Source organism: Ruditapes philippinarum, unplaced genomic scaffold, assembly GCF_026571515.1.
Source record: "Ruditapes philippinarum isolate M1 unplaced genomic scaffold, ASM2657151v2 ctg11498_1_1_1_1, whole genome shotgun sequence".
Classification (NCBI taxonomy): domain Eukaryota; kingdom Metazoa; phylum Mollusca; class Bivalvia; order Venerida; family Veneridae; genus Ruditapes; species Ruditapes philippinarum.
The window spans coordinates 3589-75677 of record NW_026859146.1 but is presented as its reverse complement, the minus strand read 5'-3'; the positions used below and the strand labels follow the sequence as shown (position 1 = coordinate 75677).

Genomic DNA, 72089 nt, shown 5'->3' with positions numbered 1-72089 from the left:
TGTTATTTCGATGTTTTATCGAGTTAATCACTGCTCTATTATTATGAATGCATAAAATTGTTCCAAAATTGGCACAAACCCTTCAGTAGTTATGGAGATACCAGCTTACAAGCAAAAACTTAACCAAGAATTTCTAAACCAAAAAAGGTGCATAATTATGCAAAAAACAAGAACTGTCGTCCCTGTTATTTTCGGAGTATTTGCCATATGGACGGCTTTAGCCATTTCTATAATAATAATAGTAATAATAATAAATTAATAATAATAATAATAAAAATAATAATAAACATACAGAAAATTATTCCATTGACAACAATTATTATTAAACTGACAGATTTGGAAACATATATAATTATTATAATACTAATAACAAATAATAATAATTATATTAATTAATAATATAGTAATTTCTTAGAAAACCCTCTGGCAAATAGGTGATCAATAAAACAATAACCCTCTGGCAGCAAAAAAGCAAATAAGAGTTATGGGACTTGTGCCAATCATGTAATATAATCACATAGAACAAGTGTGTGAAGTTTCAATCCATTCCCTTCAGTAGTTATGGAGATACCAGCTGGCATGCACAAACTTAACCAAGAATTTTTATGTCGAAAAAGGGGCATAATTATGAAAAAAAGCAAATCACAGTTATGGGACTTGTGCCAATCATGTTAAATAATCACAGAGAACAAGTGTGTGAAGTTTCAATCCATTCCCTTCAGTAGTTATATAGATACCAGCTTACACACAAAAACTTAACCACAGGGACGCCGACGCCCACAAATGTAATCTAAAATGTCCTTATTACAATCTTTCATTCCTTTGTATTTTACTAGTAAAAAGAGAAAAATTAACAATAATTGCTTCTATTCTAATTCATCCTATTTCAAGTGATATTGTTAGTACCATAAAAAGTTGTTATTTACTTTGGTATAAATTGAACAGAGGTGTGAAGGTGTAACAGGCAACAAAAGACTGTTGTGTGTTAAATGAAAGATGATTGCATTGTATTACAGTTGACTGGTTTACTAAACAATAAGATATGACATGAATATATGTTGTAAATATTGTTTATAAAAAGTATGCTAAATCATTAAAGTTGTAAAAATGTAATGTTAATTTTAAAGTAACTAATGATTTTATTTCTTTACTGAATAATGTTTGCAATTATTTTGTTTGACACTGTGTATATAATCAAACTTGGATGAATATATAAAAGTAATGGTACTGATACTTAATTACTTCCCCCAAAAAAGTACTGGTACTGCAGTACCAAGCTAAAATCTAGTACTGGTACTGGTAATGGTACTGCATAACTTGGTGAGTACTGGTACTTAAGTACTACACCCCTAGTACTGATGCAGCTCTGGTGACTGCATTAGCTCGAGCTAAAAAAAAGGAAATTTCTAAGTTTAAAGTGTATAAAGCTGTATATCTGATGCAAAAATTAATGTTTGAATTTTAAAAAAGTAATTATTTCCAAAATGCTTGTATGAAATAAATCTGGTAACTTATTGCCTTACTTAAAGTGAATAGCGCATGCAAAAAATCATTGCTAGTTAAAATAGTAAAATAACATTTTGCTCCAGAACATTTTATTCTGTTAACGTACAACACTCATTTGTTTATATAACAGAGACATTCTATTTTACATCTTTTTCCACAGACACTTGGGGTTTGGAGCTCAAAACGCCTTTAAAATCCAAATAAAATGCATATTTGTCAATCCCAGCACATGTACTGATCATATATATCAAAAAAACTTAATATAAGCCGTTTTGAAAAAAAATCATATTTCAACATCTATTATATAAAACTATAATATATATTGCAACACCATACTTCATGTATTTTTACAAGTGAATCCTACAGACATTTGATTTGACCAAGCAACAGTTGACTTCATCATTGTGCATGCACAGGATATCAGCCGTTCAATTAAACAGTTGTAAATAAGAAATTTGAGCCGTGTCACGACAAAACCAACATAATGGCTTTGCGAGCAGCATGCATCCGCGCAGTCTGATCAGGATCCATGCTGTTCGCTATCAGTTTTCTTACTTGTTATAGGGTCTGTAAGCGAACAGCATGGATCCTGATCAGACTGCGCAGATGCGCAGGCTGGTCTGGATTCATGCTGGTCGCAAAGCCATTATGTTGGTTTTGTCATGACGCGGCTCATTTTTATTTATAGAAGCCACTAGGTAGTAATATTACATGGGAGTTAATATGAAACTTAAGCTTAAAGATTTAAGTACATCCTTTGAAAAATAAAAGTTAGAGCAAACTAGAAATGTGTCCATAGGACACGGATGCCCCCACACGCCACTGTTCTGTCAATCTTATGACTCTAGGTCAAATATTTTTTGGACTACATGTGCCACAAGTTGAAAATTAAAAATCAACAAAGGGCCATAATTCTGTTAAATTTGGTCGCAGCAAAAATTCCTTCCTTTACAACCATCTACACATTAAGGTTGTTAATCCCTGTAAGTTTAAGCAAAATCTGCCATCCGGTTTAAGAGGAGTTTCGTTCACAAAATTTCTACATAGTATATAGTGAAAAAATCAACAAAGGGCCATTATTCTGTTAAATTTGGTCGCAGCAAAAATTCCTTCCTATACAACCATCTACACATTAAGGTTGTTAAACCCTGTAAGTTTAAGCAAAATCTGCCATCCGGTTTAAGAGGAGTTTCGTTCACAAAATTTCTACATAGTATATTGTGAAAAAATCAACAAAGGGCCATAATTCTGTTAAATTTGGTCGCAGCAAAAATTCCTTCCCTTACAACCATCTACACATTAAGGTTGTTTATCCCTGGAAGTTTAAGCAAAATCTGCCATCCGGTTTAAGAGGAGTTTCGTTCACAAAATTTCTACATAGTATATAGTGAAAAAATCAACAAAGGGCCATAATTCTGTTAAATTTGGTCGCAGCAAAAATTCCTTCCTTTACTACCATGTACACATTAAGGTTGTTCATCCCTGGAAGTTTAAGCAAAATCTGCCATCCAGTTTAAGAGGAGTTGCGTTCACAAAATTTCTACATAGTATATAGTGAAAAAATCAACAAAGGGCCATAATTCTGTTAAATTTGGTCGCAGCAAAAATTCCTTCCTTTACTACCATCTACATATTAAGGTTGTTCATCCCTGTAAGTTTAAGCAAAACCCGCCATCCGGTATTAGAAGAGTTGCGTTCACAAGATTTCGGGACGGACAGACAGACTGACTTATGGACAGACGAGTGCAACGCTATATGCTCCCACTTTGTGGGGGCATAAAAATAAATTTTATGGGAAAAAAAATGTAAGTTTATTCTAGAAATATTCATGCTAATGTTATGAATATTGTCACACATGTTGTGGGTGATAATAAGTAACAAATAGTAGATACCTTAAGAAACAAAGAAGTTATAGTAAACAAGAGCTCGCTCAACATTTTTAGTGCTTAACAGTAAAAGAGCCTTGATAATGTAAAATTTACCAAGTTCAATAAGGGCCAAAAAAAATTTCAAATCCATGTTACAGTTATAGGACTTGGAGAGAGTCCTATTATGCTCTCACAAAGAAGTGTGTAAAATTTCTATCCGTTTCAAAGGCAGATGTCAATGGAATATGAAAATAAATTTTATGTCAAACAAGGGTGCCATAGTCACAAAATACGCCCGTTTACGAAAAAGCTTTAGATGGAGATGGGGGGCATTATGGATAAGTGTTATCTAGCAAGCAAGTTTTTATTCTTGGCACTGTGTTGTTAAATGAACCTTAAAACAAATCAATAGGGAAGATATGCACAGAATGCGTGACCTTGACCTTGGTCGCAGGGACCTGAATTTTATGCACGGCACTCAGCCTCACAATGATGAACATTTGTGCCAAATTATATTGAAATCCCTCTATGCATGTAGAAGTTTTGCTCCAGACAAGTGTTTTTCTATGAGCTCTAACTGTGACCTTCACCTTTGACCTAGAGACTTGGTTTATGTGCAGGGCACTACGTCTCATGGTGGTGAACAATTCTATAAAAGTAACATTAAAATTCCTCCATGCATGTAGAAAATATGCTCCGGACAACATCTGGATATTTAATCATCTCCAGTGACCTTGACCTTGCAAATATTAACCTAAATTAAATGTGTAACACCTGTAGTCATGATAGTTACCATTTGTGCTACAATCCATCAATAAATGATGACTAAATGGTCCCTATAACCATCTTCAAATTTTTATCTGAACTTTGACCTCTATGTGTAACCTTGACTTTGGTCGCAGGGATCTGAATTTTGCATGCGACACTCAGCCTCACAATGAAAAACATTTGTGCCAAGTTATATTGAAAACCCCCTATGAATGTAGAAGTTTTGCTCTGGACAAGCGTTTTTCAATGAGCTCTAATAGTGACCTTGACCTTTGACCTGGAGACCTGGATCATGCATGGAGCAATACATATCATGGTGGTGAGCATTTCCATAAAGTATTATAAAAATTCTTCCATACATGTAGGAGATATGCTCCAGACAAAATCTGGATATTTCACCATCTTTAGTGACCTTGACCTTGCATATATTGACCTAAAGTACATGTGTCACAGCCGTAGTCATTATAATGACCATTTGTGTTACAATCCCTCAATAAATGATGATTAAATCGTCCCTATACACATCTTCATATTTTTATCTTTTTTTAAACGGGCGTATAAAAAGTACATGTAATTTAATAACTAAAAAATTCTGATTTAAGATTTTATTCTAGGGAAATACATTTCATTACAATTCTTAATCTTTGAATGAGCTGAACTGATATTTACTTGAAAATTAAAATATAATTAAATTTCTATGAGAAAGTATTTACATTTGATAAGGTAATTACTGTATGATCTTTATGAACAAATACCAAGTCTACAGAACACCATAGTTATCACAGTTAAGTATCTTGACCAATGAATGAAACATGTGTAAATAAATGTTACATTCTTTACAACATACTCAAGTCCAAGAAAGAGGATTATTTCATGCCCTTTGATTAAATTCTATTTTTAGAAAATAGATCAAGGGGAGTAATTGTGTAAGTCATTTATGAACAAAGTAATAACTTTGTTGTCTCCCTTTGATTAAATTCTATTTACAAAATCTGGATATTTCATCATCTTTAGTGACCTTGACCTTGTATATATTGACCTAAATTATATGTATCACAGCCATAGTCTTGATAATGACCATTTGTGTTACAATCCCTCAATAAATGATGACTAAAAGGTCCATATACACATCTTCATATTTTTTATCTGAACTTTGACCTCTAAGTGTGACCTTGACCTTGGCCGCAAGGACCTGAATCTTGCACGCGACACTCCGCCTCACAATGGTGAACATTTGTGCCAAGTAATATTGAAATCCCTCTATACATGTGGAAGTTTTGCTCCGGACAAGCATTTTTCAATGAGCTCTAAGTGTGACCTTGACCTTTGACCTAGAGACCTGGTTCATGTGCGCGACACTGCTCCTCATAGTGGTGAACATTTATATGAAGTTTCATTAAAATCCCTCCATACATGTAGGAGATATGCTCCGGACAAAATTGGACGCCGCCGGCCCGCCCGCCCGCCAGGGGCGTTCCCATAATACGTCCCGTTTTTCAAACGGGCGTATAAAAAATACAATAAAAATCATCCAAGGTCTTGCCAATGTCAGACTGACCCTGTAACTGTACATAAACAGATAAATAAATGGTTCAGAAAAAAAGGGATGCGTTCTTATTACACAAATGCATGTTACAAATTAACGCAATGATATCATATGATGCCAGAAAAATACTCCTTCACGTTCGTTTCGATAATGGCGGATACAAGTGGGTGGGGTAAGTAAAGCATTTCAATAATTTCAAGTTCTTACCAAAAGTTGGCCTGTCTTCGGGCATCACCGTGAGCCCGAAGACACTGAGGACAGCCCTAATCCCAGACCTGACAACCTCCACAGCCCTCAAACATGCAACGCTAACCCACTCCATCATTCTCGTAAGTTTGTAAGTTTTGGTAAGTTTTGTTATATCAGTAAGTGTTATAGATATATGTGCTGGCGACCATTTCAAATTCTCAGTATTTATAGCTTCGCACCTCTGAACAAAGTGCCCATTGGTCACTTCTCGTGACGTAAGTATCACGTGCTATTTCACAAACCGATTAACCACAAAAAGGATACTTTTTAATTTTTATAATATTCCAAAATAAATTCCAACACACAATTTTCAACAAAGCATTCCCGTTTCAACTTTACACATGGTTGAAATTTAAGACGCTTACTCCGACAACTTCGTGTTTCTCGTGCAAAATACAATGTGTCACATGACTGTTCTTGTTTACTTGGCTATATAACATTCTTAACATAGCGCACGTAAATTTTCTGTTTTGAACAAGTTGAAACGGTCAAATAACTGATAGTGAACAAATGTGCACTAGAAATCCGACCCTATGTTATAAAGATCTTTGATATTAGTTAGAAAATCGCTAACTTGATCATATTTTAATAAAAAAAAACCCTCATCATTTTAAGAAGTTTTCGAAATATGTTAATAGTGAACAGTGGAATTAATGAACAGAAGACCACTCGGAGACCTGCTAAAGTTTGAAACAAGTGATATAACCATCTCACATTTGATTCTTTCCGTGTGAACCGTGTGACACTCCGTCATTGCCATCTTTCTAAAAAAACAAATATCTGGAAGTGATCCCTCGGAAGCATTTAAAACAGTAAAATTACATGAAAATTGTAAACTCGGTTTGATGAAGGACAATGAAAAATTGCAACATCCCCCGCGCCGCCCTAGCACCGGCTGAGCTTTACTTAATTTATCAACACTGAATAGTGCTGGACTCAATGATCCCGAAGGACAAGAAAAAATTAACAACACTGAAGTGAAGTACGGGGTAACTTTTTACGGCTGTCTATAATATTAGCTATCTATAATATTGGACTTCTCTTTTATATATGTAATCGGGTCGAGTGTGTTTTTCTAAAGTCGACCAGTACATACAATAAGAGATGTTACTAAAAAAATATATTTCCGTGTCACCGATGGCATGACATAATTGTTGTGTCTATGATACTTTTAGTTATTTCTTTAGGCGTGTTTGTTAGTTAGGTGGTTCTAGCTAGTATTTCTTACTTGGAAACAGATTAATATACTGCCTGCTTTTTTCATTTTGTCTTTTGACAGCACATCTTTGATATACAGGATTCATATTCACAATTCCAGTCTATTAGTTTCTCCCATTGTTTTCTTCGTTTAAGACATACACATTCTTTTAACTTGCGGACCATATGCCGCTTTTCATGGAATGGCATTAACATGTTATATTGAAGATTCCACGGAAAACGCCTGACGAACACATCTGCGGATGTTTCAAAATTTTGTGATTTCATGTCAAATGTTGAACTTTGCTCGGGCGTGGACTGTAATTTGCATTTTCCAGTACACTACAGTCCACTGATGACGAACAGGCTCAATCAAAGCAAGTCTATAACTTTTTTATATTCCGTTTTGCACGTTCTTTTGCGATTCTGTTTCTCTCTATTTTACCAGTGAACGTCCCATATTTGTATGTTATTATTTATCTATTTTTATGAAGCATATCGAACCATATAAATCATGTATATACTTTACTCAAACATATTACTCACACATAAAATGATTCAAGGCGACCATTTTAAAGAAGAATTTAAGTAAAATATCAAAACATTAAAATAATGATATTATTGAAATAATTTTGGCTATTACAAATACCATAACAATTAATAAATTGGCACGCCATTTTTATATCGTCTATATGTGATGGTAAATGGGAGATAACCCCTATAAAAATGTGCTTAGTGCGTACACTGGTTATGCTATCTTGATAATGATTATGTTAGATTATCATACATGTTATGCGCTTAGTTGAGGGTGCAACGTTAACTTAACTGTTTTCTATCAAATTTTACAATATTTGTATAAACGAATTTATAATGCTATATATTTGTCAGTTAGTACGTAATAAATGTATATATCTTAGTTAGTAAGCTATATATTTTTGTTAAATTTGTAAATATACTGTTTATTGGATTAAGTACGCTATGTTAAAACTATGAAAACAAATAAAATATTCGAACCTTCTCAGCAAAATATCTGCTTATTTGTAGTACAAGATTGACAATAAACTGTTGACTATAAATTGCATGTGATTTGAAAAGTATGTAAATGTTATGTTTTTGTCTTACGTTACGTTGCGTTACGTTACATTCCGTTATGTTATATTTTGTTTGTTATGAACGCACAATTATTATACATGTATATGTATTTTGCTACTGCCAAGTTTGCGTTTTGTAAGTTTGCTACTGCATCTACTGCTACTGCTAAGTGATATTATTAATATTTTAGCATCAGAATATCATTTTTTTATTGGCGCCATCCTATTCTATTCAATCTACTTTAATGTAAGAAACCAGTTATTTAGAAATAACCACATCTGATATCTTTGCATATATCTTCGAATCAGTGTATATATCAACATAAAAATGCTATACTAAATGTACCGCTGAAAATAAGTACAGACACTCTTGTTAATTTACATGCTTCTCAGAAAAAATGAATTTTCACCATGTTTATATTTGCATATTTGAAATTGTTGTTCGGTGTTTGCCCATACAAATTTCATTTACATGTACATTGACCTAAGGTCTGTACTTGCTGATTTGCAGGGGGGGGGGGGGGGAGAGAAACCCGATTAATACTACCAACCACAGAAAATATCATGAAAGGATGAAAACATAGAAAATTATATGTATATATTAAATGTAAGTTACGTACCTTCGTCGTCCAGTTTGTAAAGTGGAGAAAAGATATACATCATATACACATCATTTAATGATAAATTACAACGTTATGTTCGGTCATGAAATGAGCCGCGTCATGACAAAACCAACATAATGGGTTTTTGACCAGCATGGATCCAGACCAGCCTGCGCATCCGCGCAGTCTGATAAGGTCCATGCTGTTCGCTTACCAACCCTATTACAAGTAGAGAAACTGATAGCGAACAGCATGGATCCTGATCAGACTGCGCGGATGCGCAGGCTGATCTGAATCCATGCTGGTCGCAAACCCATTATGTTGGTTTTGTCGTGATACGGCTCATATGTGATCTAGATAGTCGAAAAGTGAAATTCGAATAAAACAATCTTTTCTTAAACTTACTGTAAGGTACATACAATAAAATGCAACTTTCAAGATTTTGAAAAAGAAAAAGATTAAAATGTGTTTTAAATAGCTCAAGATTTAAAGTTGAGTATTAAATAACGTGTGTAATTGAAGTTCGAGGTGTGCATGAAGGTTTTTAATTATCAGCCAGAATTAAATAAAAGTCCGATATTAGCATATGATAAAAACAATTAAACCAAAACCTTCCTGATGCACGACCTCCTCCTTGTACAGTATTTAGATAGACTAGAATCACTGCCAAGTGCATTGAAACTGTTGGTCGTGTGTTCATTATTTATGCATCCCACATACATTGTATATCCCTTTGGAAAGCATTGAGTGTTAAATTTTTAATGATATAATTATTGTCCAAATAATGCCAAAGTTAATAGCAAATATGATACCAGATATTTTTAAAATCTAATAAAATCAACAAAAGTACACAGTGAAGGTATTTAATATTTGACATGATCAACCAATATACGTGTTAGAAAATGAAAATACACTTGACTGTTTCTCATTTTAGTAAATCTAATCAGGTACGTATAATATACGTACCTGAGCTAATGGATATTTTGAATTAGGCTCTCGATGTACAGAAAAAAAACAAGTGTTTAATATGGGTTGGACTATATAGTTATTTCAAACATTTTGAAAGAAACTGCTTCAGTTATTTAATTCCTCTGTGATTCTTGTTCAGTCAGTCTCTTCAGACTTGTAAAATACCACTGACATGACAAAAAACAATGTTTGTGCTGTTTTTAAAACAGGGTGATCCATCTCTTCCTGAGAACTATTCGTCCAATGTCCTTGTTGTGTTGTGTGGAGAAGGTTTTTGAACGAATTATATTTAAGTTTTTGTTCAATTTTCTTGAAGATAACAACTTCTTTCTTCTGTATAATCAGACCAGCTGAATCAAAGGTAAACCAGTAAACAGTCTTGTACAACACATTCTGTATAGCTTTATTTGACGGACTAGAAATTACAGCTGTACTCTTTGATATAAGTAAAGCTTTTTGATAAAGTTGAACACGAAGATCTTCTCTTTAAGCTGAAAGCTGCTTGGGGTAATCGGTCGTCAGCAGTCACAAACATCTTGACCTCAACCTTTCGTGGCATTGTCACATTAACTGAATTACGAACAGTTGCTTCCTATACATCTGACTTATTCACATTTAAGTTATTTCTTCTTTTCTATATTTCTGAAAGTTTCTCCCTCATTATATCTCTTTCTCTCTTTATTTAATTTATTTCCCTTTAATTTTATTTAACAGAATGATAGGTTCTTGTATTATCGATTCTTCTTTACTTTGTTTATATTTTTGCTCCAGATTAGAAACAATTTTGATTTTAATTACTTAAAAATAAGGATGTAAGACCAGTTATATTTCAAGCAAGTCACATATGCTGTCATACAGTATTTTATTCATTGTAAATCTGTAAAAAGGCCTTTATAAGTTCAACTTTCGGACCCAATCCTTCTTTTAAAAAACAATTTATGTCTGTATTGTGTACTTTAATTATTGGTATAATTTCAAGGGGCAGGACGTGAAGTGGTTGCACACTTGGCTCAAGCGAAAAAATAGTTGCAAATTTGACAAAATGGTTATCGAGTCATGGATATTTACAACACCGGCACATATTTTCTACAGGAAAGTGGGTTTGTATGCTATTTTGAAAATTATTAATATGTCTATTCCTTAAGACAATGTTTTTGACATTCTCGGTTTTGGGTCTCAGCTTCCTAACAAAGGTTTTATACTAAAAAGTATATTGCTCAAGCACATTTTGGTTGCAAACTTGTACTTCAAGCATTTCCGGTTGCAAACTTATTCTTACTTTTTTAGTCAAATATAAAACTGCTATTTAAAGGATTCAACGAAGATCATATTTATTAGTCACAGATTTTTCCTTGACAATTTTATACCATTGTGTTATTTCACTTGCTTTTAAAATGTTTTATACGGCTTTAAAATTTTAGTGGTTTCTGTACTGTTCAAATCTTATCATTTATTTGCACGACTACTCTATGTTCCGGCTTTTGTGCCCTCTCTTGCTTTTTGTTGGGTACCCTACTGAGTGCCTTTGCGGTAGTCCAGTGTGGGGACTGCATTCTCTGAATGTTACTTAGCATTGTTGATCCTTGTTGTATTTTCTTGTTGCATATCCATAATAAACGTGCGTAGTTCTTTTAATTGCACGTTTCTCAGTCCTTTAATGAAAAAGCCAGGGGTGTGGTAAACTGGAAATATGATTTTTTGCGAACAAACGGAGCAGAAATTATTACTCGTCCATGTTAAAGAAGTCAACATTTAACATGCAGATTTCTTTTTTTTTTCCCAGGGAGGAACCCGATCCAGTTTTAATGGCGAGTCATATTATTACATTAGTACACATATAAATACTTTTTTAAATCAAGGTCCGCCTAGTCTCGAGTGACGGTCCGCCCTGTCCCAAAATATGGTCCGCCTAGTCTCGAGTCACGGTCCGCCCTGGTACGGTCCGCCCTGTCCTGCAGGCATGAAAAAGTAGGTCACCTGAGCTAAAAATAGAAAAACCTTGTTAACACTCTAGAGGTCACATTTTTGCATCAATCATCATCAAACTTGGTCAGGATGCTTATCTAGTTGATAGCTTGGATGAGTTCGAACATGGGTCATCTCAGATGAAAAAGTAGGTCACTGGAGCTAAAAATAGAAAAACCTTGTTAACACTCTAGCGGTCACATTTTTGCATCAATCATCATCAAACTTGGTCAAGATGCTTGTCTAGGTGATAGCTCGGATGAGTTCGAACATGGGTCATCTCGGATGAAAAAGTAGGTCACCGGAGCTAAAAATAGAAAAACCATGTTAACACTCTAGAGGTCACAATTTTGCCTCAATCATCATCAAACTTGGTCAAGATGTTTGTCTAGGTGATAGCTCGGATGAGTTTGAACATGGGTCATCTCGGATGAAAAAGTAGGTCACCAGAGCTAAAAATAGAAAAAACCTTGTTAACACTAGCGGTCACATTTTTGCATCAATCATCATCAAACTTGGTCAAGATGCTTGTCTAGGTGATAGCTCGGATGAGTTCGAACATGGGTCATCTCGGATGAAAAAGTAGGTCACCGGAGCTAAAAATAGAAAAAACATGTTAACACTCTAGAGGTCACAATTTTGCCTCAATCATCATCAAACTTGGTCAGGAAACTTGTCTAGGTCATTGCTGGGAATAAATCGAACATGGGTCATCTCGGATGAAAAAGTAGGTCACAGAAGCTAAAAATAGAAAAATCTTGTTAATACTCTAGTGGCTACTGTTGTGATCCAAATATTCTGTTAATTGGTCTGAAAGTTTGTTTTGATGATTTCTAAGTCAAGATCGAACATGGGTCATCTTGGATGAAAAACTAGGTCACACCGCCCAAATATGGAAAACCTTGTTAACATTCTAGTGGTCACATTTTCGACTCAATTATCATCAAACCTGGTCAGGATGCTTGTCTAGGCACGGATTTATAAGTAATATAAACCCGTGGTCTAGGTAATTGCTTGGATGAGTTCGAAATCGCATGTGAAACTAGGTCACCGGAGCTAAAAACAGAAAAATCTTGTTAACACTCTAGTTGCTACTGTTTTGATCCAAGTATCCTGGAAATTGGTCTTAAAGTTTGTTTTGATGATTTCTAGGTCAAGTTTGAATATGTGTCACCTGGGTAAAAAACTAGGTCGCACTGCTCAAATATGGATAATCCTTGTTAACACTGTAGTGGTCACATTTTTGACTCACCTGTCATGAGACTTGGTCAGAATGCTTGTCTAGGTAATTGTTTGGATGAGTTTGATAAGTCATTAAATAATAATGCTGGACATTGTAGAAAAATGGTTTCTTTTATAAATATGTCCCCATCAATAAAATTATGGGCTCATAAAATAAGGTATTCGCGAAGGAAATTTTTCATATTTTCTTCTATGGTATTTTCCAACAACCAATGAAATCGAAGTATTCTCAAATTAACAGAAATTAACAGAAATACAACAATATGATTGGTCACAACTATTGTGTACAATAAAAGGTTTATTCTCTTCTATTTTCGTAAATTTAAAGTACTTTTCGTCTCGTTTAACATCATTATATGTGGTGGTTGGTCCATCTATCCGATTCTGATAAAGGTTTGAGTGATTTATTAGTGCGTGGTCCGCGAGCTCACATTTTCTCCAGCAAAAAGATGAATGTACTAAGATATAATCAATGCCGTAAAATGAAACTTTACAAGATAAATACAAGGTAGTCTAACTAGACAAAACTTTTTGATGTATTAGGTTAAGACGCGAACACATTAACATTATGCGAGAGGTAGTTGCCTAAGTTATATACTACAGTATAGGATACTGTATGTAAGTTTCGACAATATATTTTTACGTTTTAAATTTTTGAGTCAGTGCACAGCCATTGTATAAAGTGTACAAAACCTATTTTAAGTGTTTATTTTTAAAAGTGGCCCTAATAAGTGGCCGTGTAACGGTGCTATTGAGAAGTTTATTTATTTATTTATTTTGTAATTTTATTGCTATGTAATTTTAATTGAATAATTTCTTAAATAGGCTGTGCACTAGACTATTTTTACCATATAGTCTCATGGTTATTATCAAAATTGGGAGGTGCTGGCTACAGTTTACCCATAATGTCAAAAAAGACTCCATATTGTATATATCCCTTTGCCCCCCGCCCCGTGTTATTTATTATCTATCTTTTTTATTCCTGTATATATAAACTAGTATCCTTAATACTAGTAAACGTGAACCCGTGCCCCCATATGGAGCAATACGTTTATCACGGGTTCACTCAAGCATGAGATTTTCTTAAATATGTTACATAAAGACTATCTCATCACATTATGGGTAACCAAGTTATTATTATTAGCCATATTTGGGACTTAGATTTTTTCTTATTCTTCTATGAATTGTTTAAGTAATAGAAGATTAATTATTATGTGTGATATCTAGATGCATAATAATTTATAGACCATGAGACAGTGATAAATAGATAAGGCCGTTTCCACCACATTGTGTGTGTGTGTTGAGTTTATTTACCCTCGCCACCGGTTAAAAACCATATGGGCGAGCATATGCTTCATTTATTAAAGGGAAAACACTTTATTTAGTTAATATCTGCATATGTGACTAGTGAGTACAATATTTCCTGCCCCAACAATGCAAAATAATTGCACTGAATGGGGCCGGAAAACGGTGGGATTACATCCCACACTAAGATTAAAAAGCTGTATTTAAAATTTAAACTTAAATTAAAAAGGGGGAAGACGCTTATACGCGGACGTCTTCTATATAGGGGAACAAAAAAAACCCCTAATAATTATGTTTAATGATAGCTTCATTTATTGCAAATCATATTTATAATGTTAAAACAAATATTAAAAGGGGGGAAGACGCTTATACGCGTACGCCTTCTATAACAGACCAACACAGTTAGATTTGAATATCTTAGTTTTTTATAAACTTTATTTAGCACATGAGAAGGTTTATAAGTATAAACCTTAGCAACACGCCCGAGAACATAGTTTTTTACAATTGGCCATCATTTAATAATTTACTTTTCGTAGGGAGAACAGTGCAGAAACGATTTTGACAGATAGCGCCGAACCACGTTTAGTAGGTAAATTTTGATTGGCCGAAAAATGGTGTGATTTGTATGGCTAATTAGGGATAAGATATGATTGGTTGATAGTAAACAGATTTCATTGGCGCATTTACTATCCGATTTTGGAGCTTAGCTCGAAGAATTTTGTAGTCTAGACCACGTGGTCTCTGTATTGACATTTCTGCACCGTCTCCCATATAATGCTAAAAATAGTAACAACGGTGTCTGTTGGAGACCAACCACGGACACCGCTGTTTAAATATTTAAAAAACAAGGAGGGGAATAGTACTGATACAATTGGTACATGATCTTATAAGAATAACAATGATATTCAGTAATTATATTGTTATTCTAGACTCTCTATAGACCTATACAAAAAGAATATAGAGAGATAGAAAAATTATACCCTAAAATGGCTATTAATAACTTGCTTGGTTACCTACAATGTGATGAGTACTGCCTTTTAGAGAAGAAAAAAGCTGCCTCATACTTGTTCTACTCAATGAATTAACGTATGCTCCATTTTTGTCATTGAGTAGATCACAGTATAAACTGTTTTATAAAATATTTGTTTATATGGGTACAATCTGATATGGAGTCTTTGCTAACATTAAGGTTGTCTTTAAGAAAAAAGAACAGCATTGTAGTCCATAGGGACTTGTTATGCTAGTTTTAGAATAGAATAGGACATCCTTAATGTGATGAAGTCCTCTTATTAACATATAAAAGAAGACTTCATACTTGATTGAGCCCTATATAGCCTTTGCTCCATATTATTGAATAGGGCTCAATTTTAACATATAGTATGTTATAGATTGTACCCTATATAAGAATGAATAAAAATTAAGAAGATATATTATATATTATATATTTACAAACAGACCAGCTGTTTATTATTTACAAGGGATAAAAATATAGATAAGAGGTAATAAAATGGAGTCTTTATGTGACATTGTAGGTATCATGTAGCCACAAACCCAATTTTGTTTGATCATGTACCAGGGACAATAAAAAATAAGTGATAGTGTACAGTCAGTATTTAAGAAATAAGTATTAAAATGTATTAAAAATGTAAATAAATAAGCAAATATATAGTTGTCTCACCGTTTAACGGCCACTTTTTAGGACCACTTTTAAAAATTTAATTACATGTAATAAAAGAAACAATAGATTATGTACAATAAAAAGTGTCTGACCTGTACACTATTACAACTTTTAAAAAATTTATATTTAATGGAGCTCATAGCTATTATCACAAGAATGGAACAAAATAAAACAATAAAGTAATGATGGCAACACCCATTGGCAGGTAATTGGAAAATTTATACACCTATATGAATATACCATATTTAACATTAATAAAGCTGGCTCTCTTGGGGCCAAATGATAATCAAATGATATAGAACAATACCAATTAAAGTAGTTAAAGTTGTTCATGGAGGACATATGCACCCAAGGAAGGACAAACCACAAATCACCTTAAAATAGCACCATTAGAATAGGTATTATACTAATACCGAATTGCCAATACATCTAACTGTATTTCTACTATATAGAAACAGTTAAATATTTAATTAGGACAGCATGGGGTCAAGTTTCCCTGAGGTACGGCCTGTCCACACGCTCAGTTCAGCCCGCCCCATATCTGTCCCCATCAAAGTCTAATTGGAATATTTTATATAACATTTAAATTCTATTCTGGCACCCAGGTTGGTAAAAGATGTAAACAGATTTCAGTATTTTCATGTACAATGTTGGTTTCCCCTCTGACAGGTTATATTTAATATGTTTCTATGTATATAATTTCATTTATTACAGTAGTTGGGGAGACTTTACCATTTATTTCTTTAAAATTCATTTGTGATACATTTCATATGTTCCTTAATAGTTGAGCCAAGTATGATTATAGAGTAAAACCAATAATAAACCAAAAATTCAAGTATTGGGAGGACAACTCCTACTTATACCAGAAATTTACCTTTTCTAGCTATAATTCTTATTTTCCTCCTATCCTATTATCAAATATTATCTTAAACTTGTTAAAATTACATATTTATATCCTATATAGATCATATTATAACCATTTGATCTTATTATGGCCCTTATTAATTATATCAAGCAGCAAATTGAGAAAATATACTTCATTAATCCAAGTTTGAGTTGCTTCCCTTGTACTATTATCTGAAATTCAGTGATTTAGATATTAAGTTTATGTGTCATAGGTAATTGGCCATATCTTCTTTAAAATTTAATGGATTTTGATGGAATTTTCTTTATTATCTCATTAAAAGATTACTCTTAATTATTATAGTGATGTGGCATTTGTAAATAAGGAACTTTACTTTTTGGGGGAGTTTAAGTTGGTGAAATTTTATTGTTTATTGTTAAATTGACTATTTACCACATATTTAATATGCTGTATAGGGAAAAAACCATAACTTTTTTAATAAACCACATAAAATAATGAAAATTCTTTTAATTAGACTCTTAATGGTGTTAGTTAATTATAATTAATTAATAGTTTGAATATTTCAATTGTATTTGGGTTTAATTTTTGGTTTTACTGGGTCATATTATGTCAATAAATAGAGATTTCACTGATTATCCTAAATATCTCTATTATGAGTAATATACTGTCATAGATGCTAATTAAGCATTTTTTTTCTAAACTAGCTTATAATCAAGTTTAAATCTAATGGTTTGAGTTATCAATTAGCCATTAGTAGAAATTGGATACTTATTTAATATATTTGATGTTATCAAAACTATAAATTCATAACAAAGACCGGTATCGGGGGACTGAGTATGCAAACTGGGTCCCATTAACACCTAATAATAAATTAAATTGATTTATACAAATTATGCAGTCTTTATATTATTGTCAGAGGGGTTGGAAGGTGGGATTTTACATTAAAGGCCAATCATGACTTCATATGTGAATATGACTGCTGGGATCAAGGTCACAGTTGTATTTGAATAAAAATTAACATTAAAGGCCCATCACTACTATAATTAGTGATATGGGTTATTATTTGTTTAAATTTTGTCTGTTAGACAACAGTTAAGAATGAATAACTCTAAAGCTTTAAAAATATGTACTGAATATTTCTTTGGTGGGTTTAGAATATTTTGTGTGCTATATCCCAAACCTACAGCACCAAGTGCCGACCGCAGTTCATATCTATGGTCCCTGAACTGGTCGCACTCATGCAATAGGTGGGATATATTATATCTCACTCCACATTGGGCACAATTGGGGCTAATTTTCTTGATATATTGACCAGAATCCCATGGTAATAGGGTTGTGCCCAACCTCAGTCTTGTTATGGCCCTATCTATTTTTAAAATATTTGAATATTGAACTGGGCGACTGAGCCCCACTGAGCTATTTATATGTTTCCTCTGATCCTGGCATGAATTGGACTCAGTTTGCCACAAATGAACTATATATTTTTTTATTTTGGAATATATCTCAGTGGGGGAGAGTGAGATTGATTCTGTGACATTGTTGAGGTTTAAGCCCATTTTGGCCGCCCTGTCTGCCTGTTCATTGCCTGAGATCCCTATATGTGCTGGACACCAAACTATGGTAACCTGTTTTCCTACATTTAGGACTTTATTATATAATAGGATTATTTCATTTAATAAATCTGGTCTCGACTGACTGTTGTTGGATTTCAGTGAGATCAGTGAAGAAAGTGAATCCGAGAAAATGACAGCTTTTGTTATATCACTGTCCTGAATCCAGCACATAGCATTTCTAATAGCAAGGAGCTCGGCGGTATAGATGGATGTATTATTAGTTAACCTATCAATTTTTTCATATTGTATGGAAGGTATTACTACAGCCGAGGCAACCCTGCCAGAGTCCGGGTCTTTTGATCCATCTGTATAAATGTGTGTTTGACCTATATATTGTGTTAATTAATATTTTTGTTTCTGTATTTGCGAGATGCGGCAAATCAGATTTGTTCACTTTTTCTTGTAACGTAATGTCGACCTCAGGCAAGGTTTAGGGTCCACGGCGGAACCTCCATGGGCCGCTTCTCAAACAATGTTTGAATCCTTAATACCACAGTCCTCCGCTAGGTCCTGCGTTGCAGCACCAAAGGGAGGACTGGGTCTTTAAACCTATTTAGTGTATAGTGGCCTTTTCCCAGCAGTCCACGGACCGGGTTGTCTGCCGCAGAGGCTCGAACCCGGGTATAATATTTTAATGTTTGTGATTTCCTCCTTATTGATAGAGGAACTATACCGGCCTCCACCTCCAGGTCCCTTGCTGGTGTGGGGTGAAGGGCCCCCAGGGCCAATCTGAGAGCAGTGTTTGTGTACGGTATCGAGTTTATTTAAATGTGTTTTTCTTAGCACAAGAATAGATCTGAGCAACCATAATCTATCTTTGAACGTATTAAGGATTTTATATAGGAGTAATAGGCTATTTCTTATCAGTCCCAAATCAGTGCCTTTTCATCCTCATGACATTTAAATCCTTTTTACATCTGTTGACCAAAATCATTGATATGCGGCCCGAATGTTAATTTGTCATCTAAAGTAAACCTTTTTAACTATCATATTTGTTTTAATGTTCGAAATAAAGTTGGGTAAAAACACGTATACATTGGATGCAACGGGCACCTGCTAAATCTCTATCACGTTCGCGCGACAAACTTGTCGATATAGGTCAATCCGAAAATTAAGAAAATTTTGCAAATTATTACAAAAACCGGATTTGACCTCCTTATTTTGTAAACAGAGAATTTTTTCGGCCAATGAGAACAAAGGAGGCAAATCCTCTCTAAAACCAATCAAAATTAACTTTATAAAGCGGGTGTTCGGTAGAACTTACAAAAATTTACAAAATTTTAAAACAAACTTGCTAATTACAAACATGTAATTAATTATATGCATCCCAATGTATACGGTTTATAACATGTAAATAGAAAACCAACATATATAATAGACAGCCCACATTGAATTGGTCAGAAAACGTTCCTGACATGCCTTCTTCGCAAGTATGCGAACTCTACAATTACAGGTAATATTTTAAAATTTTTTTAGTTATACCAAACATTAGATAGACCTGTTATAAAAGACGGTAACTACTATAAACGTCTTGGCCAATTTTAAAATAAGTGCTTTTTTAATAATTTAATTTTTAGAATTCTTAATCTTAGTATGGGATTGCCCCATCTTCCTCCCATGGCAGAGGTTGTACGTAGAGACTACCCTGTCATGGGGGATATGGTATGCACATAAACACATGTACGGATATAACAATAAGTAATTAAACATCAGCTCCCCCTTTTTAAAAGGTTATAAATGAAGTATATGCTCGCCCATATGGTCTCTTTCCGGTGGCGAGGGTAAACAAACCCAAACACACACACACACAATAAGTCAGGTGAGCGATCTAGGGCCATCATGGCCCTCTTGTTTTATACACCCTGCACAAGGAAGATGTTAGGGGGTATACGGGTTGAGTTTGACCTGAATTGCTCAACACCCTTTCATGCTATAAAAGGGTAAAAAGCCTGTACAGTTACTTTTCTGGAATCAAATCAAAACAAAAATATACACAATGTATTATTCATGTCTTTTTATTTATTTTCACAAAGTTTTTTGAACACAAAGATAGTACAAGGAATGTTATTTTAGATAAATAAGACTAGTAGATGTATATATCTAGAGAAAGAAAAATAAATGTCCAACATTTGAAACCAGTCTTGTAGTCTTTATTATATAAATACAGACTTGTTGTACTTTGGAATGTGTGGATAATAATATACTAAGAGTATTTGGTTTAATCAATAAAATGTTAGTTTATGTTTATTTCAGTTCAAAAATTGCTTTAAACTTTGGCTATTTCTTTCTTCTTAATTTACATTTGAAATGACAGATTTTAAATAATTTAAAGCCAACTTCAGATGTCTGAAAACAAGTGTTTAACAAATGGATTTGGAAAATATATCATTCCATATACATGTTTACTGAAAAAAATCAAATCTTCATTGTTAGTAACTTGGTAACTCAAGGATTTATACACTTTACTAGTATTTCTAATAAAATTCTATATGAAAATATCTTTTTATGGAACCATACACAGTCCTGTCACCATACTATGTTGATGAAGAACAAATAGTTGTTTCAGATGTTTCCGTTTAATTTTCTGGCATCTGTTTTGGAACGTAAACAGTTCCCTATGCTTGGATTTTGAAATACACTTAAAGACCCATTGTGCCTCAGAAATGCTATCATTTTCATTTCCCAAAATCTTATGCTACCACAAAAAATATCTCATTTGCAATAAAGATGACACTCTTAGCTCTGTTTGCAATTGGTATAAAGGCAGTGAAATACTAATAAGTTTTTTGTATGGAATTCAAAATACTAGTATGTTAACATTCTGCTACCTTAATGACACATTGCTGTGTATTCACAGCTACCTTTTTAGTTTGACTTGTTTAACATTTCTAAAAATGTTTAATAAATATTGATTTCTGAGGCATAATGTGCCCTTAAGGTTGTTTGACTAAAATAACTTATAAATAGATGATAGAGAAATGATCACAGTAATCAGAATAGACATGAAAATGTAATAGTGAGTTATTTGGTAATGTGTTACAATAATAAATACTTCTCTACACAAAGATGTGAACAATTTAAACATAAAGTTATCACAGTTTATATAACAATTATTATTATAATATTATTAATTTATATTCATGTGGCCAGACATGCACATATATCTGCTTTTAAACAATTGTATACATCTCTATTGTGATGCAAGTTTTTTGCAACTTGTATTAATTACTAAAAATGTTAAGTCTGCTCAGTACTGGTATCAAAATATCAGGAAACATGATTAATGCATCAGTACGGCTTGAACTCCTATGATTCCTTGGTGAAGAGTACATCCCTAAATATCTTAAATTGACTTGCCTTTCTTGTTATCTTGATAAAACCAGTGACGAGTTTTAGGGAAATTTTAAATATGTACTGAAGTATAGTTCAGATTATGATTAGATGGCACAAATGCCAGCAGGTTATAAATTAATTACTATTCCACAAGTCTCCTTTTGTAAAATTCAAATAACATCTTTGATTATAAAAATGTTAAAAACATACTGAAATTCAAGCATTAATTTGTTAATTTAAGTAAAACTGCTAAAATGCAACAGAGTGAATAGATCTTACAAATATACATTTCAATTACACAACATTAAAAAAATATTTATTTTTTTTTCCAAAAAAGAAAAATAATGAATTTTCCATATATTACATGGTTTATTTGATTGAAGTTTCAAATTTGTTTCAAGGTTGTAAATAACAATCTTTACAAACTGAAATCCTCTCATCCCTAGTTTATTTTGACATTAAAAACAACAATATAAAATTTAGAACAGAACAGATGTAACATGTATATTGATAAAAACACTGACTGGGCGATGTCAATTAGAAACCTAAATGTCCCAATATAAAAATGTGCCTAAATATTTTATTCCTTCATAAAAATAAAAGCCAACAATCCTGAAATTGATGTAATAGACTTGGAATTGGTCATTTCCATTAATAACATGTTCTATATTTCCATTATATAACTTATTTTTCTATTTCAGTGTTACCTTTGTTTCATTTCCACTAAATTGAATTACATATGAGCCGTGTCACGACAAAACCAACATAATGGGTTTGCGACCAGCATGGATCCAGACCAGCCTGTGCATCCGCCCAGTCTGATCAGGATCCATGCTGTTCGCTTACAAACCCTATAGCAAGTAGAGAAACTGATAGCAAACAGCATGGATCCTGATCAGACTGCACGGATGCGCAGGCTGGTCTGGATCCATGCTGGTCGCAAACCCACTATGTTGGTTTTGTCGTGACACGGCTCATATATTTTCATTATGTCATGGTATAAAACTTGATTCTTTTTGTAGGACATAAAAAGTCTAAGCAGCTAAAAGGTTCAGTGGGTATAGCCACAGTACAGTATTAAGAATCCTACTGGGTTTTTAGCCCCTGTCCTGCTGCACATTTTTTCTCACCCTGTAACAATTACATCACATGTTTTCATCACAATACTTACATTTTCAGAACATTTCATAAAAATAATTAATTCATTACATAGCATGTACTGTACACTTGAAATTTAAGCATTCGAACACAGCCCAATGTCATAAAATGTGATCAAGTTTAACAGTGTCTAAATAATCTAAATAACAATGTAGGTAATGGCACCAAACAATGTAAATTACCTGTTGCCATTAAAGATTCATTTTCATAAATGATAAAGAAATATTACATGTAATTTAATATAAAGAAACACGTCACTGAGATTTAAACTTATTAGAGAGAAAATTTAAAAACAATAATTAAAAAATAAGAATAGTTTAGGGGAAAAAAGCAAATGAAAAGGACAACAAAAGCTGATTGTGAAATTAGGTTCTTAAGTACTTTGTTTCAATTCAAGATGACCATGTACGTGTATATTACTTGGTTTGCATGTTTCATGTAAGTTATTTCAACCATTTGACAACAAGCTCTTGAAAAATGACAGCAATAAAACACAATTATACAACTTTATAACCTAACTACATGTATATCTCGTGTACTTGTGTAATAAGCCAATCCTGCTTAAAATTTAGAAATATCCCTCTTTCCAATTATTTCGGTATGAAAATACTACTAGTGAGTGCTAGCTTGGCCATATACTGAAAGCATGACGCTATACAAAAATGTACTAAGGAATGGTCCTATACTGTTGGCATGGCCATGTACTGAAAGATGGGCTCTAAACTGGTGACCTAGCCCTATACTATAGGATATACTGAAAACCTGGCAGTATACAGTGGTGTGTCCATAAACTGAAGGACTGACCCTACACTGTTGGCCTGACCATATATTGAAAACTTGGCTCTAGTGGCTAGCAATATATTGATTGCTTATGGCATAGGCAAGTTTTAACATGTGTTATCAAAAGACTTGAGTGTTTAGCAAAAATAAGTATGTCACAACTACTTTTACACAGCAAACTTGAATATTAAGTGAATTAGAAGAAAAATTAAACTGAAAATAAATTCAAAATAACAACAAAACATAAATATTTATGTAAGATGATTGATAGAATATAAACATAAAATTTGAAGGCCAGCTTCGGAACAAAAAACAAAAAATAAATTAAAAACTGTTGATAAAGCAGATACATAATCTCTATATAAATGTAGCTTTTACAACTGAATAAGAACTGTCATTACAAACCTAATATTGCATATAGCTTTTCTATTAAGTCTATTTTTACTAAATAATTAATGCCTTTAAGTAGGTAACTATGCATTTAAATACCCTTTTTTTCAAGTATGTAAAATAAAACCAGGCCTTAAAGTTATAACACTTTTTTCTGAGCTCAAGTAATAAAACTTTTTTTCTGAGCTTCATCTCTAAGCTCATTAATTTTTTATTGGTCAATGTACATTTTGTGCCAGTTTTTGACCAATCGAATACCTGATATTTGAGTTCAGAAAAATTTCTGATAATCTTGGACCCAGTTGTTTTGATAAATATCATATGACCAGTCTGAGGGTATAAAGAATTTCTCACAGCTCAGATCTCAGGCATTTGATTGGTCAGAAATTGTCACATTATGTACACTGACCAATGAAAATCCTCAGATTTGAGAAAGAGCTTAGTAAACTGTTTTATAACCTTGAGGCCTGGTATTCTGATAAATATCTGAGCATTTAATCCCTTGTGACATGGTTTATATACAGATAAACTATGCATTATACAATGTTAATATACGTACAGAAAATAATACTCATAATTTCAAATATATATGCATTAAACATTTACACAGACAACGACTCGAAAAAAGATCCTCAATCAATCCCAAAATGCATCTTGAGATTCTCAAACAAGTGCTTATAGCAATAACAGGAATATATGGTTATGCGTGCATAGGAAACCAATTTTGTTTGTCTGTTGGGTTTTACGTCGCACCAACACAGTATAGGTCATATGGTGACTCCCAGCTTTACTAGTGGAGGAAGACCTCCAGTGTCTTTCCTTGCATTATTTCAGGTGTGAATGGGCACCTGAGTAGAATCACTGATGTTTCATAAACTCGCTGGTTAGTTTTCTCACATGAAATAATCCAAGGTCACTGCTGGAATTTGAACCAAAAGCGGTGAAGGGCAAGGGGTTTAAAGTCGAGGCCCTTATGCACTCAGCCATGGACACCAACCATTTTGAATTGATGAAAGTTTTCCTCATATGTGAAATCATACAACCAAAAAATAAACTTTCAGATTTCAAATAGACTTTTTTGTCTAAGAATAACTTGTACCATACATGCATATTAGCAAACACCTGTGCTCAAATCACACTTTGTATGAAATCAGTAATTAACCTGCGCTGACAGACCCCCTTTTGTATGACAGATTTTTATGTGAACTATATTGTATAAGATTAAAAAATAAAATTAAACTGAAACTGTTATTGTCACATATCAAGTTTTAAAAAACGTCTGTTACTTATCAGTGTATAATTACAGGCACTTGAGAATCAAAATAGATCAGGAACAAAAAAAAAATACATCACCAAGAAAAAATATTACAAAACAATATCTAACAAATATCATGCACCAATATAAATAAAAATACTCTGCAACTACCTATAAAATATCATGAATGACTTATTTGGACGGATATAACATCGAGTTTCCTGATATAATACATATGGCTGCTAATATAATACAGATGGCAACAAACCTCAGAAAGATACCTACATTACTTTGTGAATTAATGAATGATTATTTCAAAACATCTGTTTGAAAAGCAGCAGTTAAAGTTCTTAAACTTTATAATAGTACGAGGGATGATCAAAAATTAACCGGACTTTGTAAATGATTCTTAACCTGTTAAATGAATTTACATAACAATACATGGAAAATAAATCGGAATCTATCCCCTAAATGATACAAAAAATACCAACAAGAAATATAAACAAAGAAAAAAGTTATGCTGTTATTGGCATGCACATGTAAAGCAATGTGGCGCACGGTATAACTTTAAAATTGACGTTAACAATGTCACAAGCGTATTGTCCTTAACGGAGCAGATTTTTACTCATTCACGGAGTAGGCCAATATGTGGTACAGTCATGTTATTGATGCAGCAGATCCACTGCCTATATATATTTCTGTACAAGTGGGTATCATATTGTATTGTAATAGAATGAATGATGATAAAGAGCTCCTGTAATGACGCAAACTTCCGTTATTTCCTTCTGTAACTTGATTGTTGAAAAAATCGCACATGTAATTAACTATATTATGTATTACAAATAATGTAAAATAATGTTGCTGAATGATAATGTATCATACATACGAAAAAATAACTGAATAATACAACTATGATCAAAATTGTCATTATTTTAAAATAAATAAAACGCATAGCCAATTTGAACAATGGCTGTTAAATTGACAATTTCTCCATAAGACTACTGCGTAAAATAAGAAAATAATTGATACAATTGTAAACCAAGAATACAATACATGTAATTAATGCATTAACTATTATCATTTTAAGATCCTCAGAGTTGACTGCACCGTCCCGTAGTAACTGTCGAACATCGTTGACAATGTCCGCAGTCAATCGACTGTCATTTTTCAACGTCTTGGCGATTGACGTCACCAACGTCCTTGAAAATATCTTTTTTCTGTCTCTCCCTTACTTGTTTCTATTTCTCTATTATCCTTTTTTAATCTTTTAAGCTAATCAAAAAATATGCTGTGGCTTTCTGGAACTTTTCCCTTGATAGCCATAATCTTTTTCTACGTTTTAAACAGTTTCTCGTCTTACATTTGACAATTTTTTCCTATTGATCGATTTTCGAAATATTCCGACAACATAGTTTTAACGTGAGTATTTCATTAACATGTGACGTTTGAATTGTGATTGTAAATATAAATATGGTTTAAATGAAGTCATTTTTACTGACAACGTCAAAGATATGGTACATGACGTTTTGGCGTATTTTGAAATCTAAATGTGCCATATTGTAAAATACACGCAGCATAAAGCGCCTCATGTCAAGGCTAATTTATGCACTGCGCCTGGTGTGCGTTACCATGGTTTTTGAATTCGCTGTTACGGACAAGCTATTTGCGTTATCAGATTAGATATAGTATCAGTTTACAGGTATTGTTTTCCAATTAAGTGTGATATATAACAATAAGTGATAGGATGAAAATTCTTCAATTGCCAGTCACAGTCCGGTTTATTTTTGATCATCCCTCGTATATGGATGCATAAAATCTAAGGCCTAAATCTCTCTATCATTCACATAGATATAATCCATAAAGAGAATTTCAAATGAGTTAATACAGAAAAACAAAAATGACTTAAATCAATTGAAGAAAGTATCTTATCCTATAATATTTTTAATATATGATGAAAATAAACAATTTGTATTCTCTGTTATATACTAGGTATTCAAAGGAGCTGATAAGTTAAAAAGAACTGTGTACTTTATAATGTGATACTTTTATAATTAACATCCAAATTCTTTACACCAAAAATTAAGTGTTGGATTCAAAATATTCACACATAAATACATAATCATTAACGAAAACAAGAGTTGTAAAAAAATAAATGCCAAAAATTTGTGTTCATATTTAGCAGTATCTATTTTTGTATATATACATAATGATCTGCTTCTAATATGACCTGATTATGTTATAAATGCATTTTATAAATAGATACATCCAATACAGCCATTTCACATGAAAAGTATCATTATTTGAAAAGAAAATTATGAATCTTAAAACCAGTCTGCAAAATCCACCTTTGTCATTGGTTAATTCAAAAACTTCAATTCTAATTCAGGCAATCAGATGTTTCCATTTTAGACTGGTCCTACATAATAATGAAGTGAAGCATGTGATATTGTACAACATTTTATGTATAACTTTGATGTGTATATTGTGTGAGTCATAGTTACATATGTTAAAAGTAACACCTCTATATCAACTTTGTTGTGATATGATGAATATATGGTGAAACCTCAATAGAGCAATAACCTCATTAAAACAATACAACATTTTCCCCCCAAAGTTAGACTACACAGCAACATTTCTAAGTAACAACCAAAATCTTTGTCTCCCAACAGTGATAATATTGTACTGTACTGTACTGGATCTTAAGCCTGAAAAGAGGCTCCTCCAAATCTGTCCATTCAATATTACATGCATCCTTGTTGATATTGTATTTCTCACTAAACACATATGAGCTCCTGGCTTCTAAAACGTTATAAAATGAGATGGAGAGTTACTAACTGAAGAAAGATACAGTTGAAAATGATTCACTCTATTTACTTTTCACTAAAGATAATTTGAAGAAAGACAGCATTGGTAACAGTGTCTTATTCAGTTACTCCAATCCAAAACCCTCTGCATTTTGTATGGCGAGAATAAGTTTATTTCTCAGGTGTTTCTTGCTCTTGTATGCAGGCAAAACAAGTTGGTTGAAACAAGTGTGCGCCATTGGTAGCCTACAACATAAAAAAGTATTTAAGTATATCATATGGCTTCCTTAAAGGAGAAATTAAATAACTGTTACATAGTTTTTACATTGTCATCTTAGTGCAGAAACTGGTTAACTCCTATTATAATCTAATAAGAGTTAACCAGTTACTTCATTAAGGTTACAAAATAATTGACACATTGAAAGCATTAAAATTCTTAACAAAACACAAAATCATATGAGCCGCGTCACGACAAAACCAACATATCGGTTTGCCACCAGCATGGATCCAGACCAGCCTGCGCATCTGCGCAGTCTGATCAGGATCCATGCTGTTCGCTATCAGTTTGTCTACTTGTAATAGGGTTGGTAAGCGAACAGCATGGATCCTGATCAGACTGCGCAGGCTGGTCTGGATCCATGCTGGTCGCAAACCCATTATGTTGGTTTTGTTGTGACGCGGCTCATATTCCATTCCTTCTATTGACACCATGTTGTTTTTGTAGCTTATGGATTCTTGGATAATTTCAATATTCCACCAGAAATCTGAAGCCAAGTCAGTGATTTGAAGCAGAAGAACAAAATCAAATGGGAATATTCAGGTTTAATTTTAGTGCAAATACATAAATAATTTAAGTTTTATAATAAACAAGAGCTGTCAATAGGACAAGGTCTATTCTTAGTGCTTGATAGAAAAACAAGAGCCTGGATAATGTTGAATTTTCTAAGATTAAAAAAGGGTCATAATTCTGATACATATTAGAGTTATAAGTCTTGAACAATGACCTCTAATAAGGCTCTCAGATAAGTGTCTGAAAGTTCCACCCATTCTTTTCAGTAGTTTTGGAGATACTAACTTGCATGCTAAAGCTTAACCAAAGTGTGATGCTAACACAAGGGTGAGTACAATAGCCCTATTCCTTGAATATTTGAGCTAAAAGTGTAAAAATTTCTTACAATAAAATGTGTTATCATTATCTATTTTTTTAATATATATTTTTTTTAATATAATAACAAACATTTCTTACAAACTGATATCTTCAGTGCGGGTGATTTTAAAGTTCATCTCAGCCATTCCACCAATAGGGATACGATCACTTCCCGTAGTAAACAATAGAAATAACTTCTGAAGCTGGATTGGCAAGCTCAAAACAATGTCCCAAAAGTACCTATTAAAATAAAATAAGTTTATTGTCTAATTTTGAATACACAGAACTATAAGTAAAAGGTCCAAGCAGATACATTTTTATTGTTGCTTTGTTTGGGTTTTACGTCGCATCAACACTGTACAGGTCATATGGCAATTTTCCAGCTATACTGGTAGAAGTAGAACTCCAGTGCCCCTCTGTGCAACATTTCAGACACAGGCACCCGAGTAGAACCACCAACCTTCCGTAAGCTTGCTGAATAACTTCTTCAAATGAAAAAATCTGAAGTCCTGTTCCGGATTGGAACCTACAGCAGAGGGGCAAGTGGCATCAAATGACCGTAACCACTCAGCTATGAACACCCCTTCCAAGCAAATGCATATTGAGATTTTTCTTCTGCCATAAATAGTACATGTTGAAATACTTAATACATAATTTTTTCTATCAAAAAATACATGAGTGTTTTTTTAAAATTTTCTTTTAAAAAATTGACATGTATGATCAAATGAACAAAAATGAGAACATTTTTCTTGAGATTTCTTATTAATGGCTAACTTGACAATTACAATATAAATGCACTAACATATGTTGATGTTTCTGTATTTTCTCTATTCACATGTAATTAAATATTAACAAATATATTACTTGATAGTGGGGTCTAAAGGATGGTAACCATCATAGACAGTGACTTTCTTCAGATCTTTCATATGTAATCTTGGATTTCCACATACCAGCATCTCTATTTCCTCTGGTCGTAACATCTACAGATATAACATACAGCTGTTTTAACAAGTGGCAACAAGACCTTGTCACAGACAATACAGCAGTCCCCTACTGGTGCAGTAATATTGTCAGATACCCTATTTCAACAAATACAAATGTGGATATTGATATTAACAAGCAAATTTGTTGAATTTATAATGTATATTTATTAATTAAAATTATCATCTACTTGAACTAGGTGATAAACTCTGGCAGTTTCCCAAATATCTTGGACATCAGAAAGTTTTCAACCTAGAGTAAATACAGTCTATATTACAGTAAACATTGTACTTACAATTAGAGCATTTGATGCACACACCATATGGAAACCATGGTAAAATGCTTTAAACTGGTTATACACTGACTTGTTTAATACCCAATCTACATACAGATCTACATATTCTGTAAAATAAATCAATTACATTTAAATTAACATATAAAAAGCCAAATAAACATTGTACATGTAGTTAAACTTGTTTAAACAAGCTGATAAAGCGAAATTTTAGCTGAAGTTTTAAATTTTGCTTTTCTTACCTAAGTCATTAGCTAAAGGAAATACATGTAAGAAATGCATAAGCATTTATAATGCATTCCAACAGAAACCAGATTTTTCCCTATTGAACATGTCATTTGAATGCACATCATTATATCACTTCGGCTATGCCCTCATGATATAATTCCTGGCATTCAAACTCAAAACAGTGATTTTATTTAGCAATAAAATCAATGTTAGGGATATATTTTTCTTAATTTGATGGTTTAATGTTTATACAAGATACCACCCTTTTTTGACAGACTTTTTTGCATATGCTAACAAGTTATAGGCAATTTTGTTCACTTTATACGAATAAGTTTAGTTTAAGTCACTTTATTTCTACACTTTACAATCTCTTTACTACTTAAAAAGTTTTCTAAATTTTAATAAAAGAAACTTTTATTCTGCGGACATGCTGCTTTAACAAAAGCTCTATAAATCAACAAAAGCTCTATAAATCTAGCTGTATAGATATAACCATTATAATTACCTACCTTTTCTATTTTCACTTGTAACAGGTATATTAGCACCATCAGGCTTCAAATCATATGTCTTTGTATGACCATAATGATCCTGAGACATCTGTCAATTAAATCAAAACAAAGATAAAAACAAATTGATAATACATATATCTACGACTATTCACATCAATGACTCAACGACTATAAGAAAATGTTTAAATATTTTGTTTGCTATAAAACCCATGCATATTTGCCAGGTTATAAAAGCTTACAACTTATCAAAATAGGTCATATAACCTGTTAGATCTTTATGACTAATCTTAAATACAATGGCTGTATGTATGAATATAACCATTTTCTAGTAGCTGGGGTTAAATAAACTTACTACCTATTATAAATTTATAATAGGTTATATAACCTGTTAGGTCTTATAACTAATCTTAAATACAATGGCTGAATGTATGAATATAACCATTTTCTAACAGTTTGGGTTATATAAACTTACTACCTATTATAATAGGTCATATAACCTGTAAGGTCTGCATAACAAATCTTAAGTATTGTGGCTATATTTATGAATATAACGATTTGTCGGGCAGTTTGGGTTATATAAACATATAAACTTTTATACTGGGTTACATTACATGTCCAAAATCATTGCTATTAGCAATGTAAAATTAAAGTCCAATTATACTAAAGAAATGCTTCTATTTTATTCTTCTCAAAAGCTTTTGTTATGGGTAAAATTGTTTCCAAAGAGCTATTTGTTGGCCAATTACCTAAACCATCCGTTTCTGCAATAAATACAGTTTTAGTGATTTAGTATTTTTTACAGAAGTCAAAATATTAGCGGTATTTTGTTAACATTTTGCTACATTTTGTACAAATTGTTTCACATTTAACGCTACTTTCTTCAGGTAATATGCATCTAACATGTTCTAAAACAATTATTTAAACATTGATAAAGTTCATATTTTCCTGTTTTAAAGAATTAAAAATCTATTTTTTCCTAAGGCATAATGTGCCTTTAAGAAAAGTTTTACCTGAAAGCTCATACAGAAATCTTCTTCTACATCTCCTTTGTAATCTAACAAATCTTGTAATCCTTTAGCTACATCCTGAAACATGAAACAAATTTATAATTAAGATTAAAGCTTTAATGTCTATAGAATTATAGTAGACTGAATAATTCAAAATATCATAGAAATGCTTTAGCTAACACTGCTATTCTCTCAGCCCCAATCCACCCTCCTTTACCTTGCATTTCTCTGACAGTCTCAATCCACTAGCATCCCATCCCCCCCCCCATTTCTCCTTTGTCAGCTTACAAGTACCCTCTGTCAGCCCCACATTTACCCCCTCAACCTCCATCTACCCTTCTTTACTTCCTTATATCTCCACCCTTTGCTATCCTCACTTAGTCCAGATATCTCCAAAATCAAATTTAAGCTTTGTATATTGATATAGCAATAAAATTTATTCATAATTACATAAACATACATGTATATGTCCTTTTATACTAAGTGTCTTTAATCACAATATGTCTGTTTGATTTACAAATTGTAAATGTTTCTCCTCTTAGTTCTAAAAAAAAAAATATTTTCATTTTAACTCTTGTGAACAGTTCTGTTGGTGTTACAGTTGAAATATGTAAGAGTGAAGATGTATATTTTTGTTCAATCATACAAATCACAACAACCTTGAGGTCATTTGATAAAAGTTCATATTTTGGTTAGTGAAAGCTGATACCCCCGTGTGACTTCATTTACTTTGTTATCACTGATATCCTATATAAAAGCAATAATTAGCATCCAGCCTTGTGGCTGAGGGGTTGCCTTTAGGCTCTAGGTATCAGAACTGCAGCCATCATTTATTCCTATGTGGTGGTAAGAGGGGAATAAATGGGACTAAACTACTGGAGTCTATGAATCTCTAATTTCCAGCAGGTGAGGTGGTCTTGACCCTGGTGCTGCTTTTAGTATGTAACACCCAAGGTTAGCCAAAATTATCTTTGTCTGTTTCGGCACCATATGTCCTAAATTGTGTTGGTGCACCGTAAAACCAAATCAAACAAACAAACTGACAAGTTCAATATCAGCTTCCCTACAAGGATTCAAACCAATTAATGACTTGAATTAATAATCCTTAACTACTCCGTTACAGAGGTACCTTGATGTAAAATGACTTATACAATAAATATTAGTACTTACTGGTTGTACTGTTTTGAGATCATCTACAGTTAGACTAGTCAAAACACCGACTTGTGCCCGTGGATTATTGAAGGGGACTACTGGGGGACTCAGTAACTTCTTGTAGCAACATGGTGGAAATCGTAGATCCAAATTAATACTGTTATACACCGCTAAACCCATTAACTGGTCCATGGTTAAGGGAATAATGTGCTTTTGATTAAATTCATTCTATCTCTGATGTATGGCCCGTTTAATTGTTTAATAACAAGTTTGTTCTTTACCACGGTATTATGACACCTAACACTTATATATGTAAAGAATCAATTTATCAATTCTATCTTCTATAGAACTAAAGAATAATCCTTTGCTACAGAAAAAGATAGATATGAATTTAATTTTTTTTTCCAAATCATCATTAACTTTTAAACATTAAATCATGTAAAAACATTTTTTTTTATATTAATTTTACATAAAACAATCAATCTGTATCAATTACTCAATAGACTTTGATGTGCAGACATGTTTATGTCCCAGCGAGGGGTTTGACATTAATGGAACATAGATTTATTTGTTAGAGATTAGCTTTCATAACAATTTCCATTTCTAAAATTGATACCATTCATACATAGTAGCATATTCATTTCATATAACTAATAAATCAAACGCCCACAGACTGGTATACAATATCGTTACAAAATGATTATATAAGATTACTTTCGAGAACAAAGAATTTCATTGAAAAGTGTTATATAAAATTTATAAGTGTACTGAAGCACACAACATTAAGTGAATAATGGAATGACAACTGCATTGTTACAGCTCAATGAGTTTATAGATCATGTTATCCGAGCATTATCATGTGATCTCTCGGGAAAACTGAGAAGAAAATGTACTATATGATATATATATAAAGGATACAACACCGACTAGATTAAACTCCTGATAATCCTCACGATGCATTGTTGAAAACCAATAGCATCCTGCAGCCTTATTGTAAGAAAACATACCTGTAACAAAAAATCATTTTATAGGTTATACACCACTAAATTGTTCAATAATCATTTTATTAAGTTCAGGCTTAGAAAAATAATAGATTATTGCTCAGTCTGGGAGAACAGGGAATGCATTATCCTCAAAACAGCTAGTGTTAAGTGCTGTGTTGCAACAGTAAAGTGAACGCCGGATATATGAAAATAATGTAAACAATTTTTGTTTAAATCACACAAGAATTAAATATCATTTTTATTTTTCAATCAATATATTTACAAAAGCCCACAACAAAAATGATCAAAACAGCTTTACATTTAGTTACGCAGAAAATCCATATATTTTCTTTTTATTATTTCAAACAGTTGGAAGGGTCAATGATAATAGCTTTATTATTAAGTATCAGTAAACATAAGAAAATATTCAAACAAAACAATTACAAAAGTAAAAAAAACAAGGTCGCTCACCTGTATATAGGCCCCCGGAGCGGGGCCAGTTTAAACCCCTGGGGGCTTTTATTTGAACAAACTTGGAAGACACCCATAAGAAGATGTTTCATGATGTTAAGTTTTTACTACACACATATAATGAAAAACAATGATCTGCCCCCCCCCCCGGGCAGGGCCAATTTTAACCCAAGGGCTTTTATTAAAACAAACTTGGTAGACACCCATAAGAAGATGTTTCATGCTAAACATCTAAGCTGTAGCTCATTGGGTTTTTTAAAAGAAGATTTTTAAGTTTTTACTATACACATAGAGTTAAAAACAATGACACCCCTGGGGCGGGGCCAGTTTTGACCCCGGGGCTTTTATTTGAACAAACTTTGTAGACCCTTACTAGAACAGGTTTCATGCTTAATATCTAAACTCTAGCTTTTTGGGTTTTTTCAAAGAAGATTTTTAAGTTTTTGCTATACACATATAAGGAAAATCAATGACCCCCGGGGCAGGGCCAATTTTGACCCCAGGGCTTTTATCTGAACAAACTTTGTAGACACTCACTAGAAGATGTTTCATGCTTAATATCTAAACTCTAGCTATTAAGGTTTTTTCAAAGAAGATTTTTTAAGTTTTTACTATACACATATAGTTAAAAACAATGACACCCCTGGGGCGGGGCCAGTTTTGACCCCGGGGCTTTTATTTGAACAAACTTTGTAGACACTTACTAGAACATGTTTCATGCTTAATATCTAAACTCTAGCTTTTTGGGTTTTTTCAAAGAAGATTTTTAAAGTTTTTTGCTATACACATATAAGGAAAATCAATGACCCCCAGAACAGGGCCAATTTTGTCCCCAGGGCTTTTATCTGAACAAACTTTGTAGACACTCACTAGAAGATGTTTCATGCTTAATATCTAAACTCTAGCTATTTAGTTTTTTCAAAGAAGATTTTGAAAGTTTTTGCTATACACATATAAGGAAAATCAATGACCTACGGGGCGGGGCCAATTTTGACCCCAGTGTTTTTATTTGAACAAACTTGGTAGACACCCATTAGAACATTTTACATGCTAAATATCTTAGCTCTAGCTCTTTGAGTTCTTTAAAGGAAGATTTTTTTAAGTTTTTACTCTATGCATATAAGGAAAATCAATGACCCCCTGGGGCGGGGCCAATTTTGACACCAGGGCTTTTATTTCAACAAACTTGGTAGACACTCATTAGAAGATGTTCCATGCTAAATATCTTAGCTCTAGCTCTTTTGGTTCTTTAAAAGAAGATTTTTTAAGTTTTTACTATATGCATATAGGGAAAATCAATGACCCCCTGGGGCAGGGCCAATTTTGACCCCAGGGCTTTTATTTGAACAAACATTGTAGACACTCACTAGAAGATGTTTCATGCCAAATATCTAAGCTCTAGCTCTTTGGGTTTTTTAAAAGAATATATTTAAAGTTTTTTCTTTCGGTTGCCATGGCAACCAGAGTTCTGCATGGAAATTAATTCTTTGAACAATTTTTAAAGGTGACCACCAAAGGAACATTCCTGTGAAGTTTGGATGAAATTGGCTTAGTGGTTTATGAGGAGATGTCATTTAAAGTAAAAGTTTACGGAGGGACGGACGCCGGACAAAAAGCGATCACAAAAGCTCACCCTGTCACTTTGTGACAGGTGAGCTAAAAACAAAACAAAAACAACCAACCAAACAAACAAGATAATAATAACAGTGATTTTTTTACAGCCAAATAAAGGCTGTTCCCCTTGCCTCAAATAGGTATATTTTCCCCTAAAAATGCCGTATTTTCCCCTGAAATGTCCTATGTATATTTGTCACCAGAACCATGACCTAACAGCAGCTAGTTCATACATTTAACCCATTACTTCATATACACGCCTTTTAACGCCTTTTTCACCCCCCCCCTTTTTTGTTGTCTCAAATGATGAAAAAATGCCTTATTTAGGCCCAAAACACTTGTTTTTGTTTGAGAAATGTTGTTAAAAAAAGTGACCTCTTTTTCGGCGCGGCCCCCCAACCAAAAGATACATCAGGGGGTTGCCAGAAGGGGGATGTGCCCCCTTCTGTTTGGGGGGTTTGAAGGGTGGCGGAGTCCCCCTCATCGCCAAGAAAATTTTGGACTTGTGAGAGGCTGTAAATGACCCCAGACTGATCATAAGGTAACGTGTAACCAAAGCTGAAAAGCATTTGACTCTATCTCAATTCATTGAGAAGTTGCAGCACTTTGAAATCAATTTTGATGGAAAAAATCAACGCAAAATAGTGATTTTTGGCAATTTTGAGATGCCCCCTCGTTGCCATGGTAACAGAAAATTTAAGCCTGAGCATGCTGTTGCAAGGGCAATGGTCCAGTCAACATTTGTGCCAAGTTTGATTAGTGTTGAAGCAGTTTTTATAGTATAATAGCAATTTGAACTTGTAACGGGAGACTTTTCAATGAAAACAGCCATTTTTCACAAAATGCTCATGAAGTAATGGGTTAATTGACTGAAAGACAGAAAGTTGTCCCTATATAGTGTCTGCAATGTACCATACATGTTAAATTGAATTGAAATTAATATTTTATAAAATGTGTGGGTAAATTATCGAGCTATATTTTCCCCTTCAGGAAGCCACAGGTTATTTTGTAAATTGAAAATTACCATAGTTTTCATTGAATATTTTCTTGATTAGAAGTAGGAACCATTCCTTTGTAAGGCCACCCATATCTAAGCCTGGTTCCCCTGCAAACGTCACCTTCAGTTTCTTCTTCAAATCATGCTGTTTCTTAGCAATCTGGTTAAATACAATATCAACATATATTATATAATCTGTACATAACCTGCTAATGCTTCCCGAGAAGGTTCTGGACACAGGAAAGTATAAACAAGAGGGCCATGATGGCCCTGGATCGCTCACCTAACACAACCGCATCCAAGCAATGTCTTAAACAAGCATCATGACCAAGTTTGATGACAACTGAGTCAAACATGTGACCTCAAGTGTGTTATAAAGATTTTTCCATATTTGGGCAATGTGACTTAATTTTTGACCGGACACGACCCATATTCAAACTTGACCTAGAAATCATCAAAACAACCTTCCTGACCAATTTCCAGGAAATTTGGATCAAAACTGCAGCCACTAGAGTGTTTAAAAGATTTTTCTATTTTTAGCTCCTGTGACCTAGTTTTTGACCGGACATGACCAATCTTAGCACTTGACCCAGAAAACATCAAAACAACATTCTTGACAAATTTCAAGAATATTTGAATCAAAACTGCAGCCACTAGAGTGTAAACAAGCTTTTTCTATTTTTAGCTCCTGTGACCTAGTTTTTGACCTGAGATGACCCATCTTCGAACTTGACCCAGAAATCATCAAAACAACCTTCCTGACAAATTTCCAGAATATTTGAATCAATACTGCAGCCACTAGAGTGTTAACAAGCTTTTTCTATTTTTAGCTCCTGTGACCTAGTTTTTGACCTGAGATAACCCATCTTCGAACTTGACCTAGAAATCATCAAAACAACCTTCCTGACAAATTTCCAGAATATTTGGATGAAAACTGCAGCCCCTAGAGTGTTAAGAAGCTTTTCTATTTTTAGCTCCTGTGACCTAGTTTTTGACCTGAGATGACCCATCTTCCAACTTGACTTAGATATCATCAAAAGAACCTTCTTGACAAATTTCCAGAATATTTAGATGACAACTGCAGCCATAAGAGTGTTAAGCTTTTTCTATTTTTAGCTCCTGTGACCTAGTTTTTGACCTGAGATGACCCATCTTCGAACTTGACCTAGAAATCATCAAAACAACCTTTCTGACAAATTTCCAGAATGTTTGGATGAAAACTGCAACCATTAGAGTGTTAACAAGCTTTTTCTATTTTTAGCTCCTGTGACCTAGTTTTTGACCAGAGATAACCCATCTTCGAACTTGATCTAGAAATCATCAAAACAACCTTCCTGACAAATTTCCAAAATATTTGGATGAAAACTGCAGCCCCTAGAGTGTTAACAAGCTTTTTCTATTTTTAGCTCCTGTGACCTAGTTTTTGACCTGAGATGACCCATCTTCGAACTTGACCCAGAAATCATCAAAACAACCTTCCTGACAAATTTCCAGAATATTTAAATCAATACTGCAGCCACTAGAGTGTTAACAAGCTTTTTCTATTTTTAGCTCCTGTGACCTAGTTTTTGACCGGAGATAACCCATCTTCGAACTTGACCTAGAAATCATCAAACAACCTTCCTGACAAATTCCCAGAATATTTGGATGAAAACTGCAGCCCTTAATGTATTAAGAAGCTTTTCTATTTTTAGCTCCTGTGACCTAGTTTTTGACTGGAGATGACCCATCTTCGAACTTGACCTAGATATAATCTAAGCAACCTTCCTGACAAATTTCCAGAATATTTGGATGAAAACTGCAGCCCCTAGAGTGTTAACAAGCTTTTTCTATTTTTAGCTCCTGTGACCTAGTTTTTGACCGGAGATGATTCATCTTCGATCTTGACCTAGATATCATTAAAACAACCTTCCTGACAAATTTCCAGAATATTTGGATGAAAACTGCAGCCTCTAGAGTGTAAACAAGCTTTTTCTATTTTTAGCTCCTGTGACCTAGTTTTTGACCCGAGATAACCCATCTTCGAACTCGATCTGTATTTCATTGAGACAAACATTCTGACAAAGTTTGATGATGATCCAATCAAAACTGTGACTGCTAGACTGTTAACAACCCAATTGTTAGAGTGTTAACAAGCTTTTTCTATTTTTAGCTCCTGTGACCTAGTTTTTAACCGGAGATGACCCATCTTCGAACTTGACCTAGATATCATTAAAACAACCTTCCTGACAAATTTCCAGAATATTTGGATGAAAACTGCAGCCTCTAGAGTGTTAACAAGCTTTTTCTATTTTTAACTCCTGTGACCTAGTTTTTGACCCGAGATAACCCATCTTCGAACTTGACCTTCGTGGTCAGGTGAGCTAAAAAAATGAACAAAGGGCAAAAACTCCAAAATTAGGCAAGGCGGAGTTATGTTTTTTTGCACTGCACTTCTATTCAATGAGATCTATCTATCTATAAAGTTTCCTGATGATATCAGAGTTATGTCTCGGGTAAAATTCAAAGTGTAAAAATGAACAAAGGGCAATAACTCCAAAATTAGACCAGGCTTTGTTTAGGTTCTTTAAGCATTGCAGTTCTATCCAATGATATCTAGCTACCTACAAAGTTTCATGTTGATATCTCTAAAAGTTATGTCCCGGACAAAAGTGAAAAAGTAGAAATAAACAAAGGGCAAAAACTTCAAAATAAGGCAAGGCAGAGTAATGATTCTTAAGCACTGCACTTATACCCAATGAGACCTATCTATCTACAAAGTTTCATGTTGATATCTCTTACACAAAGTGTGAAAATAAACAAAGGGGAATAATTAAAAAATTAGGCAAGGCAGAGTTATGGTTCTTGTGCACTGCACACCTACCCAATGAGATCTATCTACCTACAAAGTTTCATGTTGATACCTCTTATAGTTTTAGAGTTATGTCCTGGACAAAGTCCAAAGTGTAAAAATAAACAAAGGGGAATAATTCAAAAATTAGGCAAGGCAGAGTTGTGGTTCTTGCACACTGCACACCCACTCAATGAGATCTTTCTACCTACAAAGTTTCATGTTGATACCTCTTATACATTTAGAGTTATGTCCCGGACAACGTTCAATGTGTAAAATAAACAAAGGGGGATAATTCAAAAATTAGGCAAGGCAGAGTTACGGTTCTAGTGAACTGCACACCTACTCAATGAGATCTATCTACCTACAAAGTTTCATGTTGATACCTCTTATACTTTTAGAGTTATGTCCTAGACAAAGTTTAAAGTGTAAAAATAAACAAAGGGGAATAATTCAAAAATTAGGTAAGAAAGAGTTACGGTTCTTGTGCACTGCACACCTACTCAATGAGATCTATCTACCTACAAAGTTTCATGTTGATACCCCTTATACTTTTAGAGTTATGTCCTGGACAAAGTTCAAAGTGTAAAAATAAACAAAGGGGAATAATTCAAAAATTAGGCAAGAAAGAGTTACGGTTCTTGTGCACTGCACACCTACTCAATGAGATCTATCTACCTTCAAAGTTTCATGTTGATACCCCTTATACTTTTAGAGTTATGTCCCAGACAAAGTTCAAAGTGTAAAAATAAACAAAGGGGAATAATTCAAAAATTAGGCAAGACAGAGTTAAAGTTCTCGTGCACTGCGCACCTACTCAATGAGATCTATCTACCTACAAAGTTTCATGTTGATACCTCTTGTTGTTTCAAAGTTATGTCCCAGACAAGAAAAGGGGACGGATGGATGGACGGACGTCGGACAGACGGATGGATGGACGGACAAGGCGGCGACTATTTACTATAAAATATATATGTGTATTGAAGCACACAACATTAAGGAATGACATCAGCATGATCATACATCAATGACCTTATAGACCATGTTATCAGGAAGGAATGATAAACTTTATTCACTACCAGAGCTGCATCAGTACTAAGGGTGTAGTACTTAAGTACCAGTACCAGTACTTGGCAAATTATGCAGTACCATTACCAGTACCAGAACTAGATTTTAGCTCGGTACTGCAGTACCAGTACTTTTTTTGGTGAAGTAATTAAGTATCAGTACCATTGTACCATTACTTTTATAATTATATTCATCAAAGTTTGAATAAATACAGTGTCAAACAAATAATTGCTAATATTATTCAGCAAAGAAATAAAATCATAATTTACTTTAAAGTTAACATAACATATTTACAACTTTATAGTTTTAACATACTTTTTACAAACAATATTTACAACATATATTCATGTCATATCTATTTGTTTAGTAACCAGTCAACTGTATAAATACAATGCATACATCTTTCATTTAAAACACAACAGTCTTTTGTTGCCTTTCACACCTTCACACCTCTGTTCAATTTATACCAAAGTAAATAACAACTTTTTATGGTGCTAAAAATATCACTTTTTTCACTTGAAATGGGACTATTTAGAATAGAAGAAATTAATTAGTGAATCACTACTGTATAATGATTCAGGATGACCTTGCTGATGCAATACCATTTTTATGGTTAAATAAGTATATGGAGGTAAATAATAAATGGGCAAATAAGAATATATCAGCTATTTCTTATATTTGACTCTAATGTATGTTACAAGATTGGATCTAATTTGATGATTCTGTATATCACAGCCATCACAGCCTAATAAATATTAGATTTGCCAACCAAATTTAATTATCAGATCAATCCTCAAAAATTTGAATATTACATCTATGCCAACCATATTCAAATATCAGATCTAAGTCCACTAAAGTTGAAGACAAGCTGCAGATCTAAACAGTTTCAGCACAAAAAAAGCTGTCAGTTAGAGGAAAGAGTGCTCGATTATTCTCTTTTTAGCTCCTGTGACCTAGTTTTTGACTGGCGCCAAAATTCTGTCAAAATCCATCTTAGAGTTACAGGTCTTGAAAAGTGGCCTCCTATTATGCTCTCAAATATAACTGTGCAGTTTCAACCAATTTCCTCCAGAATCTTTGGAGATACTCACTTGCACGCAATTTTACCAAAGTCTGGCGCGCCAATATATTCTATGAATAGTTCTGCTAAAAATGAAGATGCCTGATTTCATGTTGCCGATGAACATGATTTCCTATAATAAAGTACACAAAGAACAAATCAAAACACATATACATACCTCATTTAAAGAATCTGAGACCAGATGTTCTCTTCTCACAGTCAGGTTAAAAAACAACATTCCAACATCCGGTAACTGCCGTCTTTGTACCTTAGCAACCAGACTTCTCTGAAATATCCAATTCAGATTATCTATTAGCTAACATCAAAACTAATGAAATTAGAAATTAAATGTTTTCATTTAATGACTATAGATAAGCATAAAAATGAAGTCATCTAAAATTTTGGATAATTTCCAAAATGTGACACATTTAACTTAGTACATACACAATATCATTTGGTGTTTAAAAGAACTGTTTTTAAAAATATACACTTTGTCACATGATTTCTAAAGCAATGTACACGTATTTAACAACATTTACAACCTCACTTTGTTTATAGTTAACAACGATGTATAAGCTTAGATGACTTGTATTTTAATTCGGGTCCAGAAGAAACATTCTTCACCTGGATTCAGAAAAAATGTGGTTAAAAGTAAATACACCAAGATGCTTGAATTCACCAGCAAACAGTTACCGAACTAGCAGACAACAGGCTATTCTTATCAGTGGCAGGCAGGTGGTAAGTTGAACATTAAATTTTAGTATCTTTAGTGTTAAAAGATATTTTGAAGTTTATATTGATATGAAAATCACTAACTTTTTATTGGTGTATGAATTTTGAAAATCGGACAATAAATCGCAATTAACTTGCAGTTTAAAACAACTTATTGTAAGATCAATTATTTTCTCGCAATTCGGGACAGATAATACTTTGTTTTCATCTGATATTTCTTGGTTATATATGTAGTTCATATAAAAACTGTGAATGGGTGTATTCAGAAAGCCTCCTCTTATACTATTCAATATAAACATACTCTAGCCATTAGTATCATCTGTTGCTCTGAATCTCGTTGTAGAATTGTTCTCTTTGCTGTAATACTGAGGATAAAAGGGTACTGACAGAACGAAAACCTGAAAATATAAACACATCAACAATTATAGTTACTTTATGCCCATTGTGTATGAAAATACAAACACTCAAAATTAAAGTGACATTATGCCCATCCCAGAGTAAATGGTGCATGTTCAGGTAAAATTCAAAATTTTTTTACATTTTGTCATATTTGTTTTCAATTTCATAATAAACGTCATCTGAATAATTAATAACAAATGTGACCCACATAAATATCTATAAATAACCTCCAGAAATTATCAGTTATATTTATTTTATAAAAAGAGTGAGGCAGTCTTTTTTATTTTTAGGTGTTTTTATATTTTATCCTAAACATTTGTCATTACATTTATTGCTCAATTGCCATTGTTATAGTCAATTCTTTGAAAAATTAAGTCATTTTTTTCTCAGTTCAAACAGTGAAAAAAATGTAGAATAATGTTACTTTAATAAAGGTGCAATTTAACCCCTGTCTTATATTTCATTTGAACTTAGATAAATCAATACTCACATTAAATTCTGGTTAAATTGTTTACTTTCTTTCTAAAAAACTGGCATCTTTATCAAATAATGTCTTTGATAACTTAAATTCAAATGTTCAGCAGCAGTACAGCTGTATGTATTTACCTTTACAGTAAAAACACTGGAAATATGTTCATAGGACATTAACACTCCCACTTCATTTGCCATTCACAGTGGCATATTTACAATACCGGTACTTATACATATTTCATGAAAGCCAAGTAATATATCATCATTAATTAATCAAGTGATACTGACTACGGTCAAAACTGATAATAGCTTATAAGCTGATAGATTTATGGTAATATTACATTTTTAAGGTGGGGTATGAAAACATGGCTAGGAATGAGTAATGGCAATTACTGGCAACAATATTAAAATATTGTATATTGCTGCAACAATATATCAGTCATATATCCAAGGAAATTAGCTATAGAATGTTTCCATATTTCTGTGCCAATATTACCATTATTTTCCCTGCAAGTAACTGCCAACCTCTCCAAAATCATTACAATAGTGAAGAACACAAGTTTAAACAAAAATATCAAACCTTTTTGTCACAGAAAACAATTCAAGTCAAGAGCTCATTATAAGAAGATGACCACAGAAGACTCAACACACTCTCAGACTACTCATATGATTTGCTTTCCAGTTACAAGACAAGAACAAAGATCAACATGGGAAAGATGCAGGCCCAGCACACCCAAGCTACCACAGCAGATCACCCAGAAGGCACCAAACTTGAACTGGGACTGGGCACAAGTCTTTTTTGGAAAAAAAATCTATTACACTCGCACTCCATCTATTACACATGCTCCACCTTATACATATTACCCTCACCCTCCACATATTATCATCACCCTCCACATATTATCATCACCCTCCAGATATTATCATCATCCTCCAGATATTATCATACTCCTCCAGATATTATCATCCTCCTCCAGATATTATCATCACCCTCCAGATATTACCCTCACCCTCCACATATTATCATCACCCTCCACATATTATCATCACACTCCACATATTACCATCATCCTCCAGATATTACCATCATCCTCCAGATATTATCATCATCCTCCAGATATTATCATCACCCTCCAGATATTATCATCATCCTCCAGATATTATCATCACCCTCCACATATTATCATCACCCTCCAGATATTACCCTCACCCTCCACATATTATCATCACCCTCCACATATTATCATCACCCTCCACATATTACCATCATCCTCCAGATATTACCATCCTCCACCAGATATTATCATCCTCCTCCAGATATTATCATCACCCTCCACATATTACCATCATCCTCCAGATATAACCATCACCCTCCAGATATTATCATCATCCTCCAGATAATTATTACCATCAACTTATTACACTCACCCTCAACCTCTTAGACTCACTCTTCAACTATTACATTTGCCCTCAACCCATTACATTCACCACACCCCTATAACATTCACCCTCATCTCCCACCTATTACACTCATCCCCCACCTATTTCACTCACCTTTAACCTATTATACTTGCCTTCAAACTATTACACTCACCCTCCAACTATTACACTCATCCTCCACCTATTACACTCATCCCCCACCTCTTACACTCATCCCCACCTATTACACTCATCCCCCACCGATTACACTCATCCCCCACTTATTACACTCACCTTTAACCTATAACACTTGCCTTCAAACTATTACACTCACCCTCCAACTACAACAATCATCCTCCACCTATTACACTCATCCTCCATCTATTACACTCAACCTCCACCTATTACACTCATCCTCCATCAATTACACTCATCTTTAACCTATTACACTTGCCTTCAAACTATTAAACTCATCCTCCACCTATTACACTCATCCTCCATCTATTACAATCATCCTCCACCTAATACACTCATCCTCCATCTATTACACTCATCCTCCACCTATTACACTCATCCTCCATCTATTACACTCAACCTCCACCTATTACACTCATCCTCCATCAATTACACTCATCTTTAACCTATTACACTTGCCTTCAAACTATTAAACTCATCCTCCAACTATAACAATCATCCTCCACATATTACACTCATCCTCCACCTATTACCTTTAACCTATTACACTTGCCTTCAAACTATTACACTCACCCTCCAACTATAACAATCATCCTCCACCTATTACACTCATCCTCCACCTATTACACTCACCCTCCACTTGAGTTTGGGTCTTGCCATGCCAAATACTCTTGCATAAGGTCAAGGTTATCCAAAGCCATGTTGTAAAACTCCATATGTGACACTACAGGTGGTTGGCACAAATTATTGGCAGCATCTGAAAATAAACATAAAGTACATAAAGTGTAAGTAACCATTACAAAACCAAACAAGAAAACCAACACTAGAAACAAACACGATTATTACCTTTTAAAGTGGATTGATCTATAGTGGGAACATTTTTCATAAGAATATCAACAATTGATAAAATTTATAGAAATGTACCACTTCTTATAAAATATTAAGTTCTTATTGATTTATAATTAACATTATTATGATGAATGATAATATTTTTGTTCTAGAACAAATTATTGTTTGCTACATAAATATATGTAATAATGGATCATGTATCTCATACTTAGCAACAACATCCATATATAATTCATGGTTTGTTGTTATGTCTGTTACAAAACACTATGAACATAATTATTCAATTACAGACCTTCCATTATAGACCATGTCACTTTAATGTCATTGCACAAGTCCTATAAACGATATTTGAACAGACACCAGGGTGAGTATAATAGCGCTCCCTATTCTTTTAATAGTTGGGCTAACAAAACAAGAGGGCCATGATGGCCCTGAGGTCGCTCACCTGTATATAGGCCCCCCACCCCCGGGCCAATTTTTACCCAAGGGCTTTTATTTGTTTATTTGAACAGACTTGGTAGACACCCATAAGAAGATGTTTCATGCTAAACATCTAAGTTCTAGCTCATTGGCATTTTTAAAAGAAGATTTTTAAAGTTTTTACTATACACATATAGTTAAAAACAATGTCACCCCTGGGGCAGGGCCAGTTTTGACCCCCGGACGTTTATTTTAACAAAATTTGTAGATATTTACTTAAAGATGTTTCATGCTTAATATCTAAACTCTAGCTATTTGGGTTTTTCCAAAGAAGATTTTTAAGTTTTTGCTATACACATATAAGGAAAATCAATGACCCCCCCCCGGGTGGGGCCAGTTTTGACCCCAGGGCTTTTATTTGAACATACTTGGTAGACACCCATTAGAACATGTTTCATGCTAAATATCTTATCTCTAGCTCTTTGAGTTCTTTAAAAGAAGATTTTTAAAGTTTTAACTATATGCATATAGGGAAAATCAATGACCCCCTGGGGCGGGGCCAATTTTGACCCCAGAGCTTTTATTTGAACAAACTTGGTAGACACTCATTAGAAGATGTTTCATGCTAAATATCTTAGCTCTAGCTCTTTGGGTTCTTTAAAAGAAGATTTTTTAAGTTTTTACTATATGCATATAGGGAAAATCTATGACCCCCTGGGGCAGGGTCAATTTTGACCCCAGGGCTTTTATTTGAACAAACTTGGTAGACATTCGCTAGAAGATGTTTCATGCCATATATCTAAGCTCTAGCTCTTATGGTTCTTTAAAAGAAGATTTTTTAAGTTTTTACCATATGCATATAGGGAAAATCAATGACCCCCGGGGCGGGGCCAATTTTGACCCCAGGGCTTTAATTTGAACAAACTTGGTAGACACTCACTAGAAGATGTTTCATGCTTAATATCTTAGCTCTAGCTCTTTGGGTTCTTTAAAAGAAATTTTTTTTAAAGTTTTTACTATATGCATATAGGGAAAATCTATGACCCCCTGGGGCGGGGCCAATTTTGACCCCAGGGCTTTTATTTGAACAAACTTGGTAGACATTCACTGGAAGATGTTTCATGCCAAATATCTAAGCTCTAGCTCTTATGGTTCTTTAAAAGAAATTTTTTTAAGTTTTTACTATATGCATATAGGGAAAATCAATGACCCCCGGGGCGGGCCAATTTTGACCCCAGGGCTTTAATTTGAACAAACTTGGTAGACATCCATTAGAACATGTTTCATGCTTAATATCTTAGCTCTAGCTCTTTGGGTTCTTTAAAAGAAGATTTTTTAAGTTTTTACTATATGCATATAGGGAAAATCAATGACCCCCTGGGTCGGGGCCAATTTTGACCCCAGGGCTTTTATTTGAACAAACTTAGTAGACATTCACTAGAAGATGTTTCATGCCAAATATCTAAGCTCTAGCTCTTACGGTTCTTTAAAAGAAGATTTTTTAAGTTTTTACCATATGCATATAGGGAAAATCAATCAAACCCCCAGGGGCGGGGCCAATTTTGACCCCAGGGCTTTTATTTGAACAAACTTGGTAGACACTCACTAGAAGATGTTTCATGCCAAATATCTAAGCTCTAGCTCTTATGGTTTTTTAAAAGAAGATATTTAAAAAAATTTCTTTTGGTTGCCATGGCAACCAGAGTTCTGCATGGAATTAAATTCTTTGAACAATTTTTAAAGGTGACCACCAAAGGAACATTCCTGTGAAGTTTGGATGAAATTGGCTCAGTGGTTTATGAGGAGATGTCATTTAAAGCAAAAGTTTACGGACGGACGGACGGACGACGGACGGACGGACGCCGGACGAAAAGCGATCACAAAAGCTCACCCTGTCACTTTGTGACAGGTGAGCTAAAAAAACAATATAAGGCAACGAGAACAAAAACTATTAACCCAGATTAATCGTCCTTGTTGTAATGTATACAATAATACATGATTAATAATCAAGGTTAAATAATTCTAACACCAGTTCCTTAGAGACAACCATCTCAATTACATCTGTAATAGGAATCCATTTAGCAAATTGTAAAGTACACTACATGTGTTAAACATTTCAATAATTGATTGTAGGGAACCTGTTAATTTCAATATCCTGTGCACGTCTAAATATCTTTTATCACAGATTTAATGAGGCGGAAATACAATTTAAATGTAATCTTGACAAAGTAAAACAAGTTTATCAACTCTCTGTATTCTACATTGTTTTGAATAATAAAATAAATTCACATTCACAATCTGTAAAAATGCATGGATGTTTCTCTGAAAAGGTTGTACTGTTCATACAAAGATAATCATAAAACAAGTAAACTCATTCCCTCCAGTGCTCATCATGTCTGTTTAACCACCATCCTCCCAAAACCTGTCTAAGAATTAATAGACACCAAGAATTTCTCTTACAATAAAATTAAGCCGAACCCCTATAGAACATTTGAATTAAGTGAGGTCATGGTAGAAAATAAGCAAAAGATATTAGGCTCTTCCTTCCCACCAATGGCAAGTCCACCCAAACCTCATCCCTGAAGTGACTACCAAAATCTCTTTTATCAGCCTCACCCAAACCGCATCCCTGAAGTGACTACCAAAATCTCTTTTATCAGCCTCACCCACACCTCATCCCTGAAGTTACTACCAAAATCTCTTTTAACAGCCTCACCCAAACCTCATCTCTGAAGTGACTACCAAAATCTCTTATCAGCCTCACCCAAACCTCATCCCTGAAGTGACTACCAAAATCTCTTTTATCAGCCTCACCCAAACCTCATCCCTGAAGTGACTACCAAAATCTCTTTTTATCAGCCTCACCCAAACCTCATCTCTGAAGTGACTACCAAAATCTCTTTTATCAGCCTCACCCAAACCTCATCCCTGAAGTGACTACCAAAATCTCTTTTATCAGCCTCACCTAAAACCTCATCTCTGAAGTGACTACCAAAATCTCTTTTATCCGCCTCACCTAAACCTCATCTCTGAAGTGACTACCAAAATTTATTTTATCAGCCTCACCTAAACCTCATCCCTGAAGTGACTACCAAAATCTCTTTTATCAGCCTCACCTAAACCTCATCTCTGAAGTGACTACAAAAATCTCTTTTATCAGCCTCACCTAAACCTCATCTCTGAAGTGACTACCAAAATCTATTTTATCAGCCTCAGCTAAACCTTATATCTGTAAAGACTACCAAAATCTCTTTTATCAGCCTCAGCTAAACCTTATATCTGTAAAGACTACCAAAATCTCTTTTATCAGCCTCACCAAAACCTCATCTCTGAAGTGACTACCAAAATCTCTTTTATCAGCCTCACCAAAAACCTCATCCCTGAAGTGACTACCAAAATCTCTTTTATCCGCCTTTATCCGCCTCACCTAAACCTCATCTCTGAAGTGACTACCAAAATCTCTTTTATCAGCCTCACCGAAACCTCCTCTCTGAAGTGACTACCAAAATCTCTTTTATCAGCCTCAGCTAAACCTTATATCTGTAAAGACTACCAAAATCTCTTTTATCCGCCTCACCTAAACCTCATCTCTGAAGTGACTACCAAAATCTCTTTTATCCGCCTCACCAAAACCTCATCTCTGAAGTGACTACCAAAATCTCTTTTATCCACCTCACCTAAACCTCATCTCTGAAGTGACTACCAAAATCTATTTTATCAGCCTCAGCTAAACCTTATATCTGTACAGACTACCAATGTCTCTCCTATAAGCCTCATCCAAACCTCACCTAGAAAGAGACTACCGAAAACTCTTTTGTCAGCCTCACCTAACTTCATCACTGTACAGACTACCAAAATCTCTTTTATCAGCCCTACACAAACCTAATATCTGAAGATAATTATAAATTCAATACTTACTTAACAATGCCATAACTTTGGTACTGCTAGGAATCCACCAGCTACATTTCACCATTGGTGGTAGATCTTGGGGTTTCGGGGGAAATAATCGTATTGATATGAAAGAGTTTAATCTTTCCAACAATGCCTGGACTCTGTCACCTGACAGTCTGTAAATTACCATTGTAACATATTATAAATATACATTTTTTGTAGTTTCAGAAATGTTTTTTTCCCCATTTCTTTATACATTTGAATAACAGGACCTAGTCAAAAAATTGAATACAGTACATGTACTTATCAATCTAACTCTATGATAAACTAAGCCACTGTGATCACCACATATAAACAAGCTGAAAACTTGAGTAGAACCAGAGACACTTATAAAATATTTCTTTTAGTCAAAATAACCAGTTGAGCCGATAAAAGTGTTCAGCACATGGTTATAAGTTAGCAACGTTAAAATATATTTAGACAAAAAAAACTTTCATCTGTTTATACAAAGATGACATCAGACAGCTATTCTGTATTCTTGCCAAAACACAAATGAAGCAAAGATGTCTCAGCTATATGACCATTGAGTAACATAAACAATTTTGAAACTGTAACAGAACATCTCAAATAAAAAGCTTTTGAACAAGAGCTGTCACAGGAGACAGCGAAGCTCAACTAATAAAATACTGGACGCAGTAAGGAGGACAAAACAATGAAAGAAAAATCAATTATGTATAATTATGTATTAAGTTATAGTAAAAAAATAACATTTGTTAACATAAATTCCAAGATCAAGGGGAATAATTCTAGAAATAGTCATGCTAGAGTTATGGACCTTGCCACACAACATTTGTGTAATGATAAGAAATATATATTTGAAGTTTGAAGTAGATACCTTAAAAAGTAAAGAAGTTATTATATTTCTTAAAGAAAATCCTAAGTTCAAAGAGAGATAAATCTGTAAATATTGCTTCAAGAGTTATGAACATTGTCACATAAAATGTTATTGATGATAAGGAATAAGTATTTGAAGTTAGAGGTAAATACCTTTAAAAATAAAAAAGTTATAATAAAAAATAACATTTTTCTAGTAAAAAAATCTTAAGTTTATGGGAGATAATTTTTTGCCAATATTGGTGCTAGAGTTATGAACCTTGTCACATAAGATGTGGATGATGATAACGTAAATATATTTGAAGTATGAAGTTGATCCCTTTAGAAATAAATAAGTAACAGTAAAAAATAATATTTTTTATGGAAAATTCTAAGTTCAAAGGGAGATAAATCTGAAAAAATATTGGTGCTAGAGTTATGAACCTTGTCACATAAGATGGGGATGATGATAACGTAAAATATATTGAAGTATGAGGTTGATCCCTTAAGAAATAAAGAAGAAACAGTTAAGAAATAGTATTTTTTGAGGAAAATTCTAAGTTCAAGGGGAGATAAATCTGAAAATATTGGTGCTAGTGTTATGAACCTTGTCACATAAGATGGGGATGATGATAAGGTACATATATTTGAAGTATGAGGTTGATCCCTTAAGAAATAAAGAAGTAACAGTAAAAAATAGTATTTTTTAAGGAAAATTCTAAATTCAAGGGGAGATTAATCTGAAAATATTGGTGCTAGAGTTATGAACCTTGTCACATAAGATGTGGTTGATGATAAGGAACATATATTTTGAAGTTTGAAGTTGATACCTTAAGAAATGACAAAGTTATAGTGAAAAATATTTTACTGCATCAAAACCTTAATCTAAAATCTGGACGCGGATGCCGACGCCGGGGCGAGTAGGACAGCTCTCCATATACTATGCTCCATATAGTCGAGCTAAAAATGAAACTTTGTAGGCTTTAACATCCATTGTACCAACACAGTAAAGGCCGATTTGGCAACTTTCCAGCTTTACCGGTGGAGAAAGACCTCAGGTGCCCATCTGTACATTATTTTAGGCAGGCACAAAGGAGCATCTCAGTAGAACCACCAACATTCCATTAGCTTGCTGGATAGCTTTCTCACATGTAGAATCTGACAACACTTGCACAAAAATGAAACTGTTACCATTTTTTAGGCTTAATGAGTCTTTAATTACTATACATGTAATATATAAAGTGATTAATAACTTACTTTCTCATCCAGTAGACTAGATAATGATGATCATGGTCAGTCAATGCGGCAATCTGCCGTAACAAGTGTGCAAATATCACATATGTTGATGAGCTTCCAAACTGAGGATTCTACAATATAATAAATACTTGCAATGCATTAAAACTATTAATTTTGCTTCATATTTTGAGATACAATTCTAAAAGTGTATGACTGTGTATGAAATATAAAGGAATATTGATAGTGGCAACCCAGGACACGGCTTTGACTTACTTGTCCATTTTATATGATTTACTTCTTTACTTGTTTGTATTGTATTTATAAAGTAAATTCTGGTAAAATTTTGACTTTTCCATACTGGCTGTGAGTAATATAGACAATTGATTTTGCCACCCCTGCCAACCGAAACCTTATATGGGCAACACACTTGGGATCTCAGGATTACGCTGTATCCACTAGGTCATTGTACATGATCTAGTTCTAAAGAAATGTATGCATGTCTTAGTTAATATAACAAGTTTTCATACTAAGTATTATACTAAAGTTGAACTTCTCAGATGCCACTAAAGGAAACCATAGACAGTATTTATTCTGACAATAAAACAATAAAATCACATAATGCTCCTACCTGTAACAAGACTAGATATGCTCTCAAATCATCTTTGGAATGTGGCCTGAAAGTTAAACATACGGTTGATAACATTATTTTTCTATAGTAATATAATAATTTTTAAATTTAAGCAAATATAAATAAAAAATTTTCACTTAATTGTCAAAAGCGAACACTTGTTAAAACATAATTCATGTGTGTTTTATGGAAAGAGCATGACAGAAATGTCACCTTTCATACCATATTATAAAGTTATTTCAAATATCCAACAATAAAAATTATGTTAAGCATGAAGAATATCAAAGAATATCACATGCCTTTTTTTTAATTTTAACAATAGAAATAACAAGAGCCATGTCAACATGGCCATCCCCTGCCGAATGTGTTTGCTCATTGGAAGAATGTATATGTAGTAGAGCGGAATAATTCCATTTTAAGAGGTCTTTTGGTAATGAAAACTGATGGCTATAGTGATTACAGATTTGAAACCTATGTGAATACTGATGACTGAAAATAACAAAGGGCAATTACTGAAAAATAATGCAGGGTAGGTTATCATTCTTGTGTGCTGCATCCCTCCTCAGTAAAATCTATCCACCTATGAAGTTTCAAGTTGATACCTCAAATACTTTTTGAGAAAAAAAATGAATTTAAAAATTAAGTATGAAAAAGAACAAAGGGCAATAACTCAAATATTATAAAAGTTAGATTTATCATTCTTGCAGTGCACACCTCCTGAGTGAGATCTATGCACCTATGAAGTTTCATTTTGATATCTCAAAGGCTTTTTGAGTTATGCTCTGGACAAAAATTAATTTTAAAAAATAACAAAGGGCAATAACTCAAAAATAATGCAGGGTAGAGTTATCATTCTTAAGCACTGCACTCCTCCTCAATGAGATCCATCCACCTTTGAATTTTCAAGTTGATACCTCAAATACTTTTTGAGATAAGCTCTGGACAAAATAGCATGAAAAAAAACCAAAGGGCAATAACTCAAAAATTGAATAGGGAAGAGTTATCATTCTTGCGCACAACATTCCTCCTCAATAAGATCTATCCACCTATGACATTTCATGTTGATATCTCAAACACTTTTAGAGTTATGCTCCACTCAGGTGAAAAATTAGGTATGAAAAATAACAAAGGGCAATAACTCAAAAATTATGAAAGGTAGAGTTATCATTCTTGTGCACTGCACACCTCCTGAGTGAGATCTATGCACCTATGAAGTTTCATGTTAATATCTCATAGGCTTTTGCAGTTATGCTCTGGACAAAAATCAATTTTGAAAAATAACAAAGGGCAATAACTCAAAAATTATGCAAGGTAGAGTTATCATTCTCATGCACTGCACTCCTCCTCAATGAGGTCTATCCACCTATGAAGTTTCAAGTTGATAACTCAAATACTTTTAGAGATATGCTCCGGACAAAAATGTCGGACGGAAGGACGGACGGATGGAAGGACGGAAGGTCGGACGGACGGACGGAGACTATTTCTATATCCTCTGCCGAAAATTTTCGGCGGGGGATAATAACTGCGATATAGGTTTTAAGGTTGAGACATATGGTGTCATTACAGTTTTACTTCTGGAGGAAAACCTCATATGCCCTACAAAATTGTGCACTTTCTTAGACACAAGCGGGCACCTGAGTAGAACAACTAAAATTTTGTAAGCTGGATGGTTAGTTTCCTCTCATGATAAAGAATCCCTTGATTAGCTATCCTTGATAGTATTCAAATAATCAGTGGTGAGGGGGCAAGTGATTTAACAAGAGCTGTCACAGGAGACAGCGAAGCTCGACTAATAAAATGCTGGACGCAGTAAGGAGGACAAAACTATGAAAGAAAAATCAATTATGTATAATTAAGTATTAAGTTATAGTAAAAATATAACATTTGTTAACATAAATTCCAAGAGCAAGGGGAATAATTCTAGAAATAGTCATGCAAGAGTTATGGACCTTGCCACACAACATTTGTGTAATGATAAGAAATATATATTTGAAGTTTGAAGTAGATATCTTAAAAATAAAGAAGTTATTATATTTCTTAAAGAAAATCCTAAGTTCAAAGGGGAGATAAATCTGTAAATATTGCTTCAAGAAGTTATGAACATTGTCACATAAAATGTAAATGATTATAAGGAATAAGTATTTGAAGTTTGAGGTAGATACCTTTAAAAATAAAAAAGTTAAAATAAAAAATAACATTTTTCTAGTAAATAAATCTAAGTTTATGGGGAGATAATTTCTTGCGATATTGGTGCTAGAGTTATGAACCTTGTCACATAAGATGTGGATGATGATAACGTAAATATATTTGAAGTATGAAGTTGATCCCTTTAGAAATAAATAAGTTACAGTAAAAAATAATATTTTGTATGGAAAATTCTAAGTTCAAAGGGAGATAAATCTAAAAATATTGGTGCTAGAGTTATGAACATTGTCACATAAGATGGGGATGATGATAAGGTACATATATTTGAAGTATGAGGTTGATCCCTTAAGAAATAAAGAAGAAACAGTAAGAAATAGTATTTTTTGAGGAAAATTCTAAGTTCAAGGGGAGATAAATCTGAAAATATTGGTGCTAGAGTTATGACCCTTGTCACATAAGATGGGGATGATGATAAGGTACATATATTTGAAGTATGAGGTTGATCCCTTTAGAAATAAAGAAGTATCAGTAAAAAATAGTATCTTTTAAGAAAAATTATAAGTTCAAGGGGAGATAAATCTGAAAATATTGGTGCTAGAGTTATGAACCTTGTCACATAAGATGTGGTTGATGATAAGGAACATATATTTGAAGTTTGAAGTTGATACCTTAAGAAATGACAAAGTTATAGTGAAAAATATTTTACTGCACCAAAACTTTAATCTAAAATCTGGACGCGGACGCCGACGCCGGGGCGAGTAGGACAGCTCTCCATATACTTCGTATAGTCGAGCTAAAAATAACAATAGACTGTTTCAAATTATGAGCAGAAAATTTATGACAATTTTGCCAGGCTAATAGTAAATCAAACTGAAGCTCAAGTCTCTTATACGCATATTATACAAAAGACATAGTACTAAAATTACATGAATTTCAGGTTACAATGAACAAAGAAAGGCTACATAAATAGCAAGCTTACAAGCTTATCATTACACATGCCACAGAAAATCTGCAGCTGAAACATTACACATAATTCTTTAGTTGGGTTTTAGGTCATGATGGGCACAGTTTGGTCCTATACTGACTTTATATTACAATTGTTAGTTAATGACCTTGAGTGCCACTTTTTGTGCATTAGGCTGCCTGCCTGAACAAATGGACACCAGTTAAGCAGAAAAATTTGCAATTAATAAGCTAGCCAGGTAGCTTCTTCACATGAAAGCATTTAAAATCTCTTTCAGGATTCAAATTCTGGTCGCAGTAAGAGGCAAGAAATTCATACACCTTAAGTTAACCATGCAAGGAAATGGGGCGCCAATTAAAGAATGAATTACATGGACAACATTTAGTCTTACCATTGCATATGGTTATTCCTATGAAAGCGTTTATAAAAAAAGAAATTGCAAACAGTTATAATATAAATAAATACATGTACAAATGAACAGACAAATATTAAAATAGCTTATTTGTCTCAATTTTATTTTTTGTAAATTTTTAATACAACTCTTTATATGATTCTTATTAATTAAAATTTTACAACAATTTTAGACCAAACAAATATTGACATTTAGTGGTAGGAACTGACCTTGACATGATTAAGTGACCTTGTCATAAAAATATTAAACACTGACCTTGACATTCTTATCAAATTTTGTAGTTTTCCAATGATGTTCTAGTAAAATATATGACCTTGACATGATTAAGTGACCTTGTCATAACAATATTAAACAATGACCATGACATTCTTCAAATTTTGCAGTTGTGCAATGACATTATAGATGGTGATTTTAAGTGAAAAATATGGTCTATTTATACAAAAAGAGTTTTAGGAATTGATTGAAACTTTGATCAGATCTCAAATTGATCTACATTTCAATCCAAGGCTGTTTGTAAATGAAATTGTTAGTTATTTCCATTTTTCATCATCAAAATTTAATTACTTGGTTTTGAAGTAAATAAACAGCTACTTTTTCACAATTATGAAATGTTTCATGAATCTTTAATGTTACATTAAGGTACATTAAACTTAATCAGAATTCAGACTTTTTCTTTGTGAACATAAGTTCTGCTGTGGTTACACTGGATCGATCTAAACTAAAAGGGACTCAACTGATGTTGTTTTTAACATGATTTGACTGGGAATAATTTTTCAAGATTAATGTTCCATTTGATGTAGGCCTAGACCAAAAACTTTTGTGCTAAATTCTTGTGCTAAATTCTTGATCATTAACTCTCTCTGTTTTTCATAGAATAATTATTCTAATTGTAATTGACCCAAATTTGAAAAGCATTGCAACTCTTTTCACTCAAAGTGAGCTTTGAAAAGCACAAAAATATGATCTTCAATTTATTTCTTTAAATTATCTTTTGTGTATTTTTCTGTCTTAAGTGCCGAAGCTGATCTACGAGAGAAATTCATATTTTATGCTTTTAGACCTCAGTAGAGTTCCTTTAAAGACAAATATCTGAAAACTAATTTTTAATTACAAAAAAAAAATCGAATGGTAAAAAGACAGAAGTCAAAAAGTGTGTCATCAAAATGATATAAGACCCTTGATTGTGAACTTTACATAAGAACATTGATGAGTAGACTTTGCAGTTCAAAATTGAAAAGTTTTAAAATCCTTTAAAGTGTTAGGTTTCAGTAAAATTCCACGATTAAAAGAATGGCATATTTAACTTCCATAATGAAAATAACAAAAGATCAAACAAACAATGGTAAAGAATTGTTTGCTTTTCACCAGCTCAATTCAAATTACGTGGCCAACTTCATAAATAATTCAAAGCATAATTGGGAATATCAATAAATTAAACTTGAGAATTAAAAGTCTACAATATACATGAATGCTCTTTATATAAAACAAGAAAGAATGTAATAACTAATTCATCAAATTGTTCATTTATTTGTCCTGAAGTACTACCCACATTTTTCATTTATTTATATGTAAAAACTGAATTATTTATGTCATCAAAATTAAATTTGATGAAAACTGTGCTAATTAAATTTCCAATATATAACAGTCAAACAATACAGTGAAAGGTTCTGTGCTGGGTCACAAGTTAGTAAGGAACTCCGCTGGGGTCGAAAAGGATAAATTATAAATTTTGAAAATCTTGTATAGATAAACCAGGGCACTTAAAAACTGTAAAATGAGAAATAAAATGAGCTGTGTCACGACAAAACCAACATAATGGGTTTGCAACCAGCATGGATCCAGACCAGCCTGCGCTGGTGGATATACATGTAAAAAGCAATTCTAAGCCAAATTTGAGTTAAAGCACTGATATGCTTTTTTCATTTTGAAAAATAAAAATTGTAAATTATTCTCGAAAAAGATGAAAATGAAATTTTACAAATAAAATTATTTATAATGATTGATCTTCAACAAACGGTTAAAAAATCTTGAAAAAATATTTCCAGCACCTTCATGCCGAAAAGAAACTCAGTAGTCTCTTTGTGCTTAATAAAGTCACTTGCTGAGTAGGTCACAGTGTCTGTTATTTTGATCTAAAAATTTCAAAGTATTTAGGTGAATACGTCAGCATGTATAAAAATAAAATCAAAACAGCACTTTTCCTGCCAGATCACAGAATAATGATTATTCGATTATTGAGTAATAGAGTTTCTATAAGTAGGTTATAAAAATACAGTATTAAAATACTTACTTTTTGTCCTTCAGCAGACTATTTATAATACTTTTCAAAACAATTTTCTGTATCTCTGGTGGCTGAAAAAATGAGAAAAAAGACTGTAAAATTTCCTGTGGAATGGACTCGATCAGCATTGACTTTGGACATATTTCACAGGGCTAAAATGTGTGAAACAAGTTTATGTGTACCATAAATGTTCTCTGTAACTAACCTAGACAATTTCTAGTACATTTAGGTAGTTAGCCACTAAATTTTGAATAAAGTCAGCCATTTACTTAATGCACCATTAAGAGGAATCACAATTTGCATGATTATCTCATTTAATAATCCATATCTGTCACTACAATGAAGCCAGGATATTCTACCATGAAGGAATGATTATGCATATGGGAGCTTTCAAACATATTTTAAAAAACTTAAAACGTTAAACAAGAGGGCCATGATGGCCCTGAGGTCGCTCACCTGTATATAGGCCCCCCAACCCCCACCCCCCCCCAAACGTTGCAGGGCCAATTTAACCAAAGGGCTTTTATTTGCACAAACTTGGTAGACGCCCATAAGAAGATGTTTCATGCTAAACATCTAAGCTCTAGCTCATTGGGCTATTTAAAAGAAGATTTTTTTTAAGTTTTTACTATACACATATAGTTAAAAACAATGACACCCCTGGGGCCGGGCCAGTTATGACCCCAGGGTTTTTATTTGAACAAACTTTGTAGACACTTACTAGAATATGTTTAATGCTTAATATCTAAACTCTAGCTATTTGGGTTTTTTCAAAGAAGATTTTAAGTTTTTGCTATACACATATAAGGAAAATCAATGACCCCGGGGCGGGGCCAATTTTGACCCCAAGGTCTTTTATTTGAACAAACTTTGTAGACACTCACTAAAAGATGTTTCATGCTAAATATCTTAACTCTAGCTATTTGGGTTTTTTCAAAAAAGATTTTTTAAGTTTTTGCTATACACATATAAGGAAAATCAATGACCCCCGGGGCGGGGCCTATTTTGACCCCAGGGCTTTTATTTGAACAAACTTGGTAGACACCTATTAGAACATGTTTGATGCTAAATATCTTAACCATAGCTCTTTGAGTTCTTTAAAAGAAGATTTTTTAAGTTTTTACTATATGCATATATAGGGAAAATCAATGACCCCCGGGGCGGGGTCAATTTTGACCCCAGGGCTTTTATTTGAACAAACTTGGTAGACACTTATTAGAACATGTTTCATGCTAAATATCTGTGCTTTAACTCTTTTGGTTCTTTAAAAGAAGATTTTTTAAGTTTTTACTATATGCATATAGGGAAAATCAATGACCCCCTGGGGCGGGGCCAATTTTGACCCCAGGGCTTTTCTTTGAACAAACTTGGTAGACACTTATTAGAACATGTTTGATGCTCAATATCTTAGCCATAGCTCTTTGAGTTCTTTAAAAGAAGATTTTTTAAGTTTTTACTATATGCATATAGGGAAAATCAATGACCCCCGGGGCGGGGCCAATTTTGACCCCAGGGCTTTTATTTGAACAAACTTGGTAGACACTCACTAGAAGATGTTTCATGCCAAATATCTAAGCTCTAGCTCTTATGGTTTTTTAAAAGAAGATTTTTAAAGTTTTTTCTTTCGGTTGCCATGGTAACCAGAGTTCTGCATGGAATTAAATTCTTTGAACAATTTTTAAAGGTGACCACCAAAGGAACATTCCTGTGAAGTTTGGATGAAATTGGCCTTGTGGTTTATGAGGAGATGTCATTTAAAGTAAAAGTTTACGGACGACGGACGGACGACGGCCGACAGACGCCGGACGAAAAGCGATCACAAAAGCTCACCCTGTCACTTTGTGACAGGTGAGCTAAAAAAGCTGTTCAAACATTAGTAATTTCAACGCAACATCAGCTGCGATAATTTACAACTCAAGGTTCACAACACTTTAATATTCTGCCTCAATTTTGCACTTGTAATAATTTCATTGTATATTTTTAAATTTAATTTTCCTCTGATGGGAATGTGGAATGCTGAAGATGGGCTGGGCTGGAGTCATGGGGAGAGGGGATGGGAAGTGGATGGTTGCAGGTTAATATAGGAGGTTGAGTTATAAAAAAGTTTATAGCTAGTTCACATATTATAACTTTTATAGTTATTACAAAGCTTACAATTGCAAGATTTTTAAAGATTTAAATAAACTTGGTAATATTAACTCAACTTGTTATTTTGGCCGTCCAACCGGCTGGCAAGACATACAAGCTGATTCCAGTATACCCCCCCTTACAACTTTGTTGTGCGGGGGTATAATTAACTGGAAATTTCTTTACTTTCATACATAGTTACACTTTTCACATGACTTTCAATACAGAAATAAAACTTTTCAAATAATTTATTCATTAATCATAAATAAAAAAAAATGTTGAAAATATATGCTTTGTATAATACAAAATAAAAATACTAGCAGTCGCAGCATTAATGGTCATAAAAGAATGACATTGAATTGTTACCAATCAAAGTTATGTAACAGAAAAAGCATCGAAACACGAGGCTTTCTGATTTGTCGAGGGGGCATAGTCGAGGGGGCAAAGCCCCAGTGTTTTGATGTTCTTTCTCTTTTGCATCATAGTTACACATAAAAACACGTTCCCTGATTCCACAAACCCCACAAAAAAGTAACCAATGAATGAGCATCTGAATATGATATTTTCATCGCTATCCGTTTCTCTGTTGTCACAATATGTAAACCGCGGACAAAATGAACCAATCAATGGGCATGCTCTGGAGTGTAGGTAATTTATACCTGCACTCCAGGCCATCCTTAAAAAAATGTTTGTTTGCAGTAACCCGACCCAGAATTTTCAAGGTGGGTAGGTAGGTCGATTCTTTTTTTTTATTATTGAACTGTACTCCCAAATAAACATGGAATTTCAAAATGCTGGACAATATATGCTTTGATAATCTGGTAACAATTAATAAATTGATAACTGAATTCTAATTTAATAAGACCTACATTTTATTTCTTCTATTAACCTTTAAAATAACGAAAACAAAGCACAAGGCATAATTTTCTGATTCAAAAAAAAAGATTTTTTATCCAGACCATGAAAAAAAATTTTGAGTAGGGGCAAATTTTGTGAGTCGGTCGCGTTACTGCAAACAAACATTTTTTTAAGGATGGCCCCAGTTACCGCACTGTGCATGTATATGTATACGATTTAACTCTGTCACATTTTCAACAGAAATGTCCCCAAACTATGATACAAGCTATTTTATAGATTACGACAAGAACTTTTAGACCATAGTAGTCACTCGGCTTATTTTTTTCTTTCATTTATTTTCAATCTGAATTGATTTAGCTCAGAAAAGTAAACAGTAATCATATAACAAACAAAACCTAAATCTGTCAATTCTATTGTTTAAACCGGTAATGTTGATATGTGATCAAGTCCTTAACAAAATGTTCTATATCTGTATAACGTCTGTTTACCCAGCTCTTATAATGTAAAAAAATGAGGATTCATAACGTTATTGCTATGGATTCACTTCACAATGTCATATTACGGTGTTCCCAGAATAACTCTGAAACAATGCATTTGTACTGTTTTACAGATCATTAAAAGTATGGGTCATAGCAATTTGTTCTTCAACAAAATGGTTGTAGTGATTCTTATTGCTTGTTAAATTTGCAGTCAATTTACAAGTACAGCAGTTCTCGATTTCAGCACTTACACTGAAAAACTGGTATCTGGCAAACAAAAACATGCAAGCTAAATTTTGAAGCTATCCAGAAAAGCAGCATGTAAGGCTTTTATACTGATGATTTATTTCGAATTCTAAATGACAAACTCATAATTATTGCCGAAACTTGCAGCTGCTACACATAGATATTTTGGAACGGTCATGTCCTAAGATTGAGACAGATATTTTTGTTTCGGCATTGACTTACATATATCATAGATTATTTATTTGATAAAGATACAAATAGAAATTTGGATAAGATTCTTTCTCAAGACAGAAACAGAGATTTGGGAAAGGTCCTTGCTTAAAACAGAAACATAACTTAGGTTAAAACAGAAATAGAACTTTGGAAAAGGTCCTTACTTAAAATAGAAATTTGTAAAGTGTTTTGGCTTATGATTAGATTTTTAGAACAGGTTATTGGGCCTTCTCTTGCTGAATTTATTCAATAGATTTGCTGAGAATATATGCAGTCCATTCAAAGTTTAAGGGATTTTCGATTACCAATAAACCTAGAGCTAATAACAACAATAGAGTGTGCAGGCTGGCCTGGCTCTATACTGATGGCGAATGCTTAATACCTCTAGTTCCGACAGGTTATAGCTTAATACATGTATACAGATACTTTGGAATTGTCTTACTTTCAAGTCTGAAGAAAGACATTTTGGAAAAGTCTTGACCTTGGATTTTAAGTCTTAAGTCACCAACTTACCAATCCTAATATCAAGTCATATACTGTATTGATAAACTCAAACTTCAATCCTGGATCTTCTGTACTTTTATACTCTTTATTAGGATCTCTCTGAAATCAACAACAAATTTTCTCATATTAATTAGTGTCTTAGCAAAAAATACATTACTTTTCATGCATGATATGACAATACCATACTCAGTTCTTGAACAAATTGCCAATTAATTTCAGGTAAATGAAGGATGCACATTCTAGGAAACATTTAAATGAGATTAAAGGTCTGTTAAAGGGGCCTTCTACATGTACCAGACAATGGCTTCATAATTTACACACTTATCAATACAATGTACATGATCTGGGCAAGTTACATAACTGTGGGTTCCCTTTTTTCCAAGTTATTGCCCTTTTCAGCGCTTTGAAAACGTTAAGGTTAACCTAATCAATAGTTATTACTTATCAATACAGTACATAATATTGCTAAATTATATAACTCTGCCATCCATTTATCCCAGTTATTTACCTTTTTATCACTTTGAAAATAGAGCTTTGTATGGTTAAGGTGAAGGAGCCAAAAATCATATAATTTGAAATTTTTACACAGATCAAGTGTAGCACTTAAAATGAAAAAATATGCTAAGGATAGGAAAGAAATATACTCAGTATTACATTTAATATCAATTTTGAGTGTGATTCTTATCCCAATTTGAGTTTTTCATTTTTAGGTCATTTTGCACAATAAAAATAAACATACTGGAAAAATGGGTTGAGGGAATGGTCTTACACTTGCACCCATGTATTATAGGTCAAGACCTACCATCAAATGGTACGCAAATCTTAGAACAATATTTTGTACTGCCATGTCAAAAAACCTCAGCCAAGTCCCTTTAATAAGAAAACCACCAAGCAATAATGTTTACCTTCTATATAAAAGTGACATGAGGTACTCTTTCTTCTATTTAATGAAGTGGCTTTCTATTTCTTAAGCTGAATTATTGATGAAGCAGTGTTTGTGTGCCAATTCAAGACACATAAAAACAAGGTTTCTTTGTAGTTAACATATAAATATAGAATTCTCGCAGCGATATTGAACTATCTATAAGAAAAGCGTTATATATTTAGAATATTTCATGACCCATTTCTGCAATAAATGTGGGTGCTATGGGCTGCAAAGCAGAATCTTTATTTAGAAATTTTGTTTACATATAAACAGAGCAAGATCTTTTTAGTCTCTAAACAATAAAGTCCTCGTGTATTGATCATTAAATGGACATTATTGACTTCATTGTATGAATATATAAAGAACTTTTATTTAATTTTCGAAAGCAACGAAAGTGGCCTAATGCCAGCCTCTCAATATGGGGTCTTGGGTTTGATCCTTAAATATACTGGAGCACACCTTTTAACTGCTGTTTGGTTAGTATTTATCTTCTTTTTTAAATGTTCAAAGCACGTTTGGCTATGTTCAAATGGATGTAATTAAAATAACATGACAACAAACACTGTGCAATAGAAAGTAATTTTAGTATAAAGACATCATAGCAGCGTAACTAATTTTTTGAAGCAATGACATTTGAATCAAGAAATGTGTTATAAAGAACAAAACTATGCACACACGTAGGTAACCATCTACAATGTAAAAATAAATAGTTATGTGAATGTACTAAATTGGTTCTTCACCATATATGCAGCATCGTATACAATGTGTTGAAGCTGATAAGAATTAGAAACATTTATTTACATTTATATTATAAATTCTATCACTCCACGTGATTTTGTCACTATAGACAAAGAAGGAAAAAAACCGGTGTTAAACTGCCAATAAACACTGGTTAGGGACTACTTGTATATGTGTTTTCACCCTCGATTATATAGTTTACAAAGCCTTTTATAGCAACAATAAAAAGCATTTTTATTTATATTTTCAGTTCTTATAACGTTTTCTTTTCATACAATACCGATATAGTATCTCACATACACTAACGCCACATATTTGATCCATATCAGTTAATAAATATTTTGACAAAACGCAGCTTAATGACGTCATCGTAAGTAAACAACTCATTCATAAACAAAATGACGTTATTTCATACATACAAGAATGATAAATGGGGCACTGATGTAAACACAATACGACGTAAGTTTTTATTGTTGAAAAACTTGATAAAATAACGTTTTTTCTCATTATTTATTTTGTTTAATAATTTCTATATCTTTACAACAGCAAGGTGCGAAAATCGAACAGCGTTATACGAAAATCGGCACCGGAAGTTATTTCCGCTTGAAAAAATAACATTAGTGATCTTCCTTATTTTATCGTGGTAGAATCGAAATAACATCGGCCTGAGAGGTGTATATCGGCTATTTAACACCGGTTTTGTCCTTTTGATGCGAAAAAATTAACCACTCAGGCCTACGGCCTTCGTGGTCAATTCCTACGCATCAAAACTCCAAACTGGTGTTAAATAGCTGATATACACCTCTCAGGCCGATGTTATTTCTTAAATACTATATAATGAGCCATATCTACTGAATGTGTTTATAACTAAGTTTTACATTAAGTCTGGCTTGTAATATATAAATCATCATTTTAGACTTAAGTTACAAGCAATATTTGCCTAAATGGAATCAAACAAGCGTTCAATGTTAGAAATGAAATATTCATGTTCAGCTGTCAGAAAATTATGTGATAATTTGAACATGTTATATCTAATCAAACATTGATTTGTCTGTTTTACCGAGGGTGGAATTATGCCATTCACTGATAATCACTAACTTTATGTTATGCATGTTAGTACTGCATTTTATATTCATAATATTACTGATGCAGAAAGGCAGTTAGTTAGTCTGAACTGATAAAAAATGCAACACTTTAAAACGAGGGTTATATGTTACATTGCGGAAAGTTACAGATATTTTAATGTCATGATTTTTCTCTCTCAAAAAAAAAAAACAGCAGATATAATTTTTGTAGAATACCTGAAGTCAATAACAGGTGTACCAACTAACTGCACTAGCCAGGTTTGTTATTAATTCAATTAAAAACTTAATAAAAGAAACAAGAGCTGTCAGTAGGACAGCAACGCTCGACTATTCTTAGTGCTTGATAGTAAAAAAATGCTTGATACAGTTACCTCCTCCTGTTTACAGGTTGGGGTCATGATGGTGAACAAGTGTGCAAAGTTTCAAAGCCATATGTCAATGGACTTTGAAAATATTTGAACTATTACAAAAACTTTAACATAAATTCTAAGTCGAACTAGAAATGTGTCCATAGGACACTGATGCCCCCACATGCCACTGTTCTGTCAATCTTATGACTCTAGGTCAAATATTTTTTGGACTACATGTGCCACAAGTTGAAAACTAAAAATCAACAAAGGGCCATAATTCTGTTAAATTTGGTCGCAGCAAAAATTCCTTCCTTTACTACCATCTACACATTAAGGTTGTTCATCCCTGTAAGTTTAAGCAAAATCTGCCATCCGGTTTAAGAGGAGTTGCATTCACAAAATTTCTACATAGTATATAGTGAAAAAATCAACAAAGGGCCATAATTCTGTTAAATTTGGTCTCAGCAAAAATTCCTTCCTTTACTGCCATCTACACATTAAGGTTGTTCATTCCTGGAAGTTTAAGCAAAATCTGCCATCCGGTTTAAGAGGAGTTGCGTTCACAAAATTTCTACATAGTATATAGTGAAAAAATCAACAAAGGGCCATAATTCTGTTAAATTTGGTCGCAGCAAAAATTCCTTCCTTTACTACCATCTACACATTAGGGTTGTTCATCCCTGTAAGTTTAAGCAAAATCTGCCATCCGGTTTAAGAGGAGTTGCGTTCACAAAATTTCTACATAGTACATAGTGAAAAAATCAACAAAGGGCCATAATTCTGTTAAATTTGGTTGCAGCAAAAATTCCTTCCTTTACTACCATCTACACATTAAGGTTGTTCATCCCTGTAAGTTTAAGCAAAATCTGCCATCTGGTTTAAGAGGAGTTGCGTTCACAAAATTTCGGGACGTACGGACTGACGGACGGACGGACAAGTGCAACGCTATATGCTCCCACATTGTGGGGGCATAAAAAGGGGCATAATTCTGTCAAAATGCTTGATAGAGTTACCTCCTCCTGTTTACAGGTTGGGGTCATGATGTTGAACAAGTGTGCAAAGTTTCAAAGCCATATGTCAATGGACTTTGAAAATATTTGAACTATTACAAAAACTTTAACGTAAATTCTAAGTCGAAAAAGGGGCATAATTCTGTCAAAATGCTTGATAGAGTTACCTCCTCCTGTTTACAGGTTGGGGTCATGATGTTGAACAAGTGTGCAAAGTTTCAAAGCCATATGTCAATGGACTTTGAAAATATTTGAACTATTACAAAAACTTTAACATAAGTGGTTACGCCGACGCTCGGGTGACTGCAATAGCTCTACTTATTCTTATCGAATAGTCGAGCTAAAAATGTGCCCGTCAAATAAATATGATTGTTTTATTTCATACCATTTAGGGATTCAATACATGCATAGATCCCTGACCTGTCTAATTATCAGATTAGTGAATACAATAAGAATTTCACCACAACATATTTCTTAACAATAAAACACATGTCAATATTTTTGTGGTTAAATTTATTGTTACTCAAATAAAAAGTCAAAGTAAGGATCTAACGATTAAACATCAGTCCCTAGCAAAATTAAAAGCTTATAACTATTTTCAATTAACTATAAATATTCTAACAGGGATAGTTATATTTTAAACATCATACAGGAGTTTAATTATGTCTGAAAGAAGCCTTAACAGTTCTTAAAATTATAAGGAAGGTACGTATCAGTCAAAAATAAATGTAGAAGACAATTTACTTATAGTCCCGCATAAGCTCGTAAAATGTTGAAGGGCATTTTCCTGATTGTAACGGGTCATGATAAAATCTTTGATATATATTGTAGTTCAATTCACACTAAGATTTCTGGATCAATTACTTTGATTTACATTGTTGCCATCACAGACATCTATTTATTGCCTATATCGGTTCCTCAAATCTTTACGATGATTAGACGGAGAAAACAGTAAGGTCAATATCAATAATAATTAACTCTGTTAGGTAAGGATATTACTGACATGACCCCTGTGTAGATCAATAAGTATTGACTGGCGCTTCCTTTAAGCTGAAAAGAGCTACTGGCGGGGAAATCAATTTCGCTATAGATAATAGCAGACCATAACACTGACATCAGTTTGATATTCAAAATCATAATGTAAATTCAACAGCCTTTTAAATTTTCATTGATTGCTTTCATATCTGCGGCATACAATTTCTGTTTAAATGCAATATTTCCTTTGTTGTCCCTGGAAACCTGCATTTAAAGGTTTTCTTTGAACTTTGAAAATGTTTTAGTTAATTAGTATGTGAGACCGGGCGAACAATTTTCTTGTAAACTCTATCATCAATAGAATTTATAATGGTCTGCATGTAAATTATTATCTAATGTCACAAAAATATTTGCAGCATTAGGCTCAAAGTTTCCAGCTGACTGAAAAATATCAACTTTACATTTGTGACCACATTGGATCCTTATTTAACAGGGTAAAAATCCTTCAAGGAGTACATGTATACACCAAAATTTTAAAAGCCCTTTATGAAAAACAACATAATGTTCAGCAATGTGCATAACAATATTAATTAAACTTACTCTTTCCAAAATTTTATCAAATATTTCAAAAGTTCTGCTTCAATAAAAAAAAACCTTTATATCTATCAAAATAGGTAAATAAATGTTAAACATAAAAATAAAGGTTGTAGTCAGATTTTTTATGTTTGTAAAGGTTCCATTTTACATCATTATCAATACCTGGTATCACTTCCATCATTCTAGCTTAAAACCATTTTACTTTAATGAATAATGTCAAATAAGAAATGAATACAGTTTGACAGACTCACCTTAAATGCAGCGTTGATCTCTAGAAATGAATCAAAAGTTGTGGAGTAGAACTCCTGAACACTCTTCCAGTTACCTGTCTCTCTAGCTGACCGTACATCTTCCCTAAATAACATAAAATATAATCTCTATTACCGTACATTTGTACATCTTTCCTAAATAACATAAAATATTATCTCTTTTTACAGTACATCTTCCCTAAATAACACAAAATATCTTCTCTATTAAACATCTTCCCTTAATAACATAAAATATCATCTCTTTTACAGTACATCTTCCCTAAAATGCACAACATTCAAGCTCTATTACAGAACGAAAATATGTATAAGCATGAATGCCTGTACATGACATAAATTCTCAGCAATACATGTTCACACAAACCTACCTTAACTGATCTGATGTTTTAGTTCGGACAGGATAGATAACTCTTTCTGCCTGGTTCGGCGATGAATTGCTGACGCCTGCACCAGCATTTGCCGAACTCCTACTAGCGATATTTAAATGAATGTCCTGTCTCGATACAGACGGCCCTTTTGACGTCTTTGATGCTTTTGAACTTGTTGAAACCATAGTATTTCTACTTGATGCCCGCGAGTCAACTGCATAAGATGGAGTAGTGCTTCTTGAAGCAGTGTTTGGCACAGTTAGCCTGGATTTACTGTTAATGGGAGGTAACTCTGTATTCGACATATCAGAGGAGCTGCTACTCTCTGAACTGTGAGTAGAGACCACATTGTTGAATCCTTTCTTTTTGGATTTACTTGAGTTATTAGGTGTAAGATTATTAAAGAAGTTGGCAATGGAATTCAGCCCTCTTCGTCCATTTGACCCCTTTTCCTTTTGCTCCTGAAATTAAAAGGTCATTCAAATTTTAACTTTCCTATTAAAGATTTACATTGTAAGACTCTGAATAAATCTTTTTTTTGTCTACAAAAGAAATTTCTATCAGTATCAAGGTATAGATATGCATCAAAGTACATTGTAATTTAAAATAAAGCAAGAAATGTGACTATACATGATTGTATCATAGTTTGGGGACCTTTCTGTTGAAAATGTGTCAGAGTTAAATCGTATACATATACATGCACAGTGCTTTAACTGGAGTGCAGGTATTAGTTACCTGCACTCCAGAGCATGCCCATTGATTGGCTCATTATTGCTGGGGTTTACTTATTAATGGAAAGCGATAGAAATTTCATATTCAGATGCTTGTTCATTGGTAACTTTTTTCTGGGGCTTCATATTGTGACAACAAGGAACGTGTTTTTATGTTTGACTATGATGCAAAAGAGAAAGAACATCAACACACTTGGCAATCTGATTAATACACGGGGGCTACGCCCCCTCGTACAAATCAGATAGCCTCGTGTCTATTACTTACTGTATATCAAAATTTTATTTTCAAATGCGTTTTATTTCTAAATATTTTCGAAGAACCAAAAAAGCTGCTGAACTTCACAGTAAGCACAAGGTATGAAGACACTAAATTTCATTATTAAATAACTGATAATATATTTGCTATGTGTATACAGTATTAATAATACTGAAGTACATTGTAATAGTAAGTCAATTTTGAAGTTCATTATGCTTAACAAACATTAACCCTGCTTAATTATTTACCTTATTTTGACATTGGACATAATTCAGTATGGAAAGTGGGAATTAACCTATACATACTGAGTTAATATTAGATTCTAAAAAAATATCAGAGATTTATTAGATTAAAATTCATAATTTATTTTACAATCAGAAATATGCTTAGACATTATATCAATAAGTGAACCTGCTATTGCCACACTCATTTCATAATTAAAGTGACATTATGCCCATCCAAGGGTATACAAATGTACAATGTATAATGAGTGAACAGGTGAAAGTCAAAATAATAAGATTCACATTTTGACATTATTCCTTACAAAATTTATAATTTTCTTTGCATGAATGATAAATAACTCACATGTCCTAAGGAAATGTCTGTATAATGCATTTGAATTAACCTGTAGGCCTAACGTTCAATTTATAAAAAGAGGTGGAGGGCAGTCAATCAATATTTTAGGCAGAGTAATAATTCATCTTAAAAATTTTCCAATGTTACAACTGTTGGTCAATCACCACAATAATAACAGTTAATATTTTGATATAAAAATTAAATCTATTCAGCCCAACTTGATGTTACAAAAAATGAGCATATTATGAAGGTCAAGGTCTTTTAACAATTCACATTATATTTGTTTTAATTGCAATTTACAATAAAGTTGAAGATGAACATTTGCAATACTGGTAATTTTAGCCAAT

At 33.4% G+C, this 72089-nt stretch overlaps 1 protein-coding gene across 2 annotated transcripts; it reads right to left on the bottom strand.

Annotated features, from left to right (window-relative positions):
• Positions 1-24719: 24719 nt before the first annotated feature.
• On the bottom strand, positions 24720-70640 carry LOC132755416 (probable E3 ubiquitin-protein ligase HECTD2; the record flags this gene model as incomplete). 2 transcript variants are annotated; one of them, XM_060746283.1, is given in 20 exon segments in its annotated part: positions 24720-28430; positions 29431-29571; positions 30196-30311; positions 30608-30714; positions 31342-31429; positions 32352-32426; positions 33519-33683; positions 34419-34507; positions 37593-37725; positions 42702-42809; positions 43557-43653; positions 46373-46496; positions 50927-51075; positions 53030-53139; positions 53637-53682; positions 57137-57154; positions 59448-59509; positions 63875-63964; positions 69797-69899; positions 70180-70640. In XM_060746283.1, coding segments are annotated over 20 exon segments (2403 nt in total), but the record flags the coding sequence as incomplete, so codon positions are not given.
• Positions 70641-72089: the final 1449 nt, after the last annotated feature.